This window comes from Rosa chinensis, chromosome 7 (genome assembly GCF_002994745.2).
Source record: "Rosa chinensis cultivar Old Blush chromosome 7, RchiOBHm-V2, whole genome shotgun sequence".
Lineage (NCBI taxonomy): Eukaryota > Viridiplantae > Streptophyta > Magnoliopsida > Rosales > Rosaceae > Rosa > Rosa chinensis.
Window position 1 is genome coordinate 50,735,811 of NC_037094.1, and position 69,423 is coordinate 50,805,233.

General features: G+C 37.5%; 4 protein-coding genes and 3 long non-coding RNA genes across 14 annotated transcripts in view; 2 read left to right on the top strand and 5 right to left on the bottom strand.

Annotated features, from left to right (window-relative positions):
* LOC112178102 (peroxidase 9) overlaps positions 1-205 on the bottom strand; it is a 955-nt gene extending 750 nt beyond the window's left edge. Inside the window, exon 1 of the mRNA XM_024316308.1 lies at positions 50-205. Coding sequence (XP_024172076.1) covers positions 50-205 — 156 coding nt within the window. The remainder of the gene's footprint in view (positions 1-49) is intronic.
* A 6,719-nt stretch (positions 206-6,924) lies between these two features.
* LOC112180023 (6,7-dimethyl-8-ribityllumazine synthase, chloroplastic) lies at positions 6,925-10,213 on the bottom strand. 4 transcript variants are annotated; one of them, XR_005802847.1, is made up of 9 exons: positions 9,795-9,986; positions 9,497-9,592; positions 8,856-8,951; positions 8,654-8,732; positions 8,395-8,441; positions 8,227-8,286; positions 7,843-7,878; positions 7,632-7,732; positions 6,951-6,991 (listed from the first exon to the last, which is right to left on the bottom strand). XR_005802847.1 is itself a non-coding variant. In XM_040510146.1 (8 exons), exons 2-7 carry the CDS (start codon positions 9,554-9,556, stop codon positions 7,843-7,845), a joined length of 378 nt encoding a protein of 125 aa, XP_040366080.1. In that variant the 5' UTR covers positions 9,557-9,592; positions 9,795-10,213; the 3' UTR covers positions 7,002-7,732. The 4 variants fall into 4 exon arrangements, 2 of the variants coding, with proteins under 2 accessions (XP_040366080.1, XP_040366079.1); XR_005802846.1 differs by lacking the exon at positions 7,843-7,878 and having other exon boundaries at positions 6,925-6,991; positions 9,795-10,213; XM_040510146.1 differs by lacking the exon at positions 6,951-6,991 and having other exon boundaries at positions 7,002-7,732; positions 9,795-10,213.
* Positions 10,214-12,769: 2,556 nt separating this feature from the next.
* On the bottom strand, positions 12,770-22,819 carry LOC112175547. The gene is made up of 6 exons (XR_005803706.1): positions 22,161-22,819; positions 21,131-21,186; positions 20,110-20,205; positions 19,903-19,999; positions 13,013-13,068; positions 12,770-12,905 (listed from the first exon to the last, which is right to left on the bottom strand). It is a non-coding gene; the product is annotated as an uncharacterized LOC112175547 (long non-coding RNA).
* Positions 17,093-19,100, top strand: LOC112175546. 3 transcript variants are annotated; one of them, XR_005803704.1, is made up of 5 exons: positions 17,093-17,176; positions 17,526-17,654; positions 17,936-18,013; positions 18,138-18,241; positions 18,778-19,100. It is a non-coding gene; the product is annotated as an uncharacterized LOC112175546 (long non-coding RNA). The 3 variants fall into 3 exon arrangements; XR_005803703.1 differs by having other exon boundaries at positions 17,526-18,013; XR_005803705.1 differs by having other exon boundaries at positions 17,107-17,176; positions 17,549-18,013.
* A 10,031-nt stretch (positions 22,820-32,850) lies between the features above and the next one.
* On the top strand, positions 32,851-36,882 carry LOC112175817. Of its 2 annotated transcripts, none has more exons than XM_040512246.1 (3): positions 32,851-33,176; positions 33,965-34,035; positions 35,825-36,882. In XM_040512246.1, exon 3 carries the CDS (start codon positions 35,840-35,842, stop codon positions 36,818-36,820), a length of 981 nt encoding a protein of 326 aa, XP_040368180.1. In that variant the 5' UTR covers positions 32,851-33,176; positions 33,965-34,035; positions 35,825-35,839; the 3' UTR covers positions 36,821-36,882. The 2 variants fall into 2 exon arrangements, with proteins under 2 accessions (XP_040368180.1, XP_024169330.1); XM_024313562.2 differs by having other exon boundaries at positions 35,834-36,882.
* Positions 36,883-37,998: 1,116 nt separating this feature from the next.
* LOC121050390 lies at positions 37,999-39,813 on the bottom strand. Of its 2 annotated transcripts, none has more exons than XR_005802817.1 (2): positions 39,240-39,813; positions 37,999-38,332 (listed from the first exon to the last, which is right to left on the bottom strand). It is a non-coding gene; the product is annotated as an uncharacterized LOC121050390 (long non-coding RNA). The 2 variants fall into 2 exon arrangements; XR_005802818.1 differs by having other exon boundaries at positions 37,999-38,758.
* Positions 39,814-58,321: 18,508 nt separating this feature from the next.
* Positions 58,322-61,262, bottom strand: LOC112176013 (G-type lectin S-receptor-like serine/threonine-protein kinase At5g35370). Its single transcript, XM_024313815.2, has one exon. The coding sequence runs from the start codon at positions 61,156-61,158 to the stop codon at positions 58,621-58,623; it is 2,538 nt and encodes an 845-aa protein (XP_024169583.1). The 5' UTR covers positions 61,159-61,262; the 3' UTR covers positions 58,322-58,620.
* Between the last annotated feature and the right edge of the window lie 8,161 nt (positions 61,263-69,423).

Sequence of the window (69,423 nt, forward strand, 5' to 3'; positions counted from 1 at the left end):
AGGAGGGCAGGAGGGAGCTTGGATCTTGCTCATGCACACGGGCCACAACCTCGGCAACAATGTCCTCAACCTTGGGGCAACTCAAAGCGTAAAATCCAACATGTAAGCTGTTCCCTTTGCCTTCTCCCTTGCCCTCGGAGGGAAGGATAATGATGGTGAACAAGCTGAAGGTGAGGATAGTTGTGACAATTAGACGACCACCCATCTCTATGTTAATACTCAATAAATTGATTGATGACTACAACTTTTCTTCTTCTTGCAATATCATAACTTGTATATTGTGTGGGATTCTTTTATATGCCCATTACAGACAGCGTGGTTATTGGAATTTAGAAATGTGCTGGAACTGTGAAATTCAGGTTTATATTGGTATGACCGGCCATTGACCAATTGCCAAATATGTGTTTTCTCGATTTTGGTTCGTGAAGGTTGGTAATGTTTTTCCTTTCAAAATTTTGTTAGGCTGTTGTTCTGTTCTAAAAGACTAAAACTCAAGTTTGGAGATTGGTGGAGGAACAAATCAGCTATGTATCAATAGTTGCCTTCTTTGGACACAGAGAGAGGTAAGTAGTTGCCTTTGACTCGATTCAACTCTTCCTAACAATGATTAACTACTCTAAATTTGTGCTTTTATCGAATGAGGTTCTACTTATCGAAATGATCCAAACGTGAAAGAATTGGTTTACCACCAAGTACCGTCAAATTGGTTTTGGTAAAAAAAAGGGTCGAGACATAGTTTAGTGGAGAATGGGTCAAAGAAGTGAAGAACTTAGGAATACTAATTAACTATACACATAGGTCTTTCAATCATATTTCCTGTGACAAAAAAAGAAAAGATTCCTTTCAAAAGGAAAAAAAAAAAAAAAGGTTCGTCAACGTACTATTCAAGTCGTTCTATTTCATGTCCACATTTTGAAGGCTATGATCAGGACATATTAAAAGGTTATTTTGAATTAAAATTTGTAATTTTAAATTAAATACATGTTACTTGTTCAAATGAAGTCAGACATCTTTTTTTTTTTTTTTTTTTTTGAGAAGGAAAAGAAAATTACAACCAGAAACCCCTACTACAACCAGAACTAAACTGATCAAAATTAAAAGCGGACAAAGCCGAGAAAGGCAGCTTTCTTGACCAAGTGATAGGAGTAGAAGACTTGTGACCCATATTTGTAACAGCATCAGCAATGAAGTTGGCTTCCCTGGGAACATAGGAGAAGGAAATAGCTTCGAAATTGCTAGCCAGACTTAGGATGTCTTTCACAAGAGTACGAAGACGCCAAGGAAGGACGCATTTCTTGTTGATGAGTCTATAATTAACTTGGAGTCACCTTCGACATAAAGCTTTCGACAGTTGAGGTGGAGGGCATGATAAAGACCATCACGGACTGCACTTCCTTCAGCAATTGGAACAGAAGCATTACCAATGGCTCTCGCACCAACAAAGAGGGGGGAACCATCATGGTCCCTAATAACAAAACCAAAAGAAGCTTTCTTATTGTTGACAACAGAACCATCGAAATTGAGCTTGGCGAAGCCAGCAGGAGGAGGTAACCAGCGGATAACTTGAGGGATAGAAGCAGGACCCTTGAAGTGGCAAGGGTTGTTTCTTCTGTAGTTCTCACCAATGGAGGCCGCAGCATGAACCACCATGTTAGGAAGAGAGGAGGAATGTCTGAAAATTAGATTATTCCTCGCCTCCCAAATTTTCCAACAAAGAAGGAGAAGATTTTCAGTAATAGACTTTTGGTAATCCTTCCTGAACCAAGAAAGAAACCAGTCTTCAAAGGTTTGGAAATATGAATTGATAATACCAGCAGAGCGCCAAACATTTGCAGCAAAGGGGCAGGAGAAGAAAAGGTGGTTTATGTCCTCATCCCCTGAGCTGCAAAGGGCACACAAAGAGTCAAAATTAGTAGAATAACGAGCAAGTCTTGCCCTAGTTTTCAATCTCCCCCTAGCTAAGAGCTAAGAGAAAATCTTGACCTTCGGAGGAATGTTAAGTCTCCAGATTTCATTCAAAATTTTAACCCTCGAATGAGGAGCAACAGAGTCACATTGAATCCAAGTGGCAGATTTAACAGAAAAAACACCACTAGAGGTTGGACCCCAAACAAATTCATCCTTAGAGTTCAAAGCAGGAAGAGGAATACTCAAAATAGAGTTAACAGTATCATGATCAAGAAAAATAGAAAGTTTATTAGCGTTCCAACAACCATTATCAATATAATCACTCACATTCTCATCAATATTAATAGAATTTCTATTAGTAGTCGAAATAAGATTAATCAAAGGAAAAGAAAATGCCCAATTGAAAGTCCAAAAATTGATGTCAGTACCATTACCAACAATCCAACGCATACCCTGGATTATAAGATCTCTATTTTCAAGAATACCTTTCCAGGCTATAGAATGGTTGCCCTGCTTAGTTTGCATGAAAAAGGAATGTTTTCTTAAGTACTTCCTACGAACAATATCAACCCACCAGTTATCATGATCAGAGATCACTTTCCAGCCTAGTTTTGCTAAAGCAACCTTGTTGAAGGAAGCTGCCGGGCGAATTCCAAGACCACCTAAGGATTTAGGCAAGCAAATTTGGTTCCAAGCAACTGGGGGGGGAATGACAATCCTCACCCCAGAAGAAAGATCTAGTTTATTTGTCAATGGCTTTAGTAACTTTTGGAGGGCATTTGAAGCAAGACATAACATGGTTTGGCAATCCAGCAATATTAGACTTTATAAGAGTAAGTTTCCCTGCTCTAGAAAGGGTAGCCTTTTTCCAACCACTGAGCTTATTTGAAATCTTCAAAAGTAATTCTTTAGCATTCAAGGGGTCTTTCACCAACCAGTTTTAATTAGTTGTCAACCCTTTAGTTAAGCTTTTTTTATTTAGTGTCCACAATCCAATAGTCAAAGTTCAGTCCAGTCTAGTTCCATTGCATAGGTGAGGTTTCCGGTTCATTCGTGTCTTGGTGCCCCTTAGGGCTTAATGAAGTCAGACATCATCATGTTCATATGATAAAATTTTATTAGACGTGAAAAACTGAATGAATAATAATTGTACTCCATAATAGATATATAATTAGAAGAACAATTCTTAAGTTCACCCCTAGGGTGAATGAACATATTCACCCCCATTGTCGATTAATATATTTTTACTTAATAAATTTATAATCCAATGGTTTGTATCTTAAATTATCATGTAAAGATCATCTCTGTAAAAAATCAATCGAATCGGAAATCGTTTAATTATCTAATTGAATCAAACAAATGGATAATTCTAACAACATACTACTACTATGATGAACCGTCCATTTATTTCATAGAAATGAATAACTAAAATGTCTTCAATTTGATTGATTTTTTTACAGAGCTAATCTTTATATTACATTATACAACATGAATGGTTGGATTAAAAAATTATAAAGTTATTATGCGTTAATCGCAAGAGAGGGTGAATCTGCTCATTCACCCCCGTTACCGATTAATATATTTTTACTTAATAGAATGAGCATATTCACACCCGTTGTTGATTAACATATTTTTACTTAATAAATTTATTCTTAAATTATCCTATAAAGATCATCTCTTTAGAATTAGATGAGTTGGTGTAAAAATCTATCGTTGAATTCAATAACAATAAGATATAATATCAAATACAAATTAACATCCGCCCAGAGAACATCGATCTTATTCTTATTTTAACTTGGTAATTAGAAATACATGCAAAGAGGGGGCAACGTCCGGATAGGTCACCTCCTTCCTTCACTTAGTTGGTCGCAGCTATATGTTTATTTCTGCGTATACACACCAGGACACTCATGCTTCCACACATACAAATACACGTACACAAATAACACGTATAGAATCTAAGATACGTACAGCAGTTAAGCTCATGCATGAACTAGAAGCTGGTTTAGTTACTTTGGTTTATACCCTTGTTTTAGGGTATAGGTGACAAGTTCATCGAGCTCGGTCTCAAGAGAGACGAAGCCATCCTTGTCCGCATCGGCACGCCTTTGTCCTTGCCAAGCTCTGTAGTTAGGACAAAACGCCCCGAGTTTAGCGAACGCAGCCTTCACCTCATCCCAGGACAGCTTGCCGTCTCCGTTCAGGTCAAAGCTCTTGAAAATATTTATGATCTGCTGCTCAGTGTACGAAACATCAGGATCTTTATACCCATCACCATTTGCTCTTCCCACCTTACCGAGGCATATATATGCAGGAAAATTTAGAGCTTGTTGGGTGAGAAATGAGTTGCACTACTATGAATCTGCGCATGATGGATCAGTGGGTTGAGCAAAACATCTATATATAGGGCTCTGGGCTGGTCCCTGTATATATTCGAATTCAAGGAGCCAGTCAAGTGTTTCATAAGTTAAACATACAGTGGCACGATTAAAAATGGATTGATATTGTGCATATAAATTGTAACTGAAGTTTGTGGTCGATTTTTTTTTTTTTTATATTTTATATCCGATTGGTAGTCTAGTTTACTAAAACTTAAGACTATTAATTAGGATATTGGACGTGAATAAATAGATTTCTACGTGCTTAACATTTTCCCATGATCATATATATGTAGCTAGCTTTAGCGTTCAACATTCACATTGATAAGTTTCTTGTGTGCACACGATCGAAGCTTGGAATGTACTTAGGTGCGCAAGTGAATAAGAGATCGATGCTTGTATTACTTGGTCGAAAGGGTTCGTTAATTATATATGAGCATTTCCACAATATTAAAATGCTTCATCTGCCAATGTCGTTACTCTAAATGACTGATTGTTGAAGGTACAGCTGGATCCGTAATCTAATTATCAGAAGGCTAAAAGGGGAGTAGTACAATTCATCTTCTCTTTTTTTCATTTTTTGTTTTACTCTATTACCGGCTAGCTATCGAGTACAGATGAACTGATAATCAGTTTTAGACTTTTACCGCATGCTTCTTTGTAATTAGTAACCCTAATGGAAGATTCTATCATACACGATAGAGCTACGTACGACATATATTATATTTTTGGACCATTTAGATCAGCTATTGAAAGCAGATCTCTAAGAGTACTGGAAGAACTTGATGTACGTACTTAAGTGGTTGAAGATCTCCTAACTAATATCTTGAATTGTTGGCTCGTATCAGGACCCCTCATGCGACCTGGGACAGCTTTAGGTCAGAAATGCATCTTGTGGATTCTGGTAGCTTGCCCTAGCTCTTCTGCATCCACAATTTTAGTTCTAATGTCTGGAATAACTAGAATAAAAAAATCAAATGGCTTGAGACTATCATTCCTCATCTTTTGGGTGGGTGCGACATGCACATGGATTTAAATTTATGTGGTGCTATGGATTGAAGTATTGATTATCAAGTGTCCCCTGCACCATGGTAGATTCTTTAGGATAAGAACTAAATGAAAGTATCTGTGCAAACACATCAGTATAAAGATTTTAGAAATTTGAAAACGATATCAACTCTTGAAGCTTCATTTGAATGCAATATGTTAATGTCTAAGATTTAGCGGTGGCCAAATCTCAGTTTACGCTGGTCCGATGGGCGGACCGCTACTTATGATGTTCTTGTAGCTTTCGCTATCTGTCAAATGAAATACAAAGTTTGTCAGATGGGGACCGCAGTTGGCGGTCTTCTCTTCTCCGATGCCTAAGTTAGTCAATGTATTTATGTTGACGAATAACAGTAGGTAAATAGTAAATGCGTAATTAATGAGGAAAGAGGACACTACTAGAATTATGGCCTTAGACATCGGCCAAAAACCAATGAGAAAAAGAATTCCGACCGATGTCTTAGTGGGTGATGAGAAAGGTCCGGAAAATCCAGACATCGGTTTTTAGCCGATGTCTGGTATCATTATATACATCGGTTCTTCATTATAAATCGATGTAAATACGTTTAAATGATGACAATTTTGTATGTTTATATATTGTTAAACCCTCATCTTTTTGCCTTTAATACTTATAGAAATATAGATCCTACAGCCCAACTATGCATTTTAACATCGTTATTTATTTAAAACCGATGACTGATACTGTTTCACACATCTGTTTTCTAGTCTTCATCGATGACAATACTTATACTAGACATCGATCTCTATCTAAAACACGATGTGCACTAGTTTGTGGCACATCGGTTCCAACATAATAATTCGATCTCCTATGGTTAATAGGACATCGATTTTCATTTTAAAACTGATGTATTTCTCTTAATGGACATCTGTTTTTATGGTTATAACTGATTTAAACTTTATGTATAGACATCATGTTCTTTAGATGAGTATGATGTAAACAAAATATGTAGTTGCTGCTATAAAATGCAATCCATATTTACATAGTAATTTGAATATTGGAGTATTATGTCCAAAATCATTATCCTTGACAGTTTACAAAATAGGCCAAATACAAACCCCAATTAACCTACTACAAGGCTAGCCTAGCCATTACTATTTTAGTTTTGTTCACAATTGCTGCAGTCACTGCATCTACCACAAAAAGGTGCGAATTGGGTGCGCTGCAAGATTGAAGAAATCATTGGGATAGTTCACATTGTTTTCATATTGTCTAAAAAGTCTTGAGATCTTCCAACTTTGCACTAGAGAAGCCTGCAAAAGAGAGTATATTGCAACACAAACATGGAAATGCAATGTTCCCTGTTAAATTCCACTTGCAAGACCATTGATTATCATGAACATTTTATAGCTATTACCATTGCTATCATTCATCACAGAGATAAGGTTGAGCTAATATATGACTATATGAGCTAATATAACTACATAACAGTAGTTAACAACTTGAAAATTCTACCTCGTCCCCTATGTCATTCATGTAAAGGTTCAACCATAGCGAGCTCTGTACAGATGATCTATTTATTTTACAACAGAAACAAAGAATAAGGTCTCAAAAAATAGTTCAGAAATTCACCCCGATAAGAGAGGGCAGTGTCTTTGAACTCTCCCCCAAAAAGTGACTTCTCCTTGGTCTGAAAATCCTACATACATGTGTAAATCAATGTCAGCTAATGCATGCACAAGGACCTTCCACAAATAAAACTGCTATCATATTATTTAGTTATCCAAAAAAAAAAAAAAAAGGATCATATCATTTAGTTTGAGGAAAGGTTTACTAAAGTAACAGTTTTAACAAAAGAACAGAAAGCCAACTGCAAGTCTCTCCTCCAAAATACATTAGAACTAATAATATGAAGGAAGTTTGTTTTCTAGATATGTTATGGACAATAGTGTGAAGGCTCTCAAGGTTGCAAGAATTACAATGTACCAGACTTTTGATCATGACAAAGCACCAGACTTTTGATCATGAAGAAACAAAATACACAAGACAAAAGTTTGTAGTTTCACAAGAAAACCCCAACTTACCTGTCCTGAAATTTGAAGGCTAACTAAAACACAATATTTCAAACAATCTATTATTCATATGGACCCCCCTCTCATTAAGATTATATAAATGAGGCCTCCAGTACAAGATTATTAGGAGCAACTTCTGAGGTCATAACTAAAAGGATATTAGGGACGTTGTTGAGGTTTCACATCCCTGGTGTAAACATTAGCCAATGAAAAGGAACAAGGCTAAAAATATTACAGAAGGAAAAGCAAAAAGAAGATAAAGCTTACTGGTGAGTAGATCGAAAGCTGGTTTTTCTGAGCATATTCTACATATTGCATCATATCTTTTTATGTGTAGAAATGCTTACACTTCTGGGACACCAGTAGCACTACAACAACCAAATATTGAAACATAAAGTTCTGAAACAAATTTCTTTATTGAAAGGTCTAACAGGCCCTTTGAAAGGCAAATTAAAAGCAGAAATCCATAAAGCTATACTCATTCATCCTCTCTGAAGTACTTCATCATATAATTCTGCATAAAATCCGAATGAAAATACTCAAATCAAATCAATTACCAGGAATAAACAAGAAATACTGCCTAGGTGAAATATCAAGAAATATCAATGTCATATGACTCATATCAAAGGGTTTTAAGTTCAAACTATAAGTATTGTTCTTTTACAGGAAAAACATATTAATCTTAATGAACTCTAAATGTATTACTATTAATTTTTTTATTTCACATCACTTATATATATAAATAGATACTACCTTAGACTACATGTACCCTCTACGGTAAAAATTCAGGAAGAATAAAAGGATAATGCTTCCTTCCAAACTAGTCAGAACAAAGCACAGAAACTAGTTGGTCCAAACTTACAGCTGTCAAGGCAGTCTTTGCACCCTTATTTCCAGATTTACCACCAGCTCGATTTAAAGCCTGCAATGGTAATGAATGGCACAGTAAGATTATTCTTCCTCTGGTAATAAGAAGATAACTCTGAAGAGTAAAATGTGCTACATTTGAATACTTCAATGAAAAGTTTACCTGCTCCATATTATCACAAGTTAAGACACCGAATATGCATGGAACACCTAGAAAGACATATGAGAAGTCATATATTAGGAAACAATTATTCATGGAATTATAGAGAAAAAACAAACACCACTACAACATTGACAATATGACCAGTTAAATAAGAAGTTCAGGATTTGAAAAGATTTCCTAGACCCTCTTTAACGCTTGAGTTACTGAATACGAACTCCCAGATATAACTAATTCAGGACGAAGAAAACCAGCCACAAACCTGATTTTAAACCAGCTGAAAGCACTCTGGATGCAGCTGAATTAGCAACAGCATCGTAGTGCGTTGTATCACCTCTTATCTACTGACAAGAAGCAGTTTATAAATTAGGATACTAGATGCAAATACAGTATAGTAAAGGGTGAACCTCTCATGGAGAGACATTATATTTAATAAAGAAGCACAAAATTGCATGGTACCGTACCACAGCTCCAATGCATAAAACTGCATGATATCTCCCCGAACTTCCAAGCCTCTGTGCAACTACACCAATCTCAAAGCTACCAGGAACCCATACCACCTAAGGGGGAAGCAAAAGAATAATTAGGTCATGTCCAATGTACACAGGCATGAAGTTGGTAAATAATTATTCTTTGGAGCCTCCAAATGACACGTCTCTGAAATGCAAAATGCTAAGAGTTAGTAGTGCTGCACAGTTTCACTCCTCTTTATTTTATTATTATTTTTTTAAAGAATTTTCTAAGTTCATTAAGAAGAAAAAACAGAGATAGGAATCCTAGACTTTCATCTGATGAGAGCCTGAGAGGATTTTTTTTTCCTGAGCAATAGCATGAGGAACAGACAGTTCAGACTGCAGTCAAAGTATGGACAGCCAAACTCTGAGTATATCTAACATGCCCAGAAAATTGTGTGAGTTGGGAATCAGATTTTAGTAAATTATGTGCAAGTTAAAAAGTTTGGTAAATGGATCAGGATTGTTATAAAGGATAAACAGCAGAATAAAATTAGTTGGGAGGCAATGGGCAAAACAAGAATGATTGAGAATAGTAAGAGGTATGAAGCAAAGGCAAGAGAAAAGAGAAAAGAGAAAAGAATGCTACATACATCAATGTCCTCTTCTTGAACAGAATAATTGTTGAAAGTAGTTAAGGCTCCCTCTAGCATTGGCTTTGTGACAATCTCATTAAACCGTGCTACAACCTTGAAGACAGAAGAAAACAAAATCATTGAATGATCTGAAGCAGAGACAAGTGATGATAATGAAATGAAGTAGAAAATCTAAATAAGTGCAACAGTACATAGCCCCTGCAGCTGTGCTGAGGAATATTGAAAGCAGTGATTAGCAACCTAGCTTGTCTAGGAAAAAAAGGTAGATGGTGTTGGAGAATGGAGACTGACTGACCACTGCGAAACGAAGGCCGTAAGCTGTGGTAACGGAACCCACCAGATGCCGAACAGCCGCAGTTCGAGCAAAAGAGGAACGCTCCTTCCTCTCACTTGCAGTTGCAGTTGGAATTGCAATTACAATTGCAGCAGCTAGTTAATTAATCAATTAATTAGCGCTAGATCAAAATTACACAGAAAGATGAAAACTTAGATTAGAACTATAGAGAAAAGATTGAACCTTTGGAAGAAGAAGAAAGAGAGATGAGGGGTTTGGGTAACTGGGGAAACAGTGCAATCCCGTTATTACGATGATGCTGACATTCGCCGAGTGGGAGGCGTGAACGAACTAAGCACCCAGTGCTTGAAGCCGAAGCAGCAGAGGCCATTTCAACTTCAAGATCTGTACAAATACAAACCTCAAGATCTTGAATTTGTTCTATTCCTGGCTCTTCAAACTTAAATCTCTTAACCACCCTGGAGTTCCAAGATCAAGCAGCCACTGACTCATTGTACTCAACATTAGCGGCTTCGGACTCTTTGCCACCGTTCATAGCCTTGAGGACGAGATTAAATAACGCTGTGTTGGGCTCGACGCGTTGTCCTCCATACTGGCCACCAGGGATCGAGTCTCGAGAATGGGGAGGTTTATCTTGATCTCGAAGAGCCGGACGGATCAGGTCAATTGGGCTCGGTGGGCGGAGTTGGAGACTCTCAGTGAAGAATCGGGACCGGTGCAGCCACCGGATAAGAAGCTCCTCCATACCTAGGGCAGAGCTGTTGTGTGTGGTTATGGTGGTTTTAGATCCGGATGTGTGAGAGAGAGAGAGAGAGAGAGAGAGAGGACAGAAGGCTTTGAGTTATTCTTTTGTTGTAAAGTGAGGGAAAGCGAAAGTGCGAAAGTTTGACTCAAAGTGAAAAAATTATCAAGTGTTAGAGGGAATGAAAAATTAGTCCCCCCGCGTTTCTAAAATTTTTAACTTAGTCCCTCCGCAAATTTTTCAAAATTTTTGAATGAGACTTTACACATCGGTTAATTTAACGACCGATGTTTATAATCATAATAGAAATCGATATTTCATAAACCGATGTTAGGATGTATTTTTTACATCGCGTGCAATTCTGACCGATTTAATAGTGGTGATGTCTGATGGCATAATTCTAGTAGTGGGGGTGGACCTTTTATAGGTGGGGAAGAGACTGATCTCTTCCTTGCTTTCAATGTGGGACTGATATGCTTCACCTCCCAGCTTCTAATGCTTCAGCGAGGCGATCTTGGCGTGGCGCGTCAGCAGTGATCTGGGGGTGAGCTGGGGCTCAGGTGATAGCCTGCTTGGCTGTGTTTCCTTAGGTCACACCGTTGATGGTTGTTGGTACCGCTGGCGGTAGTATGAGCGTGGCTCATTATAGCTAATTATGCTTGGAAAATGCTCATGTAAGTACAAGTTCCCAGTCAAGGAGGGTAATCTTGCTTGGGGAGTTGCCTAGCGGTTTGAAGCATTACTTCCGCTAGACTTGCGAAAGCATAATTAGAGTCAGTGCATTGTCAACCATGGATTTATTATGAGCAAAAGCTTTATACCTTTTCGGATGGGCCCCTGCTAGGCCCCCCAGGGAGTTCCCCACTCCCCGACTAAGATAGGCCTCTATTTGGTCAGCATATTGTTTGATGAGGGGGATCTGCGCTGAGCATAGGGTGTTGGATAGCGAGCCCAATCTTTGATACCCTAGTGGCAGGGGTCAACGTGCCTAATCAGGGCCGTCGAAGACTGTGTTGACGTGTCCCCTTACTTGTCTCGGAGGAACGTAGCTTTACTGCAATGCCACGTGGCGGTCGTTGTCTGAATGAGGCGTTGCCTTGGGAATCGCCGCTGGCAGAAGTCCCCCCGCTGATAGAAAGCGGTAAGAAGTGCCGCGGGGACCTTCTTGCTTGTGAGATGGAGAAGTTCCGCGAGTGGTGTTGCGTTCAACGGAGACTGGGTCACTGCAAAATGAAATGGAGAAGTCCCGCTAACGGTGTTGCACTTAGCGGAGACTGTCACTTGCAAGATGAAAGGGGGAAGTCCCGCTAGGTGCGCTTACGGAGTCTTGCTTGCAAGAGATGAAAGGGAGAAGTCCCGCTAGCGATGTTGTGCTTAGCGGAGACTGTCTCACTTGCCGATTGGTATGCTTGCTTTTTGACAGTTACTTCGGATAGACGCTCGTTAACGCGTGAAAAGCAGTGCCGCATAGCTCAGATTACCGGTTGCTGGAGGAACAGCGATCTTCTTGACCTACGCTTGCTCACCAGCTGGGAGCTGTTGGGGATTCTCTATTTATCACCAAGTACCGTCAAATTGGTTTTGGTAAAAAAAAAAAAAAAAAAAAAGGGTCGAGACATAGTTTAGTGGAGAATGAGTCAAAGAAGTGAAGAACTTGGGAATACTAATAACTATACACATAGGTCTTTCAATCATACTAGGTAGAAAGGCCCGCGCGATGCTACAGATTTTTTAGTAGCAATAATAATTGGTGTGTTATTGCAAAAAAAATGGAATGAAAAAACAAAGAATTGCCAAAAAGTTTTTATGTACATTGATCAATAAATGTACAAAATGTCAGCTGTTTTGGTTGATTGTTTTTCAGGGACCATTAGCATTACAAAAAATATAGAGAATGGTCATGACAACCGGTGCTTATAAGTACAGAACATGACATTGTTTTTAAGGACCGTCAGCATTACAAAAAACCATAGAGATTGGTCCTTATCACAAAAAGTTACACAGATGACAAAAAGCCAATACTTGATGATGATTTGTGGAAGCGGATTTTGAGAAATTTCTCGTAGGCCTGAACCACCTTCTTTGTATAGATCTTCAAAACCACTTTTAACTTTTTCAAGATGAGGTTTTGCAACAATGGCTACGTGATCAACATATGGCTTGCTCAACTTCTTTGCCTCCTGTCACCCCAAAAATACTGTTGTAAGTTGTATGTAACAAAGCAGATAAAGTAAGGATCAACAAATTCTTATGCCTTTATAACATGGGGAGCTAATGTACTTTTGATGTATAAGCTTCAATAGGCTTTGTTGAGGTTCAACAAATGCTTTCACCACTGACCACTGTTCCTTGACTGCAGGGATCCATTTCTTCAGGAGATAGGATGGCGAAGGTAAAAGGGAGGGAACTAAAGTTTAGTAGACAAAAACCATACTATCAACTTAAATTGAATTTGAAATTATGTAACCTAGCTTACAGTTTTAACTGCTTCCACATGGTATTCAGCCCACTCTCCAGCTTCAGCTTTTTTCTCTAGGGCATGACAATTAAAAACATGGAGCTAGTCAGCTAATAAGCAGAGATGATCTCCAGTCAGCATAAACTATTAAAAAAGCAAAGTCTTCAAATGACTATTCTGCAATTTATTGTAATTCCTTTTGAATCACCACCTCTCTACAGCAGGTTTTCCATGCTCATTCCAGTGTTTCTCTACAAAGGACTACAAGTTGATAATAAATTCAAACTTCTTGACAAAAGCTTATCTTTACAATTGTAATATGGATTTAAGTTTGCCTGACAATAGGCAAAATGAACAGCAAACCAATTTGATTTAGGGTTTTTGAACTGAAAATCTATATGGTCATTTTTTTAAAATTTGAAAATTCTTAATAACTTGAGCCTCTCACATTCAAAAAGTTGCATACTCAGTATCAGTTATGTCTACCTTTCTTTAAAAAAAATTTGACAACAGATTTCAAATTTGCCTCCATCTTAAAACCACATCGTTTCTTTTGAAGTGACCATTGTAACAAAAATGCAGAGAAATGAATTCATGGGAGACACATATAGGCGGACCATCGTAAAAAATTAACAGAACAATAAGTATATGGATGGATAGAAAAAGGCTGAAAGTGCAGAACAATTTGAAATTAACAGAACAATACATGAACTTGATTTACAGCTCAGTGAAATCTGCAACAAAATTCAAAAAAAAAGAAGAAGTGCAGAATCAAACCATACTCATTCCCACATTCTTCTTTCATGTACTTACTTCTCTTGGTCTTAGTATCTTAAGTAAAAATAGGCAGTTCTATTATGTACAGAATGGCACAGATTATTATCTCTGACTTGTTTGACTTGGTGTGTTCATGAACTTCTTTTAATTCAATCTATAATTCTGTATACAACCCTGGAATGATGTAGACTGTAGAATATAGAAAGCATATATGATGGAAAAAGCTTGCAGATAAAATCCCAACATTCTATATGACCATGCACAAAATCCTTGCTCACACAGGGTTTCAAGTGCTCCATTTAACTCAACCTAAATAGAAGGAAAAAATGTAGTTTGATTATACTTTCAATTCACCTGTTGACATATATATAGGCTTAATATACTTTCACCATACACTACTACAAAAAGTTAATCACACAACACCAATCACACAACGGAACAGATATCATATGTTGTGTGTTTAAGTAAACTCTATTGTACAACGGTATTAGTGATGTTCCGTTGTGTGAATATCAACAAAGTGATAACTTTTTTATCAGAACTACATTGCACAACGGAATTAAGTATTGTCCGTTGTCTGAGTTTTAAAAAACTTAGCAGCAGATTTTCGTTCACTCTGCAGTCTTGGTTGCCTCTTGAAACACTGAAATTTGGGCTATCACGTACAACGGTATAACTATTTCTGTTGTGTGATTGAAAAACTGAGCACAAAATTTTGAGGAAGTTTGTTTGAATGTCATCCACTAGGTATGCCAATTGCAAGTTGTAGAAATCAGACAACAGATTTAAGCTATTCTGTTGTGTGAAGTAGGAACATAGGCGGCAACATTTTGAGCCAATATATTGTAGGCGGCATGTTTCCCTCCATGTTTTCACATTTTGATTTTACGTAGTGCACTCATATGACAGTTTGTTAAGTTTCTGTTGTGGGAGTGACTTTGGTAAAATTTTAAGGTTTAATTGCCATACCACATCATGTCTAAAAGAAAAAAACAAAATAAAACAATACGTGCCTCTCGACCCTCTCTCTCGACATCTCGACCCTCAGAATAGCTTCTCGATCCTAATTCTCTTTTTCACTGTTCTTCTCTTCACTAACTCCACTCCTAATTGTCTCTCTACCTCTACTCCGATTTACTCTGTCACTGTGTTGCTTGACCTCCGATTTACTCTTATCCCTGAAACCCTAATTCACCAATTAGGGCTCGCTCTTCATCTTTGATTGAAATTGATCTCGTTGGTAGGACGACATCAACGAGAGAAAAAGAGACATAAGCCATAAACACGATGCACTACATGGAGGTGAACACCACTGGTGCCACCGACAAGCTCAATGAGGTCGACATCGAGTCCGGCGAGGTCTTGTACCCCGGCCCCTCAGTAAAGGCGTGAACCAGCAAGATCTATGGCATCTTATCCGCTCAGCTTCTCCTCACCACCGCTATCTGCTTCGTCACCGTTCTCTACACTTCTGTCAAGGTTTGGTTTGGACAATTAAAGTTGTGATTTTTAGGATTGGGTTTTTGATTATGAGGGAGATAAGGCTCTGGGTTTGGAGCAGTTTTGAAATTAGGTTGTTTCTGGTTTTGGGTCGGTTGATTGTGGTTTAAATTTGGGTTCTTTGTGATTTGGTCTGTAGGATGAGATGGAAATGGCAAAGGCTAGTGAAGAAGTTGTGGTGGAGAATTCTAATACATGTGAAGAATGTGGTGCTGGTTTCAAGAAACCTGAATATCTCAAGCAGCATATGCAAAGCCATTCTCTTGAGGTATTGTGTTTGTTGGATTTTGTTTGTCTATATAGATTTCATAAGAATTGCTTGATCTTATGAGTTGGGTGTAACTCTTTTGTAGAGAGACACAGCTCATTATATATTTGGTTGTATGAGAATTGCGGAAGGAAAAGTATCTGATTGCCTGATTGGCAGTGAATTTAGTGGCATCTTGTATAAGAGTCTGATGATCCTGCTGATGTTTGATTTCAAAACAGCTGAGATTTTTGTGCTTTTTTGGTTTAAGTTTTTGTAAGTTTTTCATCTATTGAAGATAGAGTTTTTGCAGGAATCAACATGTTTAAGAACTATACCGTTTGGATCACGTGAAGCATTGGATCCCACCAAATCCCACCAAAGAACTCCATTATGATTCTTTCGGGTGACCTTGTCCAAGTTGTTACAAAGGTATGCAATTCATGGAATTCCTTGGATCTGCTTCTCACATTGATTTGAGCTCACTACCCTCAATGGCTAGTAAGTCTCAGTCTCTCTCTCTCTTTCTCAAAATGAATTTCTAGCTTCTGTTTTTGAGAGAAACTGAAATTTGATTGATTGGTTAATCTGGAATGTGTTGTAGTCATAGGTACAGCATCAAGGGACGTGTTTATCCAGCGATCCTCTCCGTCAAGAATAACAAAGTTACCGGAAAGGCAAGCTCTCTCTGATCAGTTATCACAAAATTTTGATATAATGGTCATGTTTATGTGTATAAAGTTTGCATTTTTATGGAAGCAGATTCTTTTTCCTTCTAGCTTAGGTCATTAGTTAGTTATGGATGTGATTAGGGAGTTGAAATTGCAGTCAGGTTACTAGCCTCTTCTGTTAACTAGTGCATGTCTAGGAACCAAAATTGTGTACACCAACTCGTGTCCAGTTCATGTGCTACTACTGCCTTATTGCTTATTATGTGGTAAATAGAAAATTTATTATTGCTTTGGTTTCAACTCTTCTTATTTAGTAAGGGACCTGTTTTATTAGCAGTTACTGCCTTAAAGTTGCGTATTAGCTTGATTATTTTGGTTGCTGCACGCATGCATTTGCTGTTTATATGAGAAAAACAATATGCCCGATTCCTCCAACAATTACATGTATTGATGTAAATAGGACAACATTTGCTTTTAATCAAATCAAATATACAAGGCTCCTCCTTCAGTAAGTTATTTCACATTAATAAAAACTCTTAAAAGTATGGGATATGTTTTGAGATAACTTTTGGAATCAGAAGTTTGTCTTTCCTTGTTCAAATTTTACTGCAGCTATGGTTCTTGCATCGAGTATTGAATATTAGTCATGCCTGGTTCATATTTAATGCACATAGGCAGGGTAGACATCTTGGGTTCCATTTTTCTTGTTACGAAGTGGAACTTTTGCGCATCCTTTGTTTTATGCGTAGTTGAATCTTCCAAGATTTTGATAATTTTCATGTTGAGCAAAATCTCTTCAAATATTTTCTTTGTTTTGATCTTTACTGATTGCAAACTTTGTTGTTTTTCCAATAATTTCTGTACTTGAATGGATAAAAAACATTGCTGATGCTTTAATGTTATAGGTAGGAGATATTGAAGGTGATGCCCCATCAGCTGAGCAATTGCAAATGTCATCTTCTGATGCATTGCAAGATATGATTAGTGGTGAGGAGCTCTCTTTTATATGGGTCAGCTCAAAACAATGCAGAATCAGCTCAGTTTGTTCACTTTTCGAAGAATGCATTTCCTGTTTATGTTTTAATCTGCTTGATTTGTTCCATACGGGGAATTTTTAATGAAAAAACAGTGAGAGGATCTCTGCCATTGCAGAACGAGATATTGTAAACAGAAAGAGCATTTAAATTTGAATTGAATGCATACGTGCTTTTATGTTCTTTTTATTACATATTTAGCAGTTAAATATGTTATGATTTGGTCTTTGTGTTATGATTCGTCGCTTATTATATATATATATATATATATATATATATTTTTTTTTTTTGGGTACATGCAGAGGTCTTTCTCATTTGCTGTCAGGGATTCTTTGGTTAACGTTGGTCCTTTGAAGGACTTCTCCAATGGGCTAAGGATAAATGCAGATGCAAGTGCTTCTAGAATTGCTAAACAGAGCAATTATGAACTGGTAGCTGATGCACTTACTCCCCCCTTGTTATATACAAGTTTTCCTTGATATGAATAATGGGCTATATGCTTAATCTTAACCGGTTTCGGTAGGCTCCTTCTGGAAATGATTACAATGCCTGCTTCCTTATTTCCTTAATCAGGCAACATTTAGGCCATTTTGGAATTTACTTATCTTTATCTGTTTTTTGTAAATTGGGAAATTTGACATTATGAATGTTGGTATTGTTTTATAAATAGATAACTGTAAATTTTTTTTTTTTTTTTTGGGATAAATTTTAGGTGTGCTGTTCAGGTCATGGAAAGAATGGTTCGCTCTATGTTCTTCATCAGTCAATTCGTCCAGAAATGAGTACTGAGGTCGATGGTAGTTTATTTTGGTTGTATATCTTGCTACTTTAGTTAATATCCATTTACAGTAAGAGTTGATCAAATGAAAATGACCATACATTTTGTTTTTGGATTTAACGGGTTACACTAACAGGTTGCAAGGGAATTTGGACCGTTTATGCACGTGGTCATAATGCTGAGTCTTCCGATGATGAGTATCATGCCTTTTTAATTATAAGTCTGGAGGCTTGTATAATGGTCAGTCATCTTCTCTTTTATGATACATTAAACTTGACATGTTCTTTAATTTGTAGGTCGATAAATTTTTGTTGTTCAATTGCATAATGATTAATGAATCATTCAAATGTGCAAACATTTTTAAAATGATAATTATAAGTCACTTGTAAATCCTATTTATATTTTAGAGAAATAAGGTCTTTGGGTTAGGGTGTTAGAGAGGGCTCTCTAGTAGATGTTGTATGAGTAGTATAGATGACCAGATTAATAAAGTACAACCACAGACTGCTCCACTGACATATATATAAACATAATTAGAGTTTGGTATGTAATCACTGACATATTAATCAAGCCTATTGATAAGATCAAGTGTGAACTATATATACAGAATCACTGATTTTGTGCATGTGTATCTCAGAGAGGATGCAAAAGCATTAAAAATGAGGTTTTCAGGTGTCTAGGATCATGTTGGTATTGTAATGGATCATCTACCAAAAGTTACAAACTAGACCTAACTTTCTTTGTTTGTGCTTCAGCCATTTTCTTTTTTTATGCAGAAATATAATGCTGACCCAGCAGCAAAGGCAGCTGCTGCAACTATCCTTGGCATCCAAGTTGGGTGTGGATTCAGGTCTAACATTCCATGTAGGAGATGAATCTTTAGTAGCAAGTATAAGAGAACTTTAGCAGCAAATATTTTTCTCTTGCGACGATTTGATTGTATCATCTTTTGCTATCTTTCAATGTAATTAGTTAGAATGCAGCAGTCATCAAGCTAGCTAGAATGCTTTCTATTTTGGTTTTATGGTATGAATGGATACATGAATGCTACCTCTTTTGGTACATTAAATGGTTGAATTAGAGTATTTCGATGCCTAAATCTTATAGTGCATTATTTGTGTGCAAATATTTCAGGTAAAGAACCGAAAATAATCAGACAACAATCAATTACATTATGTTGTAGGAATACGTATATATTGTTAATCACACAACAAATCAATTTTAATCACACAATGATATTTATAAAATTCCGTTGTCTCATTAATACTCACACAACGGAAAAAATAGGTATCAGTTGTCTAATGTAAAATCACACAACGGTCCCTATAAAATTTTGTTGTCTCATCAGTACTCACACAACAGTTGCCATATTTTTCTGTTGTGTGAGAAGTTAACCAACAACAGTGTTTACTTACTTTTGTTGTCTGACCACCATCGCAACAACAATTGAATGTGCCGCATCTAATTTCTGGCATTGGCATCCGCAGAATCGGTGCAACTGTTATAACAGACGCGTTGTGTCTATAATATTCACACAACGGTGTTTCACCGTTGTGTGAATGTGCTCATCACACAACACCGAGATAGACGACAGACATGGTCTAAATCACACAACAGATTTCCACCGTTGTGTGATGCATTTTTTGTAGTAGTGATAAGTTTGTCATCAGTAGTGTTTTGATTTGGCAAAGCCTTTTAGTAATAATGCTAAACAACCTACAGGTTCTTATTCCATATAATAAACTAACAATTACGAAACAGAAACAATATGCACTATAAAATCTGAAACATCATAAAGCAATTGTACTACAGGACTGTTTAAATTTTAAGATATTAAGAAGATCAAGTGTGCTTATTATGGCATGCAGAGCTGAATATGAGCATGCCTTCTGAGGACTTACCATCAAATAACAAATTGATGACAGTAACATGTGTAGCTAATTCATAGCATGACTTTTCAAGGGAGCATCACATCCACTGCAAAACTAATTGGGTGATCTGATCTCCCAAAACGTGACACATGAGGGTATAAAGTATGAGTATGTGATGCATATTGTCAACTTCAACTTTACCTGAAAAAAAAAAAAAATTGTCAACTTCAACTTTACCTGAATCGGTTCTTTCTCAGAAGGCTCTGTAGTTCAAAGAGTATCCAAATTGTAGGAAGCTCTAGCATTTTCTTCAAGAGTGAACTATCACCTTCCCTGAAAAGTGATGATGACTATTATAAACCCAAAAACCCACAAAAAGAAAATCTATCGTCCCACATCAATGAGGGGCTTGATCACTGTGAACATTGTAATATATCAAAGATTTTAAAGTAGTTTCAAAAATTTACAATAGGAAGTATAAAAATAGAATTCATTATCTCTGCCCCCTCAAATACCATGGATCCGGTGAATTTATATTGTTATCGCTTTCTCATTTGTTATAATTATAATATGCAATCAGATTGTTTGTGCCTACACTTGAAATAGTCAAATGAATTTTCAATCAGTCTAATCTGTTGATATCATTTACAAATATGATATAAATCTAATATGAGTAAACCATGTATCAAAATCTTGTGTGTGCAACACTTTTCATATAACAAAATTTTTTTTTTAAGAGAAATCTTAATTAAATTTGGAAACAAAAAGAAAACAATCCAAACACTGCACTAATTAACTTAGTCCTTATACGTTAAGGACAGTGAGTCCTTAATCCAGACTAAGAGAAAAGAAGGGGTGTGACTCCCATTGCATCCTGTATATAAAGCTCTATCATTTATCTCATACTTCAATTGCACTAATCTGAAAACAGCTCAAGAAATTTGGGGATTTTTCTTGAAGTTGAGGAATTCATCAAATGACCACTAATGGAGGACGTACTTGTACAGAATAGCTTCCAAGCTGCTCTCCATTAAAAATGCCAAATTCTTTGGCAAACATGAGAATTTTGGTTACTGGATGAGCTGGGTTCATTGACTCTCACCTAATTCTTAATTTTACAATACCCTAAACATTGGTTGAGACACTTTATACAGAGAGAGAGAGAGAGAGAGAGAGAGAGAGAGAGAATACAATGTAATTGATCGAGATACTTGAGATATATATACATATGGAGGAAATAAGGATGTAGAACATTTACCTTTGCAGCTATCAGATATATTAAAGGATCAAGCTTTTACTCTATCACACAATTACCTGCAAACAAAAATGGAAGGAGATAGTGAACTTAAGTGTGAGCCAGGTATGTAAATGGAGGATGATATATTCCTCTGGTTTCTTTTTTTTTTTATGCGAGTGGTAGTTAAAGTTGCACTCCAACAGGTGGTATTTGTGAAGCAACAATGTTGTGAAGAATTCTTTGATTTGTTTAAAGCTCAATGTCTACCCTCAGGGTTCAGAAAAAGAAAAATTGAAAAACAGAAAAGTCTGCAATTCCAGCCTAATAGTCAAAATAGTGGAGAGCAATTATGACTCTCGCATATGGATCAACTGATAATTTAATTGGAAAACCAATATATAAGGACCACTTTTATTCACTTGAACAGCTGAACTTACAAATACAAAAACATATACGACTTCCACCAAATCGTTTGTTGAAAGGCAAACAACAAAAACAAAAGAAATCATAAACTGGACCATGGAGGCACACATGACATGCATATTAACCACAAAAAATAGGTTCTTCACTAAGACTTGATCCATGCCATGCAACACAAAGTTAAACTAAGATCGATGCATCTAACTATACGTCCTGCCAGTCCCATACCCAGGGCATAAATCACACTACATTGTATATGTTCAAAGAAAAGCACCAAACAACCTATAACACCCCAAAGCCAGAAAGTAAAATTTGCAGAATCGAAATATCGGTAAAAGCATTAGACATACGATAATATCCAAAAGAAAATAAGTTTAAATGAAATCAATGCTAATCCCAAGTCTGTGTGACAAAAATGTCATTTACAAAGGAGTCGTGATGAACTAAAATGTGAGTGTCATTATTTCCATTCATTCATAATGAAATGTGCGAGCTAGGCATTTCATCAAACACCTTATGTGCAATTTTTAAGGTCCTGGATGAACCTCTAGCTTGTCTAACCCTTTCAGCGGGGGCAATCATTAAGTTCAGATTCTAACATAACGTTGTGCCTAAAAGAATGGGAAAATACTCTCATAGAGTTTGAGTGGCTAATTTTCTACTCTTTGTGCATGCAGACTTGGTTTTCTTCATCACCATGCTGGCACGCTCTGTAGGCATATTAATCAGAGTCCAGGGTTAATTGAAAGTTGAAAGCATTTGACGGTAATGTTGAAGCCCAGAAATCTCGGACTTGGACAAACGGGAGATAACATTGAGGACGGTGTTTCTCACTAAATCTTGCTACTATGCATCCTCTTCCCTTAAACAACTTCAAAGCTACTGAAAGCATCATCCATCTTGCTAGAAGAATTATGCAAAGCAAGAACTTACAATTATTATACACCATATGTGTTTTGAGTGTTCATATTTCATAGACTGGAAAGTCCACATTGTTGAATCCAATCGCACCCGGTTAGTAAAATTATTTCAAACCCAAGTTAATCTATCGATCGACAGCGGAAACAAATTTCATCAAACTCATTCATATCACACACAAACCCAATTCAGAACAACACAATCAGTAACAATTGGTATCCCTAATCGTCCTAAAATACAAAATCAATGGTGGAAAAGAGCAAGAAGCCAATTGATCGAGACGAGCAAAAATAAAGTAAATACCCACTTAAAATCAAGAAGATCGCCACGTCCAGAAAAGCCTGTGCTTTGTCTTTCTTCGAGGAAGCTCAAGTACCTTGTGCTCAGATGATCAGACGCGAATTCACGTGGGTTAGGGGCGAAGCAAACCTCTCTCACTCTAGGCGGTCGTTCGGTGGAGAAAAGACAAGAAGACACACGCCCAAACAACTTGGCGCCATATAAATCGTACAGGTGGGCTGTGCAATTCTTTCAAACACATAAGGGTAAAATCGTCACTACACTATTCATAAGGTTGAATCTTTTATCTTTAGAAGAGAGAATTTCCAGTAACAAAAAAAGAAAAGTTCCCTTCAAAAGGAAAAAAAACACAAAGGTTCGTTTCATGCCCACATTTTGAAGGCTATGATCAGGACATATTAAAAGGTTATTTAAAAAAAAAAAAAGAACTAGTTTGAGCCGTCAACTCTCTCTCTAAAAACATAGGGTTAGGGTTTCGGTTTCAGTGCTTCTCCTTGTCAACGAGATGTCTTCTGTTGATGCAATGGCTGCTAGACTAGCCTCCTCTCTTGCTATCGTTGAAGGCAAGAGGCAGATTGATTTGCGACCTAAGCAGGGTAAGGGTTTGCGACAGGTAAATATATTCTTGGTGGGCAAGCTCCTCACCGCTCGGGATTTCAAGGTCAAATCTTTCATGGGGATGTTTCGCAACGCCTAGAGGATTAATAGTTCGTTTCAGGTGGAGGAAGCAGAAGGGCAGAGGGTGTTATTCACGTTGTCGGATCCGTCTGATCGAGTTCGAATATGGCGGGGTGCCCTATAGGGGTATAATCACGCGCCGGTGGCTCTAGCTTTGTATGATGGTATCATGCCGGTGGAGAAAGTGCCCTTAGCCATGGCATCATATTGGATAACTCTTCAGGGAATACCACTAGCGTTTCGATCTGAACGTGTCATGACTATGATCGGCTACACGCTGGGGGATTTTCAGGAAATTGATAAGAATGTTAAGAAGACTGGGAAACTCCTGATTAGGGTTGAGATACCTTTGCATAAACCATTGCCTTTCAAGCGGTGGTACTTGGTGGAAGATGCGGTCGAGTTTCGCTGCCAATTCCATTATGACAAGCTTTTCGGAAGATGCTCTGTATGTGGATTAGTCACACATGTGGGTTTGCCATGCTCCGGACCGGCGTTGGATGAAGACGATGATGAAGCCGAGAGAATTGTTTTGGGGTCCCAGAACACTGTGTCGGAGATGAGTGGTGGGGGCCCGTCGGGAGTTTGGGCGGGGTCAACATCGGGGCATGCTAGTGGTAGTGGGCTCAATACTGGTGTAAGAGCTAGGGTTACCACCCCGTGTCCACCATTGATATTTCGGACTCCAGATCCTGGTCCGAGTGGGGAACCATGTTTGAATGTTTTGTTTCCAAAGCAGAAGCGACATGTTGTGGTGCGTGAACTTCAGGGGACAGCGGAAACTCCAGAACGCATCACTGGCAAGCGTCGAGCCAGAGAAGAAAGCCTGACTATCTCCCCTAAGAAACTGAAATTGAGCTTGGCGGTAGGTAAGAGAAATCTCATTCTTGATTCTGAAAACCTTGGATTGGACCCTATACAGGAGGCGACTCATTCTGGGAGTATGAAGCGGAAGAGAGGAAGACCTTCTGGTAGTAGAAATAAGTCGTCGTCTGATGGCAAGCAGCAGACCTCAAAACATGGTGAGGGTAAGGCAAAGAATAAGTCCCCAACGAAGAAACAATCTGTGGGGAAACACTCCAACCCGAAAGGGAAGGAGTTGGCTCCTTTTTAGTTTCTGTTACTTGGGGTAAAGCTTATGTGAGAGTATATGGACTTCTATGAGTCTTCTATGACGTTTCTAGTTTCTTGCTTGTACCACAATTGTGTGATTGGCAAGGAAGGGCTAGTTGAATGATTTCCTTTCCGTAGAGGGTGAGGTTTATACATTCTTAGATAGGCTTGCTTAAAAGCAAGCGTCCCAGAGATTTTAATGATCTACTCTAGCTTAGATAGTTTAGTTCGGATTTTCTTGTCGAGTTTTGCTTTTGTAAGTTATGGTAGACTCTAGCCTATTAGCTGTTGATCTAATGAATTCAACTTCTATTTCAAAAAAAAATATATTAAAAGGTTATTTTTAATTAAAATGTGTTATTTTGAATTAAATACATGTTACTTATTCAAATGAAGTCAGACATCGTCATGTTCATATGATAAAACTTTATTGTTCATGAAAAACTAAATGAATAATAATCGTACTCTTACATTGAATAGTTTTTTGTGGGCAAATTGTTATACCCAATAGATATATAATTAGAATTAGATGAGTTGGTGTAAAAATCTGTCGTTGAATTCAATAACAATAAGATATAATATCAAATTCAAATTAACATCCGGTCAGAGAACATCGATCTTGAATCTTATTTTAACTTGGTAATTAGAAATACAAGCAGAGAGGGGCAACGTCCGGATAGGTCACCTCCTTCCTTCACTTAGTTGGTCGCAGCTATTTGTTTATTACTGCGTATACACACCAGGACACTCATGCTTCTACACATACAAATACACGTACACAAATAACACGTATAGAATCTAAGATACGTACAGCAGTTAAGCTCATGCATGAAGTCATGAACTAGAAGCTGGTTTAGTTACTTTGGTTTATACCCTTGTTTTAGGGTATAGGTGACAAGTTCATCGAGCTCGGTCTCAAGAGAGATGAAGCCATCCTTGTCGGCATCGGCACGCCTTTGTCCTCGCCAAGCTCTGTAGTCAGGACAAAACGCCCCGAGTTTAGCAAACGCAGCCTTCACCTCATGCCAGGACAGCTTGCCGTCTCCGTTCAGGTCAAAGCTCTTGAAAATAGTTATGATCTGCTGCTCAGTGTACGGAACATCAGGATGTTTATACCCATCACCATTTGCACTTCCCACCTTTTTTTCTTGCGGAGGCATATATGCAGGAAAATTTAGAGCTTGTTGGGTGAGAAATGAGTTGCACTACTATGAATCTGCGTATGATGAATCAGTGGGTTGATCAAAACATCTATATATAGGGCTCTGGGCTGGTCCTTGCATATATTCGAATTCAAGGAGCCAGTCAGGTGTTTCACAAGCTAAATATACAGTGGCACGATTAAAAATAGATTGATATTGTGCATATAAATTGTAACTGAAGTTTGTGGTCGAGTTTTTTTTTTATATATTTTTTATATTTTATATCCGATTTCTAGTCTAGTTTAATAAAACTTAAGACTATTAATTAGGATATTGGACTTGAATAAATAGATTTCTACATGCTTAACATTTTCCCATGATCATATGTAGCGAGCTTTAGCATTCAACATTCATATTGATAAGTTTCTTGCGTGCACACGAAGCTTAGAATGTACTTAGGCGCGCAAGTGAATAAGAGATCGATGCTTGTATTACTTGGTCGAAAGGGTTCGTTAATTATGATCTTTTCCACAATAGTAAAATGCTTCATCTGCCAATGCCGTTACTCTAAATGACTGATTGTTGAAGGTATAGCTGGATCAGTAATCTAATTATCAGAAGGCTGAAAAAGGAGTAGTATAGTTCATGTTCTCTTTTTTTTTTTGTTTTTTTTTAACTCTATTACCGGCTAGCTATCAAGTACAGATGAACTGATAATCAGTTTTAGACTTTTACCGCATGCTTCTTCAGAATCAGTCACCCTAATGGGAGATTCTATCATACACGACGAAAGAGCTACGACATATATATTTTTGGACCATTTAGATCAGCTATTGAAAGCAGATCTCTAAGAGTACTGGAAGAACATGATGTACGTACTTAAGTGGTAGAGATCTCCTAACTAATATCTTGAATTGTTGGATCGTATCAGGACCCCTCATGTGACCTGGGATAGCTTTAAGTCAGAAAGGCATCTTGTGGATTCTAGTCGCTTGCCCTAGCTCTTGTGCATCCACAATTATTCAAATGTCTGGAATAACTAGAATCAAAATCGAATGGCTTGAGACTATCATTCCTCATCTTTTGGGTGGGTGCGACATGCACATGGATTTAAATTTTTGTGGTGCTTGGGATTGAAGTATTGAACTATATGTGAATGGAATATCTAGTGTCCCCTGCACCATGGTAGATTCTTTCGGATAAGAACTAAACGAAAGTATCTGTGCAAACACATCAGTATAAAGCTTTTAGAATTTTGAAGACGATATCAACTCTTGAAGCTTCATTTGAATGCAAGTTGTTCATTTCCAAAAGGGTCCCAGCTTAGGTAAAGTTGATATTCTTGAAACATACAAGCAGTAACCAACATCGTGTGGCACATGCACTAAAGGCCGGTGGATCTATTATTCCATATAAGTAAAAGCAAAGGAATATGGGAAATTCTATGATACCTGGATGTTTACCATACACTCATTTACAGATTTAACAACAATTTTGTTGTCATTGTGGTAAATAGAGTTATTTTTATGGTAATTTTAGTTCTATTAGAGGTAATTACTCCACCTATGATATTTTTACAAGTTTATGAACAAATTGTTGTCGATGTGGTAACTTTGTTCAATTATATGTAAATTTGTAAAACAAATGTGATAACTTTGTTGTCAATGTTGTAAATTTAGTTCAACTAAACTTTAATTTTGGTTCAATTATTTTGGTTCAATTAGATGTAAATGAGTGTATGGTAAACATTCAAGCTAGAGTACTGTAGAAAACCCCAAGGAATATTATACCATTGAAAAAAATGGGAGAGAATAAATTGTCTAGATATATGATATATCTAACATCGAATAAAAGTTATTTATCTTTCTTATTTTGGTTTGACAAACAGTATTAAAGTTAAGACCAAGGTACATACGGCCATACGTACAAGACTATCCACAGAGCTGGCTTAGATGCTGTGCAAAGTGTGCAATGGAACAGGGCCCCATTTATAATTCTCAGTGCTTATATATATGTGTGAAAGGGCCTTGATTGCATGAATGTTTCATAGTTCAATTGGCACTGAACTTCAATCTTCAACTCAATATATGAAACATTTTCGATTCACGTTGCATATCATTCTTTTTTTTTTTTTTTTGGGTGCCCTTTTCCTTCCTCTATTTCTTTTTATATAGCTACTACATTTATCCCTTATTATTCTTTCATTTATTTTTGTACTACCCAAAAATTATATTTATCTTCCTTTTCCTTCATCCTTTTTCCTTGTTTTTTTTGTTGATAATACATTTATCCTTGATCATTCTTTCATTTATAAAGTATTAATTGTATTGTATTTATCTTCATTAATAATTTAGTTGTAAATTTGCTTGTTTTAATGGAATTTTGTTTACAAGTTTTAGTCCTCTTTCTCTCTGTTTTTTATTTTTTGTTAATACTAGAGTTCGTGCGTCTGCAGTGCAGTGATTAGTCTGGCAAATCTGGGATACACTACATGATGGGTGTGTGTGTGTGGTTACTATTGACGTCTTCCCCCTCAATAAAAAAAAAGATATATAAGAGGCTCAAAACAAAACAAACACTAAAAAAAAAAAAAATTAATTGTATTATATTTGTTTGTATATAACAAAAAAAAAATTAATAATATATTTATGTAAGACCAAAAAAAGAAGACCGTATTCTCAATCTCACATAGGGTCTGTAAAACTTTTGAGACGGCTCTATTTACGGACTGCATGCCCCAATCTCTGTGTATGTAGGCTCTCTTATTTAGGCTCACCAAAATGTGCTTAGTATATGTGGCAGCAGCTTACAGCTTACAGCTTACTTGTTAGAAATAAATGAGGTTTTTGAGTAAAAGAAATTGCCACATCAACTGCTAAACAGAATTTAAGGACCAAAATTGATTAGTGTAGCAATATACTTGCCGGAAAATTGCAGGAACTAGAAGAAATGAAAACCTTGACAGCACTTACTAGGCAGAAAGTTGGGCATTACAGCACTGTTATATTTGATTAGCCTTTTAAGTTGCAATATTGCATGACAGAGGCCCTTGCCTATATGTAATACTGAATTCAACAGAAGTTATGCTTGTTCTAGCTTTGACTTAACTTGCTTCCTATCTTTTCAATGACTTCAGGAAAGAGTCCTCACAGCTGAAAATCAGAGGCTAAATGAGAAGGTAAACCCTTTTTTTCTATTATCATCATCATTCATCTAGTTCTTATTGTAACATTGTACGTTTATGGTATTTGTGATTACTGGCTTACCACGTGTGAACAAGGGGTATGTGCCTTTCCTCAATTTAATTACCATTAAAATGAAGTCATTTCTAAGTTAAGCATTTCTACAAATAATAGACATTTCAAAACATGATTAATTTCTTTTGTATAGTGTGAGGCTATGCAACCAAGGCAACCAGTAAGTGAGCAGAGAGAAAACTTAGCCTGCACTGAAAGTAGTCCAAGTTCAGGTGTTGACACTGAATTGTTCGTTGGACTGTCAGAAAGAAGATCGAAGCACTAGCTTCCCCCTTGTCAGAGATCTTCTCGTGTTAATAATCTATCTAAGCCATGGCAGATCAGCAGAAACATAAAATACTTTAATTGATAACTAGTTGCCGATTTTTTTGCGTATGTTCTGTATTACATTCTTGCTCCACTGATTTATGGAGCTTTGCAAGGAATTAATAAGATTATGGAATATAGTCTTCTTAAATTAACTGTGATTAAATATGATTTGTAATTTTGTATGACTAGAAAAACCATTGCATGCGCTACTATTTCAACATGTATATCTCAAGTTCTGTTGAAATTTTAATGTGCTTATATACGCTTGGATGAAATAGTTAGGACTTGGGACCATATATCTTTGGGATCACGTTGTTCTTTTAAAGTGTATTTTTCCGAGCAAGAAGTTTTTGGATTGTGAAAATTTTCTAATAAAGTATGTTATGTTGTAAATTGTACTTACTATTTTTGAAGGTTCAGGCCATCTCCAGTTGTGGGGGGCTAAATTTTAGCCCTCCATAATCACTATTTATATGAATAGTAAGGGCTATAATTTCTACAATCTCCAACCCTTAGGGCTATAATTTTAAATGCCATGTTATTTTATAGTTTTTCATTATGTATTTCTAATATATATATATATATATATATATATATATATTTTATAACTATGTTACTATTTCCACTCATATAATTATTTTTTTGATAAAATGTTATTAATTTTTTAGATATGATTTTATCGTGCCACGTGTCACTTTGTAAGTAATTATTCAGATTCTTGATTTGATTTGTTTGTGTGTTTATCCCGATGTCATCTTGTCAAAATTTTCAGATTGGATTTTACGTGCCACGTGTCAAGATATAATTTATTTTCGAGATTTTCGACTATCCAAAAAAAAAAAATTCCAACGACTAGTGCATAGCTGACATCAGCCATTAATCTCACTATCTCAGCCATGAAAATACATCAGATTGGGTTTTCGGCTTTCACGCGGTCCCCACACAAAGCAAGCCCAAAGGCTATACAAAGGGCTATATATGCCCCAGCCCATGGCCCTTTTACCTCCTTCAAACACTTTTTTGTAATGGCATAGCCCCCAATTGGAGATGGAAAACCTTATTTTTTGGGTTATATCAAGTCCTTAGCCCCCCATTGGAGATGGTCTCACGTAAGTACTCATTAGTTATGTTTTTATTATGTAAATCATATTTCTGTATAAAAAAGTCTAAGAGAATGAATCACAGACTTCTACTTCCCTCATGTCTCTATTCTCTATTCTCTAGTTCATAGCAAGTAATCACAAACAAAATAGGGTTCATGTTTAATGGTGATTGTTCATATAATCAAGGCTTGATAAACATGAATATAAAATAAGATTTTGAAAAACCTACTTGGTTGTAGAATTAACATAATGATGGGTGGTTGAACGATAATTTGCCTCTTCTAGTTGGTAATCCATAATCAGAGCTGGCTTAGATGCCGTGCAACGTGTGCAATGGAACAGGGCCCCAAAATTATGGGGCCCTATATAATTTTTAGTGCTTATATATCGGTGCGAAAGGGCCTTGATTGCATGAATGTTTCGTAGTTCAATTGGCACTGAACTTCGATCTTCAACTCAATGATACAGTATCGATTCATGTTGCATATCATTCAATTTTTTTTTTTTTTTGGGTCCCCTTTTCCTTCCTCTATTTTTTTTATAGATACTACATTTATCCCTTATTCTTCTTTCATTTATTTTTGTACTACCCAAAAAATTATATTTATCTTCCTTTTCCTTCGTCCTTTTTTCTTGTTTTTTTTGTTGGTAATACATTTATCCTTGATCATTCTTTCATTTATTATGTTTTTTGGGTAGTATTGTATTGTATTGTATTTATCTTCGTTAATAATTCAGTCGTAGTTTAGCTTGTTTTAATGAAATTTTTGTTTACCAGTTTTAGTCCTCTTTCTCTCTGTTTTTTGTTTTTAAAGAAGTGGAAAAGTAATAAAAAATATATAAGAGGGCTCAAAACAACACAAACACTAAAAAAAATTAAAAAAATTAATTGTATTATATTTATTTGTATATAACAAATTTTTTTAATAATATATTTATGTAAGACCGGGAAAAAGAAAGTCGTATTCTCAATCTCGCACAGAGCCTCTAAACCTTTTGAGACGGCTCTGAGTGTCCACCAAAGAATGTACAATTGTTTCAGTATGTAGGACCTCTATCCGGCTCCAGTTTCTCTCTTGTTGTTAGATAAGTAGTTGTCTTCTTAAGGGCCATCGGCAATGATCCTACTAGCAAAACGAGCAACTCACACAGATTTAAATCTGTGTGAAATACTACTATTTCACACGGATGCCAGTATGTAAAAGGTTGTACCTATAGTGAAAGCACGGAATGTTTTTCAGTTGCCTTCGAAGGGAGCGCTAATGCTCAACTCACACTGTTTTGGGAGTCCGTGTGAACCATTTCCGCGGGTCCCACTATATATCCACATTCATTATTAATATTTAAAATATTTTTGGATTCACAATCTGTGTCAAATGCCTCCACATTTTACACAGAAATACTTTTATGTGTGAAAAGAGAAATATCATTAAAAAAAAAATTTGCTGCCAAAAAAAAAAATGATTCACATACAATAGCCAAAATTCCACAACAGCAGAACTTGAAATTTAGACTTCTAATTGTAACATAAATTAACTTTATACAAGGATATTGTGCATATAAATTGTAACTGAAGTTTGTGGTCGAGTTTTTTTTTTTATATATATATATTTTATATCCGATTTGTAGTCTAGTTTACTAAAACTTAATATTATTAACTAGGATATTGGACGTGAATAAATAGATTTCCACATGCTTAACATTTTCCCATGATCATATGTAGCTAGCTTTAGCGTTCAACATTCATATTGATAAGTTTCTTGCGTGCACACGAAGCTTGGAATGTACTTAGGCGCGCAAGTGAATAAGAGATCGATGCTTGTATTACTTGGTCGAAAGGGTTCGTTAATTATGAGCTTTTCCACAATAGTAAAATGCTTCATCTGCCAATGCCGTTACTCTAAATGACTGATTGAAAGCAACAAACTAGGTACAGCTGGATCCGTAATCTAATTATCAGGAGGCTGAAAAGGGAGTAGTATAGTTCATCTTCTCTTTTTTTTGGTTTTATTTTAACTCTATTACCGGCTAGCTATTGAGTACAGATGAGCTGATAATCAGTTTTAGACATTTATCGATCGCATGCTTCTTCGAGATTAGTCACCCTAATGGGAGATTCTATCATACACAATAGAGCTACGACATATATATATACATATATATATATATATATATCATATTACATCAGCTATTGAAAGCAGATCTCTAAGAGGGAGAGTTCTGAAATACGCAGGCTGTAACTTACAGCCATTGACTTCTTTAGTTTTCATGTTGGCACCGCTTCAATTACTTGCATCAAAACTCGCTGCAGCCTCTTGGAATAAGTTGAAAGTGGCTTTAACATATGCACGGAGAGTTGTGGAATACGCAGGCTGTAACTTACGGCCACTGGGGGAGGTTGACGTGGCGCGAGGAGAGCCACTCATTGGATCAATGTAGGGGTTGAACGTAATTTCACAGTTGACGGTGCCGTTAGAGTAAAATGTTTTACAGCCCTTCTCGTCAGGAGAGGCCTCAGAGGCTGAGACCCAAAATCACTTCTCTTTCCGCCAAGAAGCAGCAGAAGCTCGAAGGGCGAAGTTTATCTCCAGCGGCTCTTACGAGATGGAGGAGAGAGGAAACCCAGAGCGAGAGGAAAGGGAATAAAGGGTTGTTGCTTTTAATGGAGCCCCGTTTCATTATAGCCTTTGCAGAAGCGATATCAAGATTCAAGAGTCAAGGTAGGTGTTTCATTATAGCCATTGCAGAAACCGTACCAATATCGGGGGTTGAGGAAATGCTCTCCGGTTAGCGTCTCATCCCGTCCTATCTCCCGTCATCTTGGCCGGTAAGTGGTTTTTAAAATTTCAAATATTTTTTGTATCTCATACTGGTAGGGGACGGTTATTGAGTTTGGGCTCTAATTGAAACTTAAAAGACATCGGATTGAACTGGTATATAGTAATCAACCAGGTTTCTATGAGTGGAGTATATTAATTTTTGATGTATTTGCTTTTTGGGGGTTCCTTTTGCCTTTACTTTGGTACCCAGTTACGATTTTCATGCCAACTTCACTTTTGTTTTTGGTTTCAACTAAATTTATGCTTTATGTATTTGTTTTTGTTTTCAACTGGTGGTCTTTCCCATCATTGCAGGTTACTTTAGATTAAAGCATTGTTTCCTTTCATAATGTTGTGATAGTTTTGTCCTTTTGTATTTATGTGTTTTGTAACTTCATTTTAACTAATGTTATGGCTTATGGGAGCTGGCACTCCCGGCAGGAGTAGAATCAATTGTAATTGAAATGTATTAGAGTATGTGATTGAAATTGTTTATCCTTGATAAGTTGTATGCTCGGCAAGAGACTATGCATTCTAATGTTTATCTGTTGGGTAGGAGTCTTTGGAGGGAATTGTTTGTGCTTGCAGTGGAATCAAAGTCTGGGAATAAGGAGTGATTGATACAGACATTTAACTAATCCGCTTATAGTAAAGTCTTCTTTAGTTCGATCAAGGCGTGTAAAAGAGGGTTTTCTCTACATGCCTTGATCGAGCTAAAGAAGACTTTGGTATAGGTTGTAGTAGTGTGATTTATGTTTGTTATCATTTACTAAAGTATGATTTTTTTCTAATGCAGGTTCTGTTGTGTGTCTTGGACTATTTGGTTTTGGTCAAAGACTCAAAGTAGTTTTGTGATATTGAAAATAGGTGAGAACGTTATTGTATTTGTCATTTTTGTAGATCAATTGTAATCGTTAAGTAATTTTTGATTTCTTTTGATTGACTGATAGTATTAGGTAGGAACATGACTTGTATGGTCTTCAAAGTTTGTTACCATAAATCGGTATTTAGCTTTCTGTCAATTTTTTAGTTGAAGTTAGAATTTTTAACAATCTGATATAATGGTTTGAGTTTGATAATGAAATTGTTTTAGTTGTCTTTATTGAATTTTACCCTTTGATAAAATGAATGCAGCAATAATCATAGCAGTAATCGAATTGAGATTGAACTCTCAAATGTTCTTATTCTTTGTCTGAATAATTTCTCTTTTCTTCTTTATTATATATTCTTTGAAAAAATATTTATATGATCCTTTTAAATAGATAGGTTGTTGTGTTTAGATTCATTAACTGTAGGTTATTTTGGAGTGAAACAAAGCCGGCTAAGCCCTCAACACAGTTAATAGAACTATGTTTTGAAGTTGGAGAAAACTTCAGCAAGCTTCAAGTTTAACAGTGATGCAATCAACGTCATCAAAGTAATTGAGAGTCATAATTAGGATCTAAATCAACAAGGTCCGATCTTTGATAACATCTAATTAACAGCAACCAAAAAGGCCATACATAGTAAAGATTCAGTATTTTATAAAGAAACTCACGTACTGTAGCTAGAAAATTTTAAACCAAAAATGGGTAGTTAGCAGTGGTAAAAGTTACTGAACACTTTTTGTCAGTAATTGATCTAATCATGTTGAACTCTGAGAGACGCCTTCCGATCTTTCTGTACTTCAACAATTCGAGAAATTTACTTTTACAGCATAAACCTTTCATTTAGGGTGATATGGGTATGTATTTGAAATTTGCATTGCAGTTCTCTACATGCCTTTCAAAATGAAAGAATATGTGCTCTTCCCAGTTCAGCTAACCCTAGAATTCCATTCCTTTGTTCCCTCCATGCCTTTCTTCAACCTTGCTATCTCATATATTAGACGTTGTATTATATACAGTCCGCATAATCTGAAGGATTGAATCCACTGTTAGTATTTCAAAGCTTTACTAACAAGTGTCTTTGACTGAAAGGCCATCGAGGACATCACTTTCCAGATCAACCTGAAGCTCTTTAAACATAGCCATAACCTGAATCATTACATTATCATAAAATGTTAGTATCTTATAAAGCTTCCAGATAGAGCAGCAAATAGATTAGTTTAACTGCATTTAAGTTTGGTCATATGAATAAGTTTGTTTTTCCTTCCCTTGAATCGTAATCTGATGTTCCTTCATGATTTACATAGTGAATAAGCATGAGAATATATGCCTGAAGAAATATGTGTTTACCTTTTTCACACTCACAGCCTACATCAGTAAACAACATTTTGTCTGTTTGTGAGAATGCAATTAACTGTTGTTTTAATGGAATGGCTTAACAGAGTTGAGATTTTGTAGATAAGGTATTGACTTGAAATGACTCTAAAGTTTTGGTATTTTTTGTACTTTTCCCTTACATGGTCCATGCTTAGTTTTGGGCCCATTTCATTTTTCCTTTGATCTGTGTAGCTTTAACAATGTTGTAGCTCCCTTTTTATCATCAATTGTACTGTTAACTATTGTGTGATATACCTTATGCAAACCCCATCTTGATGAGCCCACACCCATAAAATTTATAATGCTGCAACATGTTCTGTCCATTTGTTGTTGGTATATTATTGCTGTAAATTATTTCTGATATTGTAGCAGCAAATTATACTGTTATTATTGATTTGAAATTGAAATGCAAGGCAATGTAGGTTAATATGGAGAACAATGAAGGAGGTGTATGCTACACTGACCATCTGTACCACAGCTCATTCCCATCGGACGAAGAAGTATCTGATGATGATGGGTTATTACAAATTGGTGAAGATGAGGAAGGGTTCTTTTGTGATGGAGGAGAGAAAGGGCTTGGTCATACATCAGAAATTGGTAATGATAAATGTCATTTGATGGATATGGAGACATTAGATGGAACGAATATCGGTGGGTGTGTAGACTTAAATGGCAAGGATTACAGTAATTTGAATATGGATGATATGAAGGATGTTGTGTTCAGCAGCGTATGTGAAGCTGAAAAGTTCTATCATTTATACTCTCGTGTTATTGGATTCAGCACAAGGAAGGACAGGAAGGTTAGAGCATATCGTTCTGAATTTGTCATAAGAAGGGAGTGGGTATGTTCGAAACAGGGCAAAGCAACGATTAACGCCAAGAAACAGGGACTGAAAGAAAAGGGGAAGACTCTGATCCAAGCTGAGAAAAAGAAGATGAAGAGGAATCAATGTCCAAGGGGTAAGAGATATAGCCGAGTTGGATGCATGGCTGGATTTGGAATTCGATACTGCAAGGAAAGGAAGAAGTATTTTGTATCAAAGTTCATAACCAATCACAATCATGATGTTGCTGTTTCAGAAGAGGTTCAATTCCTTCGTTCTCACCGAGGAGTGACTGACAGCGTCATTGCCCAGGTTGAGGCTCTACAGAAAGCACAAGTGCACATAAGCCGGATATATGAAAATTTTGGTTCCATGTTAGTTTTTTCTCATTCACAGAATCACAGTTGGGTTATCAATGAAAAAGTTTCCAAGTTTAGTTGCAGTATAGCACCTAGGTTTTTGATCAGCAATGCTGACACTGATATTTTGTTACTTAGCGATGGGACCTCTAGGGTGGAGTGGTTGTATCCAATGGTTTCGAACCTAACAGTTCGAACTCTTTGGGAGAGCATTACTTTGTTTTAGTAACTTCAATACTTGATTTTTATGTATTGGTTTTATCATTTAAGAGGAGTGACTTCTTTAAATGTGACCTATTTAGACAAGCTGAGGAGATCTCACCAAAACCCCCAAAATGCTTTGTTTGTGATAAAAGCCTTCAATTCCAGATCATTTACATGCACCAACATTATAGTAAGAAGGCCCCTCACGAAGGTTTATGGAATCTGATATTTTTCGTTGGTATTAATCTTTTGATAGAATCACCTTACACTAGATACAGATGCGTATCACTATAGATAGAAACCTGTTTTACTTTAGATATAAACGTGTTTCTCTAGATACAAACCCGTTGCAGTAGTAGTGATACTCTTAATCCCTTATGTTAGAACTCTATGTTGGTGGTCAATATGCAGTAGTAGCTAGTCATTAAGCCTCTGTCTCAAAATCACAACACAGCAAGAACCCCCAACACCGAGGTTCTCCAGGAATGCAAAATCCCCGAAGTGGCATGTTTTTTAATGGGGCGCTCCCTCATAATGTCTTGTATGGTTCTGGGTAACCACACATGCATGGACCAAGTTGGTTCAATCCAAGGTAGATCAAGACTTTGATTTGTTCTTCCGTTCATTGTTTTCGATCAATGAGTTCTTTGATTAAGCTCATTCAAATGAGATTGTTGATGCTTGTTGTTAACCTAATGACTCTGTGTAATGGATCAGAATGCATTTCTAATTGGAAACATTTCATAGTGCTAGTGCCTAGTTAACTGTAATTGCATGTTGACACTGCACCAGCAAGAAAGAGTTTGGGACTATATCAGTCAGATGAGTTTCTGGGATGATGGTTAATGATCATTTGCTTTGCACTAGTCTTCAACCTATTTCATAACATAATTGTAGCGGTAATGCATGCTTTCTGGACTAGCTTTTCATTTGAATGTTTTCATATTCTGTAGACCTGCATAGTTTACTGCATTCCTTATCTTGAAGTCAACAAAAACATGTGTTGAATCTAGTATGGAGTCATTTAGAATAAGATAAACTTAACAGAATTTGTTCCCGTTATGCTATATTGGCATTCTGCTGCAGAATCTGTTCAAGATTTCAACAGCAGATACGCTAAGGCACTACGACTTCTTAGCTGATGATTTAAGGCACAAATGAAGCACTAGCAGTTCTCCATAACACAAGCTAGTGCCATAATTCTGAATCAGATTCTACCTGTTATATACAGCCGAAAAGGCAAATGGATACAACACGATACCTATATATGAGAAAATAGTACACAAGTATTCCATTTATACAAAGAACCTTCAATCCAAGCACAATATGGGTCATTAGAAACTAATATTATGTTGAACTCCAGCCCAGGAACTTCAGTGCAAAGCTACAAGCAAAGAACATATGGCTAATGTGACATGAGATATGTAACATACCATCTACATCAATTTGAAAAAGTATGTAACTCCTCAGCTGCATCTTCCCCAATATAGTATTCGTTCAACCCATGCTATCTCGCTATTATGTAACTCCTCAGCTGCAAATGAGAAATACTTGTTTAAATTGTCAATCAGTGTTACCTAAAGTTGCCTATTAACCAACAATCAAAGAGGGTCCTATCTATCTCTCATTAGGCGACATATGTTGACGGTGATATACAACCAAATACCTCTTACACTAGTCTTCTTGATTAATTTGTATACTAATAATGCCCTTATTTATGGATCAGAAGTATAGTAGAAATCTCTCAAATCCATCAAATATTCAAATGGTTTGAAAAACAGTAGTCTTCTCATAACGTAGCTCTTGACCATTGAATGTTAATAGAATATTAATGAGAAAATAAGCATGGAGCTGGACCAAAGTCACACACAACATATATCATTGCTCTCTCTCCACCCCACAGTTTTTCTCTCTCAAATTGAGAAGCGAGAAGCTAATCGAAATGGGTGTGCTAGATTATCTGCAAGACAATTTAACAATAAGCTCCAATCCCAAAAAGAAATGCAAGGCAATGCAGGCATCATCCAAACCTCTCAATAAACAACTTACCTTCGAAGCGGAGAAAGACAGAGGTAGCTACTACACTAGAAGAGAAGAACCTCTATCTGCAATCAATCAAAATAGTGGACACCCAAAACCTAATCAAACTAATCAATCCCCACTCTTCTTAGGAATACCCATCTTCTTTTCTGTCAGTTCCCCTTGCATATATTTAAACATAAAGAAAGACGGCAAATTTTAGTTTAACTGCCGTAAACCCGAAACAAATTACAGAAGCATTTTAATTCTGTATTAATAAAATGCATATACGTCCCAAATTCAGTCAATCTAATGCTTTTATATCAATTCCAGATATTCATCTCCACCACAAAATTACAAATTTAATTAATCTCAATATCCCAACAGAAAACATTCACAACTCAAAAGCTTGGAATTCTTACCATGTACCATTTCTGCCCAGACATTTCCCTTTTAATGACCTGCTGCTTCCTGCAGCCCTCCTTAGTTCCTCATAACCCCTTGCTTCATGGTTACATAGATCGAAGCATCGGATGAGTTGAACCCGGCTGGGGGGAAAGCTGTTGTGCTCAGCGGACCTGCAAATTCTTCAAAATAGACAAAGACAGTGAAGCATTTTACCCAGAAACCAAGGCCACCTCAGAGGAGGGTCAGGAGCTTCTTAGGTCAAGTACCTAAACCGCTCCGGCATAGTTCTCTCCCACCTACTTTGCTCCTCAGCTTCATCAACGCCATCCTCTTTTGCATTCACAAAACCCTTAACTTCCTTTCAAACAAAAACCCAATTGCTTTCCCGGAAAACCCACGAATTGGTTTGTGTTCAAAGATTGGATTTTGGTTAAAGAGCGGAAAATGATGGGATAATGTTGGGGGTTTGGAGGGGGAAGGATGGGATAATGTTGTGGTTGCTGATACCTCCTCGGCTGTAAAACTTGTTTACCCTAACGGCACCGTTAACCGCGAAATGACCTTCAGCCCCACTTTGAATTATTCAGTGGCTCTCCTCGCGCCACGTCGCCCCTCACAATGGCTGTAAGTTACAGCCAGCGCATTCCAGCCTCCTCCTCCCACTGCACTTTCAACACATCTTTGACAAATAGTGTCAATTTGTCTTGTGTACTTAAATAGAGTTTCAAATTGTCATTTTGTCATTCCACGTACCACTAGGCTTTCAACCTTCTTTTTTAGTTTGTTGTTCTGCATCTTGACCTGTGGCCCTCAGAAACACACAACTGTTGTCCTTTGGTATTAAGCTTTGGACAGGTTCTTTTCTGAACATAACTTGTATTTGATCTTAACAGAACAGTTTGACGTGCAGGTGTAAATAATAGCAGTAGTTATCAAAACCTCAAAGGCCTCTCGAAGTTTTTTCTTTGGTGAGCTTCTTCTTGAAGTGTTAGTTCTGATGTTAACTTGTTTGTGGGCATTAAGTTTATAGCCTGCTGCAGAATTGGATTCATTTTGACAACTTCTCTCCCTGGCTATGCAGGTGGCCGGAGACAAGATCGACGACTATAGTTTAGCCAAGTTTCAGAACTCCAGGATTTAAACTCAAGGGTGAGGCTTTTTTTTAATGTTACCCACTGGTTTGTTTAGAGTGGGTGTTTTGGAATGGAAGTTGGGACTGGCTTTTTTTTGGCTATGGTATTTTGAAAGGATGCAGAGGGTAATTAATATGCTGTGTTCAAGTGGAATTAACAGAGTTTCTGTTATTATTTTTATATTTATAATGAACCACGACCTTCTGCCGGTATCGGTGTATTAAACTACCGAAACATGAGGATGATAACGGCACCCTAAGGCACGCTGTGTCAAAGTTCTGAAACAGTATTGGCACCATAAGGCACTGCCACCGAAGCTTTGAAAGTAGTTTCAGCACTCTAAGGCACGCCGAGTCGAAGTTCTGAAACAGTATTGGCACCGTGAGGCACCGCCACCAGAGCTTCGAAAGTAGTTTCGGCACCTTAAGGCACGCCGAATGAAGCTCTAAAATAGTATTGGCACCAAAAGGCACCGCCACCGGAGCTTTGAAAGCGGTAAAACCATAAAGAGATGCAGATGGATTCTCCACCTTTGATTCCTGTGGAATAGCTGCGGCTTCTTCTCTGTCTCCTTTGCTTTCCTTCTCCTCCTGCTTCTTTTTTTCTTCTTTTTTTCAGCGCAGCCCTCTTGGCTTTTTATATAATGCACTGATGGTATGATTGAGTTTTAGAGAGACTCTTGTATTTGATATGCATTGAAACACCAAAAGATAGCTGTAATCTTTATCATGGAAGCTCCCCCGTACAGGTTGCACTCAAACTCTAGTATTTGATAAGCTTGTGAGCAAATATGACGTGGGCCTTTGGCTTTCATAGACTTTCTGTCTTTTTTTTTTGGTTGCTTCTTTTATTATTATTTTTATTGCTTTTTTTTTTTTTTTTGTTTCGACAGGAAGATAGTGTTGGATGAGATTAAGGAAAGTCTTTCAAAATCTAACCAGGTATGGAAGTCTTTTGTGGTTGTTGACCCAAAGAATGAATTGCTTTTGTTTTAGAAATTATGTAAATTATGTGGTTGTTAACCCAAAGTATGATTCATTTAAATCAACTCTGAGGAAGAATGGTTAAATTTTTCAAGTACCTATTATAACCATGCTTTATTAATATGCAGAACAAAAACAAACAAAAAAATATGCAGAACAAAAACATTTTATTTTTCAAAAAATGGTAAAATAGGATGAATTGCCATTAACCACAAAAAGTGGAAAAAAAAAATTTTATATAATTCATTATTTATTTACTATTTTATATTTCTCTAAAAAAACAAAATACTAGTTATAATATTTGAGTTGTTTATCTGATAAAAAAAACAGCACGCACAGAGTGCGTATTGAAAAGTTAGTAAAATATTATTGTTTTAGACTTTTAGCGTCTGGAGAAACTTTTTTTTTAGCTCATTTCAATGATTTCATTCATGAATTGGAATGGTAACCCATTACAAGATTTCAAGTCTAATGGATGTGGCAGAGGAATGTCAGCCTATCTGTCTTAAATTACAAAATAACAATTGTTTATGGTCAAATATACTAATAGCTTGAGATCAATTAACCCGAGGTCTATACAATTATGCTTAGATCAAACTTTTTGAACCTCCAATGACTTCATATGCAGACCATGCAATACAAATGCACTTAGTGGCTTTGATATTATCTCGTTGCCTTTTCCCTTGTTTAAAAACATAGTCTCATTCTCCTTTTTCATCATTTTGACTGCTTGATTTCTCTCTCGTTCTCGAGCAAGGACGAAAATATCGAGTTTCGAGGAAATCTCGATGGTCCCGAAAACGGAAATTTCGACGGAAATATCGAGGATATATCGATTTCGGTAAACAATCAAGAAAAATGATGGAAATTTGAAGAAAAACATGGAAATTTTAAGTGAATCTTTTAGATATGTTTATTTTATCAATTGTCTACTATATATAGAAAGAAAACCTTGAATAAACCTTGTTATATAGTAATTTGTAATAATTTAAGATGAAACGGTAAATGCTGAATCGCCGATAACTCTTAACATTTTTGAAATAAACATCTAATTTTTTTTTTTTTTTTTTTTATGGCTAGAAACTCAATGGGAGGCTAGGCCATCACACCTTATATACATTTTTTGTACATATCATACATTACACCTTGAATTACATGAGTAACTTAGAACCACGTAGAAGACCTATGAGGTACAAGGTATGAAGATGATTTTGAACTATTTATAGAAGTTATAATTTGAAATGTTGTTGTAAAATTTTTGAACATTTAGCAAAAGAAAATTCAATATAGTAATTAAGTGTTTCAAGTTAGTTATTGATTGGACGTGTATCTAAGTTTTCAGATTCGTAGGCAAATGAATATATATTAGAATGTTGTGATTAATACATAAAAGGTATGTGCAGCAGAGTTAGCAAACCCTCTCAAAGGGTAGTGGGATGACCAAGGTTAGATCCTTGGTGTTGTTGTAGGTTTTTTGGAACGTATGGGGAAATATCGGGAAATATCGAAAATTTCGGGAAATATCGGAAATATCGAGAAATATCGAAAATTTCGACCGAAATTGTCATGGTATGCTATGGATATATCGGGCCTCAAAAAAAACGAAATTTTCGGCGAAATTTCGCCCATTTTTTCGATTTTTCAGTCCTTGTTCTCGAGGAATATCCGACCACCCACCACTTCTTAGATGATCGCTAAGCAATTCTCTCCAAAAACTTTGAAATCTCAATCTTATCATGACTCAGGTGGAAGAGATTGTCTAAATCCACAATCAAAAGTGTTATGGCATCTCTCTTCTTCCCCTCCTTGATTCTCCTCCACGCTAACTCCAAATCAACCTCCATTTGACTACTGAGCTCCACACCGGGCGCAGCGCGTCGGGTGAGGCGCGCCCCATCCTCACTTTAATCTAACGGTGAGTATTTCCTCCTTGATATCATCCTTTCACAATCTAATGGTCCCTGGCTTATCACCCTTTCAATTTGAAATTTGAATTTCGATCGGGGATCCCGCGCTCCATTTGAAATTTTAAACTTCACCTATATAAACAGCCCACCCTTTTTCCAAATCCTCTACAGGGTTCCTTTCCTTTTCTTGTCTTGTAGTTTGAGACTGTGAGTTTCAATGGCTGGGAGTGGGAATGTTGGGGATGGAGTGTCTGCTGCTGAGGCTGAGGAGCTCTCTCTTGGAGCCGTCGGTCAATGGGAGCGGTGAAAATCAATCTGCATGCTGAATTTCCGAAGGAGAGTGGGACGGGTTGTATCGCAGTGGTAGACCTGTTTCCTCATATTTCACATTTTTCAAGGTAAAGTTAATTTGTTATTATAATTCTTGTTTCCTCTTCACCCTATACTATAATCATATCAAACATAAGCTTAGTTTGGTATTGTTGTAAAAATAATTAGTCATAAAAACACTCAACTATAAAAATAATCAACTTTTAAAAAACACAGCCAAGTGTTTGTAATGTTTAAAAACATTGGGAATTGAGATGAATAAAAAATAAAATCATAAAAAATCAGCCTTGGTCTTAAGGAGTGATAGAGAAAAGACACTTTTACATTCAACCGGGAAAAAAAAAAACTCAGAGAAACATCAAGCAGGTGAAAGAGAGATGACGACGAACTTAGTAAGAAAGAGGAGAGAGAGGCAGAGAGCGTATATAGAGATAGGAATATGTGATGTAAATTCCAAAATTATATGAAGGCACTTCAAAATATCAGTTGCTTCTTATTAACGTGGTTTTAAGAAATTAAGATATCAGTTGCTTGTAAAAATTTGTATTTATTGGCCCAATTTGGTGCCATTAAGCAAATCTTTTATTTTTACCGAACGATTTATAAACTCAAAAATTCGCTACTTTTTTTTTTTCTTGAAAACGAGATATCAAACTGAGCCATAGTTCTTGTTTCTCTTCAACCAATTCTAATTTCTTATGGGATTTTTTTATTTTATTCAAGAGTATGGATTCCTAATCTTGTTCTTACAATTAAACCCTTGAAGATTTTAGCTTGACGTTCATGTTCATAAGTATAACCATTCTGATTTTCCTAACACACTTAGAGATTTGAGTTTTTTTGTTTCTCGTCCTCAATTTAATTTATTCAAGAGTGTGGTTTTCTAGTCTTATTCTTACAATTAAAGCCTTGAAGATTTTAGCTTAACGTTCATGTTCTTACAATTTGAGTTTTTTTTTTTTTCCATCCTCAATTCAATTTCATTGTTTTGATTTTGAAGTTCTTCATGCTAATTTTTTTTTTTTGGGGGTTTTTCAAGAGATTTAGATAATGGACAACACAGTAATGACTTTGATGCATGAGTGAATAATGAACAAATAGCACCTTAACATCTTTATTTATTAAGCCAATAATTTAGAGGAATAGTTAAATTTTTGAACTACCCACAATACCCTCTTTTAATTAAAAATTAATCAAATAAATGTTTTAAGGAATCAGAAATTGAGAGAAATTTGCTGTGTATTCTCATTGATAATAGGGGTCTCTTTATATAGAGGATTACAATGGATAGAGTTAGAATCATATAAGGAAAGATAATATCTAGATTCTTCTAATTAAACTCTATTACCACTAGGTCAAGTAACTTAGAGTTTGAGCCAAACACAAATATAGATATCCTTAAACACTCCCCCTTGTGTTGTCCAAAAGCGGTGCTTCTCTCGTTGCCTCTTTAAAAACCTTGCCGAGTAACAAAAACCCAGTGGGACAAAAATAACCTCGGTCGAAGGGGAAAAAGAGCACAACACACTCTTCACGATTCGAGATGAACATGTAGACATCTCCCCTTGATGTCTGTGCCTCCCCCTGATGACTACGATCATAGGAGTTCAGATAATTTCCGCAAGCCAATTCTTGCCACATGTTTCTCAAACGTGGATTTGGGCAATGACTTAGTAAACAAGTCTGCCATATTTTCCTCAGATTGAACCTAATTCACTTTGATCTTGAGGAAAGTCTGTTGTTGCTGATTATACTTGGTGTTGTCGCTTTTGATGTAGCCTAGCTTCATTTGTTCAAAACGAACATCATTATCCTAAATGCTTGTAGGCTCATCTTGTGGTAGACTTCAAACCACAATTGTTCGAACATGCGTGATTATGGATCCACTCCATAAACACTCACTAACCACTTCGTGAAGAGCAATAATCTCTGCATGGTTCAAAGATATAGCGACGGTCTGTTCTGTAGACCTCCAAGATATCATGGTCTTTTCCCATGGTGAACAGTTAACCAGTTTGGGAGCGACTTTTGTGTGGGTCAAAGAGGTACCCAGCATCAGCAAAACCTTCCAAAACACTTATATAGTTTTGGGATGGGGATAGAGAACGCAGGCCAGTGTTGGCGGCGTTCCTGGTGTGTGATGAGTCCGAATTCATCATCTCTTTGTAGGGATAGAATAAGCTCATATCAATCATACATCTCAAGTATCGAAAGATATCTTTTACACCATCTAATGGCATCGCGCTGGCGCAGAGCTATATCTAGCTAACAAGTTCATTGTAAACAAGATGTCCGGTCTTGTGCATTTAGTTAAGTACAATAATGCGCCTATTGTACTCAAGTAAAGCACTCCTGCCTCTAACACATCTTCATTATCATCCTTCGAATGAAGAGGATCCTTTTCAGGATCAAGACCACGAACGATCAAGGGGGTGCTTGAAGGTTTGACCTTGTCAAATGCCTAAGCATCTATCAACACGATGCTGAAGTTCCAAACCGAGACATAATCGTGTTCTCCCAAAATCCTTCATCTCAAACTCGGATTTCAAGTGTTCAGCGGTTTCCCTTAACTCTTTAAGAGATTCTAATGAAGATCATGTCCAACATGAACAGCGATGGAATCCGAAACTTGTTTTGGAAACACGTGGGCATATCCTCTCCCAATCAAGTAGTCATTTTAGCGAGCGTTTCAACCTCTTTGTAAACGCGCTCCATGGTCTAGAGCCACTTGACTTGGGTAAATGAAGTTCACCATGAACCTTCATGTATATTCCGTATCTAGATCCCTATAGAGATACGTAGTGACTACATTTGTAAGCTGCATGTTCAGTTATTCAGAAACTACCAGACTAATAGGGTAGTGGAGTGCAATCCAATACGAGAGAATCTGTCTCATCATAGTCGATTTCAGGGCGTTTTATGAGAAGCCTTGCGCCATAAAGAGAGATTACCATCTCTTTTTCTCACTACGCTTTCTAACAAAGACCCATTAGTCAACAAGTTTTATGTTAGGAGGTGTTGGCATCTCTAGCTCGAAAACCTTCCTCTTCGTTAGAGAATCCATCTTAACCTGGATCGCATCTTTCCATTTAGGCCAAATTTCTCTACATTGGCATTCATTCATCAACGGAGCGTGGTTCGATGTCATCAGACTCAACAAACTCATGCGCAACGAAATGCACAACTACATCATCAATAATGATGGAGTTTCTATCCCACGTCTCATGTACACTAGTGTAAGTTTCATAGAGCTCTATATTCTCAGGAATATGTTCTGACGTTGAGGCATCCCCCAACGATAACCATAACCCAGAAGATACTCATAAGACGGATTTTGAGTCTTGATGATCAAAGGATTGGGTTGTGCCAAAGTATCCTTTAAACTCACTGGCCTCCCACGCGTCATAGCTGGGGCCATGGCCTGTAACACCAGAGTGCCACTCTCTTTGGCATTGGCGCCATGCCTATCTCCGTGTAGGGTGGCGCTACGTCCTCTCGTAGGGACGTCCTTCCTTGCAGACATGTTTGCAGCATATTTGTGTGATCTTGTCACTTTAGTAGGGATCGAGATGAGACATAGTGGGGACAGACCACGACAATTCCTGTTGTTCCTGCTGAACATTTGTGTTCTTATCTCCCCCTAACTACGAGAAGACTGTCTCATCAAAGTGACAACCCACAAAGCTAGGGGTAATGAGATCGCCTTGCAAGGGCATTAAGTGGCGGACGATTGATGGAGTCTCAAATCCAACGTAGTTGCCCATTCATCTGTAAGGACCCATCATAGAGCGCTGTGGCGGCGCAATGGGCACATAAATGGCTCATTCAAATATGCGTAAGTACGATACTTGTACCCAGTCATTAGCTGTAATGCAGAGATACATTAAGTGGCGATGGGTAGTAGACGAATTAGCATAGCTGCATGCGATATTGCATCACCCCAAGCGGATATAAGGAGATTGGGCGCATTACCAATGTCCGGACTATCATCATAGTCGTTTCCGCAAGACCATTTGGGTGTACATGGGAATGTGATGTCCAACATCAGTCCCATTGCAATATCCATCGAAAATCTTTCGATGTAAACTCTCTAACATTGTCAAGTCCAATTGACGGAAGAGGTTGATCCGGGGAGTGAGCCCGTTGTCATATGATGTGTGCTAGGAGTGTGTCATAAGCAGCATTACAAGTGGACAATGGCACAACACGTGACCAGCGTGTTTATGTGTCAACCAACTTCATGAAATATTTAAGCGTCCGCAAGTTGGTTGAATCAATCCACAGAATCTCCATGGATTCTATGTAAGAACATAATGAGTATTGTCATATCCTTTGCATAGGACGGTCTCAGTCCTAATTTCCTTAAGGAACGGGCTTTGTAAAACGAGCAAGAGGCTTTAGAAGCAACCAATGAGGATTTTGGTTGGGCCTGAGAGTCTAAAATGCTATTTGAAGCAAGTTGGTGATTGCAGCATCACCTGGAGCGCCATCACCATGATGGACGCCATCCATGGCGTCATGGATAGGGAGTATGCCAGCCCTAGGCTGGTGGTGGACGGAGGCGGTGCCTTAGGCAGCAGCATTGGTCACACGTAGTCCAAGAATCAATTTTTTGATTCATGCTTCATTTCGCTTACTAGAAAAGATGTCCATGTGAAGTCTTTAGTACACGGATCATGATATCATGACCAGGATGACCTATCCTGTCGTGACAAAGCCAATATGTGTCTAAATCCAAGAGATCTTCTCTCATAACTTTATTGGATTTAATAGCTCGAATAGTGACATAAAGTCCACTAGAGAGACACATAAACTTCTCTAAGATGCGCCTTTGTTCGCAATCATTAGAGGTATTGCAAAGGAACTCATTTCCGTTCTCTACATACATTTTCGCATGGAATCCGTTGGCTATTCATAGGTGCGATTGGCCCTAGGAGCGTAAAGAATTTCTGTGACAGTAATTAAGGAGCCATTTGGCAAGTGGAACTTGGGCTATTCCATGTCCTTGAATTAATACTGATGGCCCAGCCATCGTAGTCACAAAAGTCATATGCTCATAATTAAAATGGAGTCATAATGAAAAGAACTCGAAATTTTATTCATAAGCGAACGAAGTTACATCATTGTCTCTTTGACCAAAGAAAATCTAATCCAATAAACTAGCTAATGCAAAACAATGGCAGTCGTCTAACTTCTTTCGGTAATTCCAATGCAAATGTGACCAGGTGAGTAGAGAGATGTCGGTGGAGCAAGGCTCACTTAAGTACCACTTATCTCAAAACCTTCCTAGACATCACATTTTCATTGAGTATGCCTACTTTGAAGAAAGACTAATACCATTGGCATCTACTACAAAAATATATGGCAATTGCCTATTACATCTCCTGGAAAAATAAAGACTTAAACATAATTGGCGATCTATTAATCCCAGCCAGATTTGTAGTCTTTAACCCTTCACTCTAGATTATCTTCTTGATCTTGTTGTTCCACATCGTGAGCTTCTCTTGTTTCACAATATGCTTTGTAGGCGGTGACAATTTCTTCACGAGCTCTACAAATGTGTGTCCAACGATCAGACACTGCACATCGAGAACATACATCTCTTTGCTCAAACTCCATTAATTGAGGTGCTTTGAAAGCATCATTTAGATGGCTCTTAGTGTTGGTGGTGCCACCAACATGGCCAGAGGCGTTGCCTCCCTCTCTCTTTCCACGTTGACTTCTTCGGTTCCGTGTTTGCCTATTTTGGCGATTATCTTCCCAAGTAGAGCGATTATATGGACTAGAACGTCCAGAAGTATCCCTAATATTAGGATTTTTCTCTTGGAGCCCTCTTTTTGGGGCACGACTATAATTGGATACTGGAATATGCTCTATTTTCACGGATCTCGAATTATAGTTCTTCACAAGAATGTTGTCATGCTTTTTAGCGACATTCATAGCTCCAATAAGATCATGAAACCTTGTGATCCGTCCTGCAGTAACATCGATTTGATAGTTCTTAGCAACCATCAATGCAGAGACGGGGAAGGTAAGAGAGTCTTCTCAATCAACATCGCATTTGTGATCTCTTTATCACAGAATTCCATTAAGGATTTAATGCGAAGTACTTCCGAGTTGTAGTCAAAAACTGACTTGAAATCATAGAAGCGGAGGCTATGCCATCTCACTTCTAGGTCAGGAAGCAGGGAGTCACGGACGTTGCCAAATCTTTCTTCGAGTGAGACCCACAGCCTTCTGGGGTCTTCTTCATTCATACACTTGTACTGGAGTGAATCATCCATATGAAGAGTCATTAGGATGATGGCTTTTGCCTTATTTGCCTCTAAGGCTGCTCTATTTGCTTCCAAAGCTTGAGCTTGCTCAACAGTTAGCACATCCTGGCTAGGCTCGAGAATCGTATCCAGGATTCCATCGGCCTTGAGATGCTGGCAGACATCACGAACCCACCTGTGATATTCAGAGCCAGTTGTTCTCAATGGAGTAAAGTCCAATTTGTTCAGGTTACTCATCCTAAAAGAGAACAAGAAATTAGGGTTAGTTTCGGAGCGAAAAATGCTACCACGAAAACAAATAAAATTGCTGAGCGTAGTCGCTTCCAAGAAATTTGATTCCAAGAGGGGTTGGATTAGATCGAAACAATGATGTTTGCGGTCGATTGTTTTATCTCAACAAACTCTAAGTTTGGAGGACTCTACAAGCTCCAAGCTTGGAGTGAGCACGAACCCCCACAGTTCGGCTTTTGATCTCCCCTATGAAGAAGAAAGGGGGGTAGAAGAAGGGAGGTTGCAAGTCCCCCAAAAAGAAGAGAAATTGAATTTAAAAACTCTAAAAACGGGAACGTTTAATAAAAAAATACCTCGAAATAGGTCGCCGGAAAATTTGACCGAAAAAATTGGTCTGAAAAAATCGCCTGAAAAGTGGCCGGAAATCAGCAGGAAAAGTCGCCAGAAATCGGCCGGAAAAGTCGCTGGAAAATTGTTGACCGTTGACTGTTGACCATTGACTGCGTTGACTACTGACGTGGCAGTGGCTTGGGCTGCGGCTGCGGCTTGGGCTCCTAAGCTGAGGATGCGGCTTGGGCCTGTTTCAATGGGCCTGCGTTAGTGGGCGGCTTGGGCTGCGGCTTGTTCTTGGCTTGGGCTCGACTTGGGCTTTGACCTTTTCATTGATATTTTTTTTTCTCTCTGGACGTGTCTTCCTCCTTCCTCTTCTCCTTTTTTTCCTTCTTTTCTTCTTCTGGGCCCGTCGCTTTGTTTTCTTCTTTCTCTTTCTTCTTCTTCTTTTTTTTTTTTTTTCTTCTTCTGGGGCCCGCGCCCTTTCTTCTCTTCTTTCTCTTTCTTTTCTTCTGGCCAGCACGTGGGCGGCTCTCCCTCTCTTTTTTTCTTTCTCTTCAACCTTTGACCAGGACCTTCTCCCTTTGATCGCATTGACCAAGACCTCCTTCTTCTGGTCTTTTTTTTTTTCTTTTCGGATTGGGCTGGCCCGAAGCAAGCACAGGGAACTGAGTTGGCCGGTCAGTGACTATACGGCCGGTTATGGGTTTGGAGGCTATAAGGTGTGTTGCGGTGGTTACTCTGATTTAAGGACTACAAATTTAGGGTTTCAGGGTTAGGGCTTCGTGCTGATAACGTGTTTTAGGGAATCAGAAATTTAGAGAAATTTGCTGTGTATTCTCATTGATAATAGGGGCCTCTTTATATAGAGGATTACAATGCATAGAGTTAAAATCATATAAGGAAAGATAATCTCTAAATTCTTCTAATTAAACTCTATTACCACTAGGTCAAGTAACCTAGAGTTTGGGCCAAACACAAATAGAGATATCCTTAAACAATAAACTATTTGTTGGTGATGACACAATAGTAATTCAATAATATTAGATTAAATGATAATAAAAATAAATATTTTATCTCCACAAAACATTGACAAGTTTCCCTCATAAATAGGATAGCGAAACGTTCTTAACAAATTGTTTAAAACTGAATTTTTTATGAGCTCTCCAGTCCTCACTCTTTAATTGCTAGACTATACAAGGCACGGTACTATCCGAACTACTCTTTCTGGGAGGCTGAGTTGGGAGATTCCCCTTCCTTCTCTTGGCGAAGCATCTTATGTGGAAGGCCAGTACTCAAAGCTAGGGTACAATGGTGCATTGGAAATGGGGCTCATGTTAACATTTGGAAGGACAAATGGATCCCCAATTGCCAACAATTTTTTATTCAGAAACCTACTAATTGTGTATTTCAGTGGGTTTCAGACTTGATTGATTCAAGCACAAGGCAATGGATCCTAGCTGCGGTTCATGCAGTTTTCCAACTTGAGGTGGCTCAAAAGGTTCTTTGTATCCCTCTTAGCAACGAAATCTATGTGATAAACCTTGTTGGAATCCGGAAAAAAAAAAAAAAAAAAAGGTTTTATTCTGTTAAAACTGCATATTGGATTGCTCGAACAAAAGTGTTGGAGAAGGTGTTGACTTCTACATCTCAGGGTGATCCGTACAAAGAATTATGGAGAAGAATTTGGAAAGCAAAAGTGACTAGGAAAGTTCAGATTTGTGTTTGGCGTGCATGCTCCAATCTTCTTCCTACAAGAGCCAAACTTTCCACTAAGGGGTATCATGGTGACCTTCATTGTCTTCTATGTTCCCATGCTTATGAGAACACTTCCTATGTCTTTTGTAAATGACTTGTTGTTGCTGCCATACTCACTGCATTCCCTTTTAATTTGGGAAGTAGCTTACTGCTTTCTTTGGAGTTTAAAGAGTGGTTACTGGACCATGCTCGGAATCTACCAAATGACTTGTTTGCTAAACTCCTCATGATCTTATGGGCCCTGTGGCAAAACAGAAACAATATGTTGTGGAATCATACTAAACAATCTGCTGAGGAGTTGATACTTAGCTCGTTAGCGTGGCTGGAGGAGTTTGGGAAAGCACAAAAAATAAACAAAACTGCTCATCCAAAACAGAAGCAAGTGTGGAAGCCGGCTGCTGCTGGTCAATGGAAACTCAATGTTGATGGAAGTTTTCTCCCAGGTATTGCTCATGGAGGTAGGGGGTGTCTTGCATGATGATGCAGGACAGTTTCGAGCTGCCTTCACAGCTCCAATCCCAGCTGTTGCGTCCGCAAGACAAGTCGAGCTATGTGCCATCAAGGAAGGCTTAAAATTGGTGGCCACAATGCAGGTTAGCAATATCATTATCGAGACAGACTGCTTGGATGTTGTTTCTAGTATTGTAGATACCCAATTTACTTATGTTAATGATGAAGGGATAATTGATGATATTCGGCAGGAGCTAAAACATCGAACTAACATTAGTGTGCAACATACCTCACAAGTGAACAACCGTGTAGCCCATTGTTTAGCTAATTTAGCTTTTGAAGCTCGGCATAACTCTATTTGGTTTGTGAAACCCCCAGACTTCATTGTAGGGGTACTAAACGATGATTGTTAGTGGCGTAGCCAAAAATCTCTCTTATGAGAGTCAAACTTTATTAACTAATAAATTATATTCATTTATAGTCGTCCTCTAAAAATAACACAATCATTTGCCCAAACAAATATATATATTAGTATAATTAAGAAAATTTAGGTGTAATATTTCTTGGGTTTTAAGATCCTAAAATTTAGGTGTAAAATTTAGGTGTAATTGAAAGATCCTAAAATCATGTTGACTAAATTTTGGGTTTTAAGATGAATGATAAATATAGAAGTAACAATTAGCATATTAACAAAGAATCGTGAATATGCGCATATGGGCATATATCGATCAATAGGGTAAGAAAACCTTGAAAAGATTTGTATTAATTAGATATATGTAGTGTATTAATAGTGTAAAATATTATTTCATTCCATTAAAGTTCAAGGATAATTAAAACTAATTAAGATAAATTTGTATTGAATTTTAAAAATTGAGACTAATTAAGGATTTTTCAAAAATTGAGAAGGGTCGATTTTATTTCATTCCATTAAGATTCATATATCATTAACACTAATTAAGGATTTTCTAAAAATTGAGAAGGGTCAATTGACCCTTCTCGCCCCCTAGGCTAGCTACGCCCTTGATTGTAAGCATTTGAGGTAGCTCTTACCTCTTTGAATGAAACTTCTTTTGATTCAAAAAACAAAAAAAAAACTGTTTTTTTTTCCTCAAATAAAATAGTTTTAAATCCTAAAGATCTAAAAAACAATATACCATATGTAAGTACATATTCATGTGTTGAGTTATTTGACGTAGTATGGTTTTCTTTGGTAGAGTCAGGAATGTCTCTAGGAAATGATGGAACTATTTTTGTGGCCGGATATTCTGATGGTAAAGCTTTACTTGAGCTAATAACTTGATATTTTTTGTTCGAACTTATTAATCCAACTACTTTTTGCCACATTAGAGTAGAGGTGGCAAACGGGCCGGCCCGGCCCCGCCCGGCCCATTTTAAGCGAGCCTAGTCGTGCTTCGTGCCGTGCTTGGGCCGGCCCATTTATTATCGTGCCGGGCTCATGCCGACCCATTTACTTAAACATTAAGCCCAGCCCGGCCCATGGCCCGAGCCCATATCGTGTTGGGCCGTGCTCGTGCGAGATCAATAACGAGCCATACTCGTGCCTACCCACTATAAAGCGCGATTTTAAAATCTTAATTTGAACAAAAAAAAATTAATTTTATTTAACTATTTAGAAAATTAAAATAAATTAAATTCTACAACGTTTTTCTTAATCTTAGCTTTTTAAGATTAGATTTCTAATAATTTTTTATATTTCACTATAAGAAAGAAAGAAAGAAAGAAACTCAAAATATATTGTTTTTAGTATATTATTGTGAGATTAATCTTTATTAATATAATAAAGATTTAGTATCTATTATTTTTTCCTTCATTCAATAGTTGTATTATTATGAGATTAGTCTCTATTAATAAACATATATTTAATATTTAGAAAAAATACTTATGTCAAAACAATGATATAATGTTTTGTTTCATTATTTTGACAATATAAAAGAAAGTATTGGTGGAATTGTTATGAGATTTTAAATAAAAATGTCTCATATTCAAATCTCATCATTATAGTTTTTTAATATACTTTTTTTTCAAAAATGAAATTTTGTGTTTGTAACGCGCCAACCCACAATATGTAGTGCTCGGGCCGGGCCGGGCCAATGGGCCAATATTCTTAGGCCCAGCCCGACCGGTTATTCTAACGTGCTCGGGTCGTGCCCAGCCACTAACTGGCTTGGGCCATGCCGGGCTGCTTTTAAGACTACCGGGCCCGTGCCGTGCTCGTTCTTTGTGACCCATTTGCCACCTCTACATTAGAGTAAAGATTCTGGAGTTCATTGAAAAATGTACCACCAAAAGATAAATATTTAACAATATCATGATTAGTATTATTATGAGATTAGTCTCTATTAATAAACATATATTTAATATTTAGAAAAAATACTTATGTCAAAACAATGATATAATGTTTTGTTTCATTATTTTGACAATATAAAAGAAAGTATTGGTGGAATTGTTATGAGATTTTAAATAAAAATGTCTCATATTCAAATCTCATCATTATAGTTTTTTAATATACTTTTTTTTCAAAAATGAAATTTTGTGTTTGTAACGCGCCAACCCACAATATGTAGTGCTCGGGCCGGGCCAATGGGCCAATAAAAATTTTAACCAATAGCCTTTTTATGGTTAAAATTTTTGAAACGCCAATAATACTCTCACATAATATTAAGCTATTTGATAATGAAAAAAAAAAAATAATGAGAATACAATAGTAAATTAATTTAAAAAGTAATAAAAAATCACAACATTTTTCACAAAATATGGAGAAATTTCCTCAATATGATTTTCATGATTTTCATTAAACATGATAAACATGATTTTCATTTTTTTAATTTTTTTTATTTATAAAGACAAAAGCCAACTTAAGTGACAAGTATTATATAATGTATATTTTTCTTTTTCGGGACCCTTAAATTTGGAGAGCTCAGTGCGGTTGCACATGTTTGCACAATTGCACGTCCCCAAAATCGGCCTTGATAACAACAACATGCCTTGAATTTAGTATTACATTCGAGTTTGTTATTGTAGTTGAATTTAGTATTACATTCGAGTTTATTATTGTAGTTATATTGTTATACTTATAATATTATAATTATATTGGTCATTCATCCCAAGACCCCAACCAATTTTTATAAATACTAGCTAATAATCTCATAAACAGAGTTGCTCGTCCTATGCAGCTAGGCCAACAATGATGTCATGTGTTCGCTCCCCAGACATGAATAAGGGTGTTGGAGCAGTGGTTGCGCTGCCTTGGAAGCGAGCCTTGGAGAGTTGGAGGCAATAGAATTTACGTGCACAATGAATGAACTGATGAATTATCTTATTTTGTTCGAAAATATGCGTATACATGAGATGAGAAATAAAGGAAAGAAAACTCAGGTACAAACATATGGAAATTATGAGTTTCCCCAATGAGTTCAACCTGGCATTTTGACTGGCATGGTTTGTTTTTGTTCGTGCTGGATACTACATTTTTTCAGTTCTTCAGTCACAAACGAGATGCCATAAAACAGATCGATCATGATGGACGGTAGTGCATTTACTTGCTGTGGAGCTAATTATGAGGGTAGAGTCTTAGAAATCAGAATGTCTGGCATGAAAGGTCAGAATTGGGCAATTGGAAGGTTTGTACCATGAGCAAAGCCGAAAGAGAATAGAAGCTAATTGGCTAGTGAAATTGTCTTGGGGATGCATTTGTAATAGGATGGTCGTTCATCAATTACCAGGACATCCACCATGCCCCGTAGTCCTCAATGCATGCAATATGAATATGCATATACAGAACCTTCTCGACACCACAAAGAACCAATTAATGGACCTGAAACAACATCATATATGACCACATGCCTCATGTAAGGTTCTGCATGAGCAATCAAATATATCATGAGGGGAAGCAACAAGAAGTCATTAATTAGTTGTATAGTGAAAGATATAATATTGTAGTACTGATGAGATGTTAAATGAGGCAAAAGATATCATTCTACATTGATCGATCAGCAAAGTCAAAGCTTATATATATTAATTAAGATATATATAACAGACAATTAACATAGATTATGTCAATAATTGCTTGCTGAGATTAATTATCACATGCATAATGACTCAATTGATCACTCTCTCAAAACTCTAGTTTTTTTATCAATATCCTATATGGCTTCATGTACTTTGATGACCCGCATGATCAAATCAAACACATTGGTAATTGATCAGTGACCGGTCACAGTACTTCCCTGCTAATACTTCCCTCAAACTAATTACTCTTACTATACCAAGCACCATTAGTACTATCCTCAGTCTTGATTACCAAAACAAGAACCAAGGAAAGGGTATTAATTGTTGCTGTAACGGAACCAAGGGAAGGATATCATTGCTGTTTCTATACAAATTGTTTCAATATATAAAAGGGGAACATTTCTCTATTTCCTACATCCTAAAGCCTTAAACCAACTGGGTATGAGCCATCATCCTCTGCTTCTTTATTTCCTCTTTTAACTTCATTTTCTTGCCTTCATCAGCACATTGTTCCCTCTAAATCCCCAGCCCTGATACTCAAAAAAAAAAAACAATGCAGTGAAGGAACTTAGAAGCAAAATTTCCCTGATTAATAAGAAAAACTTGACAGCTGAAACATTTCCCTTTTATATATGGAAACTGGGATCAAAAGGTTGTGATAATTATTGGTAGAGGCTTTGGGGTTCATTATATTCCTCTCCTTTATGTCGGCGTTGGATCATGCTTGGACAAAGGGAGGGCAAAGGAAAAATATCCTACGCGAGTAAAATAACCAATCAACATCAATGCTGGTTGTATGAATCAAGAAGTACCAAAATTAAATTTACAAAATAATCCAGGCTACTCCATTAAACTAAACCAAAGGAAAGCACATTTGAGGCATGGAGAAGAGCAAAAGGTTGCCACAATGAAAACCATAAGGAGTGGCATGATAACCTGCTAAAATCATACAGGATTATTGCCAGAAAATTTTGCATTATATGGTCCGAGCAAGTATCAATTTCTACTCAATCAAAGTATTGTTTGTATTCAACAATCACATCAATGAAGGAGAAGACAAGAATTCTAGCTTAATTTCCAGATCAATCTGCAATTACCATGATGATACTAAAATAAGTACGTACTAACCTTAGGAACTCATATATACAAGAAAAACGGTGACTAATTACAGGCAAGATTTCATAATTGCGAAGGAGGCTAGGGGCAGGAAATATTACCATCTGTCTGCATAATTCATAGGGCTTTTCAGGTATTAGTTCATTTTGATTTGAGCCTTTGGGGATAAGACTCGCTCTATGTGTGAGTCATGTGGCAAGTACAACAAAGCCAGCCACCTGCAAATCCTGCGAAAGTTCACAATGCTTTTATACAGTCTTATGCCAATTCTTTTAGCATTTTGACATGTAAGAACATAAAGCTGTAGCTTCTAACAGATAACTGCTGTACCTAACAAGTCATCAGGAACCTCTGAGATAAATGACACATGTAATATTCTGAGGCACACAGCATGTATCAGTTATATATCTCCCAGGCTACAATCTACCATTCATTTTACACACCACAACACAATAAATAGAGAATAAGTGGTGCATAGTAACACAGAACATATATAAATAAATGAGAACAAACAAGCAGAGGGAAGACATCAAGCAGTATAGCACACATCAGAACAACATCAAATGAGTACATATTAACACAGATGGTGAAATGAAATATGACCCTCTTTCATGGACACAACACCTTAATTAAGTTGTCTGACTCCTGTCTAACTTCAGAAACTAAGCGATAAATTTGTTGAATAGACTTCAATGAACAAATCACCTTAATTCTGAAACGAAGACAGCTCCTTCAATGAGAAAATTATTACATAATTAAGCAACAAGAAATTTACCTCCAACAACAGTTCTGTCTAAAAAATATATAAAAAAAAAAAATTCTGACTCGAACACAGCTTGGATTTTTGCTGCAATCAGAGGTATGTAAGTTCCTCTGCCATAAGAGAACGAACTTCTTCTTCTACTACTGAATCCCTCCCTCTAAGCTTTCTGGATGCCTCGTTTAATTTTCCACCATAGAGCTGTAAAAATTCAAGTGCCTCAATCCTGGGCTCCCCTACTGGTAATCTGCCTTCCAACATAGCAACCACATTGCTCATACTTGGCCTCAGTGTTGGCACTACATGCACACAACACAAGGCTACCTTCACTAGCTTCTCAACTTCCTCACTCCTCACATGACCCTCTAACCTCGGGTCTGCTAGTTCCATGTATCTCTTTAGCTTATGCATTTCTAATGCAATTGGAGGGAAATATATTACTTGGAGTTCCGAATTGGTAGAAGAGAATGACGGTCCATTTCCTTCACCATTTTCATTCCCACTGCTCTGAAACAAACAATTTCTACTTCCCCTCACAAGTTCAAGTAAAACCATACCGTAGCTGTACACATCAGTTCTGTCTGTGATTCCACAGCTAGTTAGCCATTCAGGTGCTAGGTAGCCCCGAGTTCCTCTCAATGTCGTCAATAGTTTGGATTTCTCATCATATAACAGCTTGGCAAGCCCAAAATCTGCTATCTTGACTTGCAAATCATCATGTAAAAGAATGTTCTCCGGTTTGATGTCACAGTGGATGATCTTGGGTTCACATCCGCTGTGCAAGTAAGCAAGTCCTCTTGCCATTCCAAGTGCTATTTCATACCTTTTTGGCCATTCTAAAACCGGGTCATTACCAAAAAGGATCTTCTCCAATGAACCTCTGTTCATATACTCATAAACAAGAAAGCATTGTCTCCTATGGATGCAGAAACCTCTCAACTTAACCAGATTGACATGGTGGATGCTTCCAATTGTTGCTGTCTCTGCGCAAAATTCCATCTTCCCTCGGTCTCCCAAACTCGTTATTTTCTTCACTGCCACTACAGTATTGTCTAGTATAGTACCTTTATATACTGTACCAAATCCTCCACTGCCAATTTGGCTCTTAAAATTTTCTGTTGCAGCTACAAGCTCTTCATTATTAAACCTCCTGGGCAAACCCGGAATAGAGATCATCTCCAGCTCTGCTGATGAAGATGAATCCCATCTGTCTAAATTTACTCCAGTAGGCCTTTTCTTTCTCAACCATATAATTACTAGGACCACCATGGTGATTATCATGAACAACCCCGACAACATTATGATCACCACCAAAGCTGACATTGGAAAACTATGTTTCTTATGCTCAGTCGAAACGTTTAGGAAAGCCTTTATGTACCCTAATGGACCTCCCTGAGCATCAGAGTTTAACACGAAGGAACCCAAATTGTAATCAAGAAGATAACAAGAACCAGATGAATTTTTATGGAAAATGCCCGGGCAAGAACAATTTTGTGAGCATAGATTCTGACATAGCGATAAGTGCACTCCATACTTAACAGGCTCAGTGAAATGATTAACAAAGTAGTCTATACCATTTTGCATTTCCACATAAAAAGTCGAGGAATTGAATTCACTAACATTACCTCTTGCAGTACAAGCAGAAGGCAAAGAGATTGTCTCTTCTAAGACTTGTTTTGTCACACAACCATTGTTATTCAATTCCTTGTGGGAAAAACCTGAAGGGCATATACACGTCTGATTCGTGCATAATCCCATTTTTCCACATGTGAATGGAACTTGGCAAGTATCTACTGGCATTGCAAAATCCGCCACCATATTGTTGACATCCATGTTGTTGATTCTGAAAACCCCTTCATTTCCCAACTTGGCAATCTTTGTATCTGATGGTACCAAAAGAACTTGAACAACCACCTGCACGCCATCACCCCCAACCAAATGCAAACTAGTACTGTTCATTTCCATATAAGACACGGGGCTATTTGAGTTCTTGTAAGCTTCTGTATCCATGGATAATTTCGCATAAGTCTGGCCCTTCCATTGCATCACCATATCCTCACTGGTTACGGCAAGAGTATAACCACCCTCAGAGGAGTTACTCTCTGAAACAGCACTGACTAATGATTTACCAACATACAAACGCTGTCCTATGACAAGCGTATCTGTTGGATAATCAAAACTCTGCCACAGAGACACATTTTCTGCATCAACCAAGATGAGGTTCCCGGTTTCTAAAAGCTGGAGAGCAGCAACCGGAGAGTTGAGTAAGGGTGTGGACCATACAACCTTGTTCGAGTCATCAATGATGCTAAGGCCATTGATGGTGAACAAGAGGCTAGAAGTTACTGAAATGGGCATGTTGCGGTTGGCTGACCAGATGATGGTGTTAGAGGCCTTATGGATGATACACAAATAGAAAGCAGAAAATGTTGAGTATGGCTTAGTGAGTGAAGCTTTGTAAGTGCCATTAGTAGAGACCAAGAAAGTGTCAGAATTATCATTGTAATAGGAATGGCTGGCATTGAAGGGTGGAAAGATGGACTGAGAAAAGGGAGGAGATGTCTGTGAAAAAGAAAGAAATGGGAGGAGTGCATAACATAAGATGAAGGTGGACAAAGAAAAAGAATCCATTGCCAGAACTATTTGGTTAAAAAATGAATTATGTTTCGGCTAGCTTTCAAAGACATGAAACTTGATGAAGCAGGGGTGTTGAGTTTCAGTCCCGCCAACAATTTTCTACAGAGCTATGATTCCATTGACTGAGAATAGAGGACTTCGATACATATGAGTCAAATGATTGAAATTATGATCAATCTTTTTGTTTGAATAAGAAGACTAGTCAATACTGCCTCGCTCTCCTAGTTTTAGCTATCAAGTTAAAGACAGAAAAGTTCATCAAAGACTAGTCAACTAATTTTTTTGTACGCTACAATAGTTCACGAATAAATACAAGAAAGTAAGAAAAAAATTGTGAGTTATGGACTCAATTTCATTTCAAGACAAACAAGACCTGAATAAATTTGACTTGGCCTTGATTGTAATTCTGAACTTGTGCTCCACATTATCCTAGATGGAGAGTTGTGACTCTGAACTTGTACTAACAATATCTAATATAAATACCTTAGTTTTGGGGGCAGAGGTTCAAATAATTGACAAGCAATAAGAGCAAACCGCCAGAGGGAAACTATCAACCAAAAACAAACAAATCAAGGATAAAAAACAATGTGTTGTAAATATTTGTGGATAATCATGTAAATAGATGTTGAGTAATAGGTGCCTATCCCTATAGATTGGTGATTGATAGGTTGTAATTGTAGGAGTGATTGGATTGTAATTAAGCATTACCCTTTCGTGTACACCATGTAGTCCTATATAAGGCTCCTTATGGTGAGATGAATAAAACACACAATCTGATTCTTACAATTTGTGAGATATTATTACAATTTGCTCTATTCAGTATCATTTTGTTACTTGCCAAATTTTCGCATTAGAATATATGTGTAGAAAATGCAGGTATTTGATGAACCAGTAGTTCATACATAAATCGAACTTGTAGTTTCGATAATGCCATTTAAGGAACTTGAAGTTTCCTTCATAAATTCACCACACATGATAAAAACCAGTAGATTTTACATGTCTAATCCGATTTTTCATACCATGTTATAGAACCTGAAGTTCTCATTACTTGCTTATGGATGATATTACCCAAAGCACTAATATTATTTGTTCCTTTCCTGTAAGAAATGTCAAATCTCAACATGTTTGACTTTGTTGCTTTGGAGGTCTCCAGAAGAAACTATCTAAAGTGAACGCAAGGTGTGAAAATTCATCTGACTGCAAAGAAGATGAGATCAACAATCAATGCTAACAATGTCGTCGTTGAGGCTTTTAATATGAGTGCCATAATTTACAAGGGAAACATATGGAGAAAACACTCCAAGTTGAGTATCCGATGAAGAGGATACACAGACTCTTTGGGTAGCTCTAGAAGAGCACTTTCACCATCAGATGACCATTTCTTGCTTGAAGCAAGACATGATTGGCAGAACGAAATTAACCCATATGACCGTCTACCACTTGGCCAAAGTCCAAGAGGCCACGTAATTAGGCTCCACGTGGTAGGAACCATGATGCCATAACTCAGCAAGCCCAAGTTGAAAGGAACACTGGTCCGGCCTGTCACCACCAGAATCAGTATGATCTTTGTTATCGATGTGGAGGAATTGACTGCTGGTCCCGCACCTGTTGTGCGATAGCCGAAGCAGTAGATGAGTATTACGCCGGTCGCGGAACTCGAAATACCAACTTTATTGAAGGGTAATTTTCTATCGATTCCACACTAGAGATCATGGATTTTTAGGCAGTTACTGAACATACCGAGGATTAGAACTCGAAGACATGGGTATAATTGGTCTCTTGTGTCATATCTATTTCATCTTAATGAATGAAACATCTTCGGATTATTTTTGGTGATTTATGTTTTCAATCATTTTGGATTATGAAAATGTGGTTATGTTCGAATGTATTTAATTCAATAAACTTATTTATACATATGATCTATTGAATTAAATAAATGAATAGACATATTCTGTGGGGAAGTTTGTTGTCTGGTTAAAAGTGCTATTACACACACCATACTCCCAGATCAGAGATGTTTTTCAAACTTATTGTCTATTCATACCTCTGTGACAACCGTATCAGGGCAATCCAACCTGATAGAGGGCTATGGCAAAACCCACTATATGTTGTCCAATGGTACTGAACCTACCATTAATGAAGCCTTATAATCTCCACGTTCCAGAAGAACGTTATTGAGTATTAAGGATATTCGAACCAACGGTTATCACGCTGAAACGACTGAGAAAAATGCGTGGAATATCTTTGTATAACCTCCGAGTAGGGGTCATCATGGGCCGGGCTAGGGCCGGCCCTACCCTAAATTTTAGGGATTAGGGTCGGGCCGGGCCGGGCCTAGTCAAAGTCAACAAAATTTAGGGCCGGGTAGGGTCGGGCCAGGGCTTAAATATGCTAACCCTTACCCGCCCGAAAAGCCCAATCCTTAGGGCCAAAAGGGCCGGGTCGGGCCGGCCCTCGAATAGGGTCAAATAGGGCCAAAATGGGCCAAAAAAGAGCCTTATTTTGTTTAACAAAAAAAAAAAACATTATTTTTTTCTTCTCAAAATATGGCTTAATGGTATATATTGGTAATAAAAGACTCATTGTTTTTTATTGAACATATTTAATACACACACACACACACACACTTGTAACTTATAACATAACAATGCTCATATGCATATACAACAGTAATAGGTATTGTGTAAAAATTATGCCGATCTGCATTAAATAAGGCACCAAACGGAGCGGTCAACACTTTGTATAAGCAAACTTCCGTAAGGGGAGCGGCACCTTTTGCGGACAAACATCCCCGTATTTTGACAGCAGGTGATAGACCCCCTCCCCATGAGAGTGTGGGAGCTAATAGATCAAAAAAAAAAAATTGCAAATTCTCGGTTATGAGCATATTTGTGTTAGGTTTTATTTAGGGTATGGAGTTGACCGGGTCGATAGAGACCCAACCGAAGGTGGAAGTCACTGAAATTTTTACCACTACCATATATTCATATATGGACGACATCCAACGGTGCATTTTAAAAATTCCATTTCGTCCCCCATTTTGCTCATGGAGGATAACAAGCCTAATAAACGAGTTATACTACATTAATAGGCATATAAGGATTATATGTGATCCAAAAATTCTGAAATGGAAATCGACCAATCTGAAATTCTCATATGTTTATACAACATTGATAGGTAATTAGGTATTGTGTAAAAAAATTAGGCCGATCTTCCATGAATTAGGCGCCCAACGTAGCGGTCAACGCTTTGCACAAGCAAACTTCCCTAAGGGGAGCGACACCATGCGCGGACAAACGTTACGGAATTTTGACATCCGTAAGTAGACCCCCTACCCATGAGAGTGTGGGAGCTAAAAGATCGAAAAAAGTGAATTGCCAAGGACCGGTTAAGAGCATATTTGTTTTATGTTCTATTTAGGGTATTGAGTTGACCGGGTAGATCGAGGTCCAACCGAATGACGAAATTGTTGAAATTTCTACCACTAACATATATTCATATGCAAACAACATCCAGTGGCTCATTTTAAAAAATTCCATTTCGTCCCCCATTTTGCTCATGGAGGGTAACAAGCCTAATAAACTAGTTATACTACATTACAAGACATATAAGGATTATGTGCGATTCAAAAATTTTGAAATGAAAATCGATCAATCGGAAAATTCTTATATGTTTATACAATAGTGATAGGTATTGTGTAAAGAAATTAGGCCGATCCGCCGTGAATAAGGCACCTAACGGAGCGGTCAACGCTTTGCACAAGCAAACTTTCCTAAGGGGAGCGGCACCATGCGTGGACAAACGTTGCGGAATTTTGACATCCATAAGTATACCCCCTACCCATGAGAGTGTGGGAGCTGAAAGATCGAAAAAAGTGAATTGCCAAGGACCGGTTAAGAGCATATTTGTTTTATGTTCTATTAAGGGTATTGAGTTGACCGGATAGATCGAGGTCCAACCGAATGCGGAAATTGTTGAAATTTCTACCACTAACATATATTCATATGAAAACAACATCCAGTGGTTCATTTTAAAAAATTCCATTTCGTCCCCCATTTTGCTCATGGAGGGTAACAAGCCTAATAAACTAGTTATACTACATTACAAGACATATAAGGATTATGTGCGATCCAAAAATTTTGAAATGAAAATCGATCAATCGGAAAATTCTTATATGTTTATACAATAGTGATAGGTATTGTGTAAAGAAATTAGGCCGATCCGCCGTGAATAAGGCACCTAACGGAGCGGTCAACGCTTTGCACAAGCAAACTTCCCTAAGGGGTGCGGCACCATGCGTGGACAAATGTTGCGGAATTTTGACATCCATAAGTAGACCCCCTACCCATGAGAGTGTGGGAGCTGAAAGATAGAAAAAAGTGAATTGCCAAGGACCGGTTAAGAGCATATTTGTTTTATGTTCTATTTAGGGTATTGAGTTGACTGGGTAGATCGAGGTCCAACCGAATGCGGAAATTGTTGAAATTTCTACCACTAACATATATTCATATGAAAACAACATCCAGCGGTTCATTTTAAAAAATTCCATTTCGCCCCCCCATTTTGTTCATGGAGGGTAACAAGCCTAATAAACTAGTTATACTACATTACAAGACATATAAGGATTATGTGCGATCCAAAAATTTTGAAATGAAAATCGATCAATCGGAAAATTCTTATATGTTTATACAATAGTGATAGGTATTGTGTAAAGAAATTAGGCCGATCCGCTGTGAATAAGGCACCTAACGGAGCGGTCAACGCTTTGCACAAGCAAACTTCCCTAAGGGGAGCGGCACCATGCGCGGACAAACGTTGCGGAATTTTGACATCCATAAGTAGACCCCCTACCCATGAGAGTGTGGGAGCTGAAAGATCGAAAAAAGTGAATTGCCAAGGACTGGTTAAGAGCATATTTGTTTTATGTTCTATTTAGGGTATTGAGTTGACCGGGTAGATCGAGGTCCAACCGAATGCGGAAATTGTTGAAATTTCTACCACTAACATATATTCATATGCAAACAACATCCAGCGGTTCATTTTAAAAATTTCCATTTCGTCCCCCATTTTGCTCATTAAGAAGTTAACATTACATTGGTAAAAAGGTTTCAACTCGACCAATTGATTATTTTTAGTTATGTTGATTACTTGATTTATTTCAAAATTGGTATTACATGAATATATTGTCCAATTTGAAATAATAGCTTTGTAATTATTACAGTTAATTAGTTAACAGTAATTATTGGTAAATATTAAAATACCCATAAGATTATATTAAAACGGCGGCGTTTTTGCCGAATTAACGGTTAATTCTTTAAAAAAAATTATTTTTTTTCTTCTCAAAATATGGCTCAATTTAAAAGACTCATTTCCTAATATGGTAGATTGAAATAATTTTCTACACTTCCATAGTTTTATACATATAACACATGTAATAGAAAATAACAAAAATAAAATATAAATTTTAGGGCCGGGCTTTAAGGGCCGGGCCGGGCCTAGCCCTTAAGGGCTCAATCGGGCCGGGCCGTAGGGTAGGGCCGGGCTTTATTTGTGTGACCCATACCCTACCCTAAATAAAAAAGGGTCGGGCCGGCCCGCCCTAATGGAAGGGCCGGGCCGGGCGGGCTTAGGGCCCAAGGGCCATATGATGAGGCCTACCTCCGAGTGTGCGGCCAGAAGCGTACATTGGAGAAATTGAAATCTGTTAGCTAGAAGCTAACTAATTCAAGCAACTACTTGTTATGGCATGACCTTTTGGGACGCCCAGGTCAAAGTGTGATGCACCGTATCCTCAATTCATCGCAGGTGCACCCCTTTCTGAATAAGGGTCTTGTATATAATGACACGCTATGCCATACTAGACCATCATATGCAAAGATTAATACATACACCACCATTTTTCTGCACAGAATGCAAGGGAAATTTGTGGACATATCCAACCACCATGTGGACCAGTTAAATATTAATGGTTTTGGTTGATGTATCGACAAAGTGATCACATGTTACACTATTGTCCACAAGAAAATACTGCTTTTGCTAAACTCTCGCCCAAATCATGAAATTGAGGGCTCACCACTCGGATTATCCCATAAAGTCCATAAGACTTGATAATACCGGAGAGTTTACATCTAAGTTTTTCGATGATTATTGCATATCCCTTGGGATTGATGCTGAACATATAGTTTCCTATGTTCACACCCAAGATGGTCTCGCAAATAGAATCTTGGTAATGCGCACCAAGCTCTTAGTTTTTGTGTGGGGCTATGCAATCTTGCATGCAGCTATGTTGGTCCCGTTGAGGCCCACTGCTACCCAACCTTACTCCGCGTTACAGTTGGTGATTGGGTACGAACTTGATGTTTCGCACTTACGCACATTTGGGTATGCAGTCCTAGTGCCAATTGTGCCGTCACAACGTACAAAATTGGGTCCTCAACAAAGGATGGGCATACATGCCGATTATGAATCTCATCCATTATGTACTCTTTCGAGCCCTTGACAGGCGATCTCTTTACCGCTAGATTTGCGGATTGTCACTTTGATGAGACAGTCTTCCCGCCGTTAGGGGGAGATAAGAACGTTACCGTTCCTGATGAACGACGTGAATTGACGTGGAATGTCCCCACTATGTCTCATCTTGATCCCCGAACCGCACAATGTGATAATGAAGTGTGGAGAATTCTAGATCTACAGAGTGTAGCCCAAAATATGCCAGACGCTTTCTCTGATCTAGCTAAAGTGACTAGATCATATATACCTGCTGCAAATGTGCCTGCAAGGATAGACGTCCCTGTAGGATGTGTCGTCCCAGATGGACGAGGTACGACCATGGCGGCTAACCAGTCATATGTCCCTGCCCTGAAGTGAGGTAGATCATTAGGTTCAAAGGATTCTTATCCCTAGAAGAGGGTAAACTTGGCACAAACGAATCCTCTTAACATCGCAATCTCAAACCGATTCATCTCACGAGATAAATCTGGATTATGGTTATGTCCTATAAGAGACTATGTTGGGGGACGCTCCAACATTTGAACCCACTCCCGAGAATAGAGAAATCTCTGTAAATTTAGTGAGATTTGGAATCGGGTTGAGATTATCATCGATGATATATTAGTATTTGCGGTGGCCACCGAAACTATAATATGCGATGACCTCGAACCTTGCTTTGTTTATCAAATTCAACGAAGAGACGACTGGCCAAAAAGGAAATAAGTAATCCAGGTCGAATTAGATTCCTTGATAAAGAGAAAGGTGTTTGGACCTGTTGTTCCTACACCTCCCCATGTTAAACCCGTAGAATTTAAATGGGTATTTGTAAGGAAGCGTAATGAGAAAAACGAGATTGTGATACACAAGGCTCGTCTAGTGGCGCAAGAATTTTCTCAACGCCCTGTGATTGATTACGAGGAGGCGTATTCTCCTGTAATGGACGTCATAACATTCTGCTACCTTATTAGTTTGGTAGTTTTTGAAAAACTGAATATGCAGCTTATGAATGTGGTCACAGCTTATCTCTATGGGGATCATGATATAGAGATATACATAAAAGTTCCAGAAGGACTTAATATACCCGATGCAAATAGTTCTAGACCACGGAACACGCTCTTCATTAGTTTTGAGGCGTTCACTTTATGGATTGAAACAATCCAGACGGAGGTGGCATGGTATAACCGTCTAAGTGAATATTTAATCGGGATGGGATATGTGAATAATAAACTATGCCCATGCGTGTTTATTAAGGAAACAAGTTCCTAGTTTAGAATTGTGGCGGTCTATGTCAATGACATGAATTTGATCGATACTCCTGAAGAAATCAAGGAAACCGCAAAGCACCTAAAGTTGGAATTTGAGATGAAAGGCCTTGGGAGAACAAATTATTATCTCAACCTGGAGCCCGAGCACAGTGCAGATGAAATTTTGGTCCATCAACCAAATTACATCCAGAAGATGTTAAGATGCTTTAATGAGGATAAAAGCAAGCACACCCATGGTCGTCTGAAGTCTAGAGAGAACCGTATCATCCTGCAGATGATAACGAAGAGATATTGGTGCCAGAAGTCCCATATCTAAGTGCAATAGGCGCATTATTGTACTTGGCATAATGCCCTAGACAGGACATCTCATTCGATGTGAACTTGTTAGCTAGATATAGCTCTGCGCCAACACGCTGCCACTGGAATGGCATAAAAGACATTTTTCGCTACCTTAGAGGTACGGCGGATATGGGCTTATTCTATCCCTATGCATCAAGGAATGGAT

Bases quoted from the DNA above. Each gene is read 5' to 3' on its own strand.
- LOC112180023 (XM_040510145.1), bottom strand. From the start codon at position 9,556: ATGCTAGAGGGAGCCTTAACTACTTTCAACAATTATTCTGTTCAAGAA. The intron at 8,952-9,496 runs GTATGTAGCATT...CTTCCCCCTTAG, and splicing joins TTCAAGAAGAGGACATTGAT to GTGGTATGGGTTCCTGGTAG. The intron at 7,733-8,226 runs GTAAGTTTGGAC...TGGTTGTTGTAG, and splicing joins CAAAGACTGCCTTGACAGCT to TGCTACTGGTGTCCCAGAAG.
- LOC112175817 (XM_040512246.1), top strand. From the start codon at position 35,840: ATGGAGAACAATGAAGGAGGTGTATGCTACACTGACCATCTGTACCAC.
- LOC112176013 (XM_024313815.2), bottom strand. From the start codon at position 61,158: ATGGATTCTTTTTCTTTGTCCACCTTCATCTTATGTTATGCACTCCTC.